At 37.2% G+C, this 72,089-nt stretch overlaps 1 pseudogene; it reads left to right on the forward strand.

Moving 5' to 3' along the window:
* The first annotated feature begins 9,336 nt into the window (after positions 1-9,336).
* On the forward strand, positions 9,337-19,228 carry LOC140510583 (succinate dehydrogenase [ubiquinone] iron-sulfur subunit, mitochondrial-like; annotated as a pseudogene).
* The last annotated feature ends 52,861 nt before the right edge of the window (positions 19,229-72,089 follow it).

Below are 72,089 nucleotides of genomic sequence, written 5' to 3' on the forward strand. Positions count from 1 at the left end.
TTTTATAGTCTGATTTCCTCTATTCCCCACCACCGAGATGATGCACATCTTGCTCACCTCAGTCCCTCATTAATCAATAAATTTTTCCAATTATGCCTTTGAGCCATAAATCTTTCCAGAACTGAGCAGGATTATTCAGATAACCACATCATTCAGAGATTGACCTAAGATTGTACCAGGTAAATCAAACTGTCTCTTAGAACTAGAAGAGGAAAAGTTGTAGCCAATTCAATTCAATACAATGCACTTTTATTAAGCAGCTATCAAGTTCTACGTACTGTGGCTAGTCCTCACAACACTGAAAGGAAATTATGAAATGCCATTCCTATGCCTCATTCATCCATCAACGAGCATAGCCTAAATGCTGGAAAGGTACAAAGAAATGCAAAAACACATAAAGACTAGGCTGTCAGAGGCTACCTTGATGACTGCTGAAGCTCTGGCAAGTTTTTCTAAGTTGTCAAAGCATCTGAGGATCTACTCAGGTAAATTTAGCAATATTTCTCACCAGAAAGTAGTCAATGATTTTAGGCAGAGCAACTCATGAAAATGTTGACTTTGGAGTTAGAAGCCATGGGTTCCAATTGCTGCTTTATTACTTACTAAGGCATGTAACCTTAAGCAAGTCACTTAACCTCAGTTTCCTCTGCTGTAAAATGAAAGCACTGAACCCAGTATCCTCTAGGGTCCTTTCTATGGCTTGATCATATGATCCTATGATCAATTAAAGCATAGAAGGGCTGTGATATGCATCAGCAGAAGGTACACACCCAAGTGAAATCATAAAACCTTGAAATGTAAAAACTAATAACAGACTGTTTTAAAACATGTTATTTTGTTGGGGGGACAAGGTAGGTAAAGATAGTATCCCCTTTCTACGTCTATGAGTGTTATATAGCAGTAATGATCTGATACAGCCCAAGTTTAGTTCAAAATAGTCTAACCAGTGAATATATGTCACAAGTCAATGAGGTTATCTCAATACCCAGACCTCATAATATGAGAACTCCCAATGAAACGGTGGTATATTTTAATATATATGTGGCTTTTAAGATCATATAGATTAATTGTCCACTTGACTAACTTTTCTTTGCTTTGTAGGAGAATTAATTATGCTTCAACTGTGCATTGACAAAAGGTAGCATGTTCTTGAAATGAGTATTTGGATTTTAAAGCATAAATTTCATTATGTCTTGAGTCTCCCATTTTTCTTCTTTCATCTATGAAATAGACAAAATAGAAGTCAATGACAAAATTCAATTTTATGAGTCACTTTTTTAAAAAAAGAAAAAGCAACTTCTCAGGAATAAACCTAATGCTTAAAGTGGTATATCAGATATTTGGTGAAATAGAAAGAATGATAGTCTTGCAATCATTAATATCTAAATTCACATTCTGTTCCTCACACTTACTAGGTCTGAGATTATGAGCAAGTCATTAAACTGCTCTGAATGTCAGTTTGCTCATCTATATAATACCTATAGTACCTACTTCACAGGGTTGTTAGAAAAATCAAATGAAACAGCTTGTTCAAAACCCTTCTTGCCCTGCCCCTTTACTTTTTCCATCTTCTTTTTTTTTCCATTTTGATTTATTTATTTTCACTTTTCACCAGTCACTTCCACAAAATTTTGAATTTTAAATTTTCTCCCCATCTCACCCCTCCCCCAACCAAGAATGATGTATATTCTGATTACCCTTTCCTCCCAATCTGCCTTCCCTTCTATCACACTCCCCCCACCCCCTGCCATCCCCTTCTCTTCTATTTTCTGGTAGGGCAAGATAGATTTCTATACTCCATTGCCTATATATCTTATTTACTAGTTATATGTAAAGACAACTTTTAACATTCATTTTTAAAGTTTTGAGTTCCACATTCCCTCCTTTCCTCCCTCCCCACCCACCCTCATTGAGAAGGTAAGCAATTCAATGTAGGTTATGCATGTGTAGTCATGCAAAACACCTCCACAACAGTCATATTGTGAGAGACTAACTATATTTCCCTCAATCTTGTCCTGCCCTCCACTTAATCTGTTCTCTCCTTTGACCTGTCCCTCTACTAAAATGTTTACTTCTAATTACCCCTTCCTCCATTCTGCCTTCATTTCTGTTATCCTCCCTCTCTTATCTTCTTCTCTCCTGCTTTCCTGAAGGGCAAGATAAACTTCCATATCCAGTTGAATGTGTATGTTACTCCCTCCTGAAGTCAAGTCCAATGAAAGTAAGGCTCACATATTTCCTCTCACCTTCCCCTTCTTTTTCTCCATTGCAAAAACTCTTTCTTGCCTTTTATGTGAACTGATTTACTACATTTTCCCTCTGCCTTTCTCTTTCTCCTACTACATTACTCTCAACACTTAATTTTCTTTTTTAGATATCATCCCTTCATATTTAGCTCACCCTGTGCTCCCTCTCTCTCTCTCTCTCTCTCTCTCTCTCTCTCTCTCTCTCTCTCTCTTCATATATATATATATATATATATATATATATATATATATACATACACATATGAATAAATATAGATAGAAAGGAAGGAAGGAAGGAAGGAAGAATTCCTTCCAACTATTCTTATACTGAGAAATGTCTGGTGAGTTACAATTATCATCTTTCCATGTAGGAATGTAAACAGTTCAACTTTAATAAGTCCCTGATGTTCTCTTTCCTGTTTACCTTTTCATGCTTCTCTTGTTTCTTGTATTTAAAAGTCATATTTTCTATTCAGCTCTGGTCTTTTCCACAAAAATACTTGGAAGTCTTCCATTTCATTGAAATTCCACTTTTTTCCCCTGAAGTATTATACTCAGTTTTGTTGGGTAGGTGATTCTTGGTTTTAATCCTAGTTCCTTTGACCTCTGGAATATCATATTCCAAGACCTTCAGTCCCTTAGTGTAGAAGCTGCTAAATCTTGTGTTATCCTGATTGTGTTTCCACAATACTCAAATTGTTTCTTTCTGGCTGCTTGAAATATTTTCTCCTTGACCTGGGAACTCTGGAATTTGACTATAATATTCCTATGAGTTTTCCTTTTGGGATCTCTTTCAGGAGGTGACGGGTGGATTTTATCCATTTCTATTTTTCCCTCTGGTTCTAGACTATCAGGGCAGTTTTCCTTGATAATTTCTTGAAAGATGATGTCTAGGCTCTTTTTTTGATCATGGCTTTCAGGTAGTCCAATAATTTTTAAATTATCTCTCCTGGATCCATCTTCCAGGTCAGCTGTATTTCCAATGAGATATTTCACAGTCTTCTATTTTTTCATTCTTTTGGTTCTGTTTTATAATTTATTGATTTCTCATAAAGTCACTAGCTTCTATTTACTCCATTCTAGTTTTTAAGAAATTATTTTCTTCAGTAAGCTTTTGGACCTCTTTTTCCATTTGGTCCATTCTGCCTTTTAATGCATTCTTCTCCTCATTGGTTTTTTGGATCTTTTTTGCAGTTTGGGTTAGTTTCATTTTAAAGGTGTTATTTTCTTCAGCATTTTTGGGTAGCCTTTAGCAAACATATGACTCATTTTTCATGATTTCCTTGCATGACTCTTATTTCCCTTCCCATTTTTCCCTCTACTTCTCTTGCTTGATTTTCAAAATCCTTTTTGAGCTCTTCCATGGTCTGAAACCAATTCATATTTTTATTGGAGGCTTTGGATGCAAGTGATCTGTCTTTGTTGTCTTCTTGTGGTTGTAAGTTTTGATCTTCTTCATCACCAATGAGTTAAGAAAACACTTCTTTACTGAAGTTCATTTTCCTATTTGTTCATTTTCCTAGTTAATTACTTGACTTTTGAGCCTTTTGTTAAGTGGAGGTCTCCATAGGCAGCTGCCAGTCAATCACCTGACTCCTGAGCTCCTTATTAAGTGGAGGGCATCCTCTATGTCAGCAGTGGCAGCCACCACCCTGGGGCTGGGGCCAGGTCTGGGTCCAAGGTTGGGTCTTGAGCTGGGACTGGGACCAGACCATGATTCTTCTCAGCCAGGTGAGAGACCCTTCCCTCTGACCTGTGAAGCTATCTTTGGTATTTGTAGGTTGAGAGGTCTGAAAACTGTAGCAGCTGCCAATGATTCAGTCCCCTAAGTCCTGCTCTAGTTCCATCTGCTGGCAAGGCCCATGTAGAACTGTGCTCAGCTCCTCACCCAGCACTATAGACCCTTCCCATTGAGTTTTAAGATTGTCTTGGGTTGGAAATCTGCTTCAGTTCATCGTTCTGTGGCTTCTATTGTTCCAGAATTTGTTCAGAGTCATTTTTCATATTTGAAGGGTTTATTTGGAGAGCTCTAATGGGTCCCTGTTTCTACTTTGCCATCTTGGCTCCACCCCCTTTTACCATCTTCTTATACCTCATTCATCTACCCCATCTTCTATGTACTTTGTGATCCAATGACACCAGTCTTTGCTCTTCTGCAAACAAAACATTCCATCTTCCAACTCTGGACATTTTTAATGACTGGCCCCCATGCCTGAAATACTCTCCCTCTTCCTTTCTGCCCCTAGACTTCTCTGGCTTCCTTCCAAAAATTCCACCCCCTACAGGAAATCTTTCCTGATCCCCCTTAATTCTAGTGCCTTTCCTCTGTTATCTCCAATTGATCCTGTATATTGCTTGTTTGTACATAATTCTTTATATGTTGTGTTCCTCTTTAGACTTGAGCTCCTTGAAATCAGAGACTATCTTTTGCCTTTCTTTGTAACCTCAGTGCCTGGCCCATAGTAGGCTCTTAATTAACATTTATTGACTGACTCATGGATTCTGCAAAGTCCTATGCAAGCCTTAAAACTATCATGATTAAGGAAAAGAAAGCAAGAAAGGGAACAGAAAAAAAAACAGAAAGAAAAGAAAGTGAGCTAACTCATTAAATGAGGGAAACAATAAAACTCCTCCAAATATTTAGTGGCCCATCCTCCTATTTTTCTTTTACATTCTCCTCCTGATTTCTTTTGTTTCCCATCTTTGCGTCCCTAATAAAGAGCATCTGCCTTCTAAATGAGTACTTCATATACACCCCACCTTCCTCATCACTTACTGGATTGTTTCCGAGGTAATGAGAGGCTTAAGAGGTAAAATTAAAGCACTCCCAAGAGTTCTCCTTTGGCCCAATCCCCATGTTTAGTGATTGAGCTTTTTCTTTTGCATTTTTATAGCAATGCCTCTCTAGTTTATTTGTGAGTTAGTCTCCTCTCCAAGAGGAATCTCATTGTGCCACCCACCAAGCAAGCACTTGCTAATCACCTCTAATTGCTGACAATTGAGATCAACAGACTGTTCGTTGAGCACAGCAATGGGCACTTAACTCATTGGCACCAAGGTTTCCTGCATGCCCATTTCTGTTAATGGATCATTGGTCCTGGAACTCTCAACTCACAGCATCAATCACTTCAACCAGATTCACTGTGCTGCATTGTTTGCTTTCCTCTCCACCACAATGGAGAGTGATGCTTAAAATCTGGCCTCAAGGATAGCTCTCTATGCAAAGAGTAAAAGGCTCAATTCCTGCCACTAAGCTGTGGCAGAGTGGCCTTTAATAAGAAGGAGAAGAGAGAGGACAAAAGTCATGGGGGATAATAGAGGCTGTGATTCCCTTTTCTCCCCTCCAAGCTCCTTGTCAGCCTGCCATAAACAGAAAAGTCAAAATAGGATTCCAGATCTTGCTGAACTAAAGTTGCTTTAATGCCCACTTAAGAGTCTACTATAGTAATGGATGATTGGAAATGCAAAGATAGTAATTGCAGAGGACAGAGCGAGAAGATAGACAACATAGAAAGAATGAGAAAACACAGCGTGCAGACATCAATGGTCCTGGGTGTTCAGAAAAGATAAACATTGTACAATACCCCTGAACATATGTACTAATGAGCCAGCTTCCATTGTCTCCCAGTCACAAGACAAATGTTTAAATACTGTATCTTTAACATTGGAGATTTCCCTGTGGCCCATGTATACAATAGAACTATATAGTCCAGTTCCCTTTCCAAAAAAAAAAAGAAAAAACCAGCCCCTTTTTTCCCCACCCATTCATTTTCACTCCCACTCCCACCCTCCATGACTGCTTATATCTAAGTGTTCTATTATCACAGCTTTCTCTACTGTGGTTCTCTCAATGGGGATGCAGACAACCTGCGATGTTATTAGCATAGAAAATTCCCTCAACTAATCCACCTTCTTTTGAGAGTTATCTAGGTCACTGAGAGTTAAGTGGCCTGCTCCAAGTCATGAAACCAACGTGTGTCAAAGGGAAAATTTGAACTTGGGTCTTCCTGGCTTGGAGGTCAGCTCTCTATCCACTATTCAACATTATCTCTGAGTACTTACAGTTAAAGTATATGAAAATGGAATCGCAAGAGATACAAACTTTTGTATGCATAGTATATTACCAAAATTACTAGTAAAAATGAATAAATAAAATAAAAATTACTATTAAAAAGAAATAAATTTCTATATAAAAATTACTAATCTAACACATTAAGGAAACAGAAGAAACAATTCTTTTTTTTTTTTCAGGTTAACAAGGATTCCTAATTATTGCTCTAAATGACCTTACTGCTTCCTGATTTCTTCCTAATTGAAGGATAATCCATTGTTTCATTTTTGTCTCTGTATCTTTAGTGCCTAGATCACTGCCTGGGACAAAATAGTCCCTTGACGCATGTTCAGTGATTGATATTTTCCTGGGAGAGAGAACTGGAGAAGTAAAATGGTAACATAGCTAAGGCAATGAACACATCCAAAATAGCCAGACAAATCAGGAACAAGCTTTTGGCAGCCCTAAAGCTTGTCAGCATCTATTAAGTTGATAAGAAGATACTGGTTACAGTACTGATAATCTGTTTGTGGGCAGGGTAATCAGAGTAATTTCTAGTGTTTGGGAATCAACACGTCTCAAAAGAAAAGTAATTTTAATTATACTGTATTTGTGTCTTCATAGACCATGAAATGTGAATTATTTCTAATACTGTGACTGCTTTTCAGTCTATCCCTTTAAAATGTCTTTTTTCCTTCTCTTTTGATTCATATGTTCACTGTCCTTAATTAAGACAAGTAGAGCGATGGGAGGACCAGAGTAGGAACAGAAGTGAGATAGGAAAGATGAATCAAAAACACAACATCATGTCAGTGAGCCTTTGAATTGGACAAAGAGCAGTTCAAGGACAGATAGGTGGATAGAGTGCCACACCTACAGTCTGGAAGACTCATCTTCCTGAGTTCATATCTGATCTCAGACACTTACTAACCCTATTTACCTCAGTTTCCTCAGCTATAAAATGAGTTGAAGAAAGAAATGGCAAATCACTCCAGTATCTTGCCAAGAAAACCCAAAATGGGGTCACAAAGAGGCAGATAGGCCTGGAAATAACTTGACCAGCAACAAGAGTCACTTACTTCTATGTAACTTTGCCCCTATTAGCCTCCATCTCATCTATAAGGCAAAAGAATAATAACACCTACCTTATGAGATTAGGTATGGGACATGTTTACAAATATTAAAGTAACATACTAATCGAAACTACTGTTATTAGCTTCATTTTATTACTTAGTGTAGCAAGGCCTCAATTTCCTCAGCAGTAAAGTAGGACAGAGGGGTAGCTCTGCTCTAGGTCTTGCACTTCATAAAGTTTTCCTGAATTGTTAATTCTGTAAGACACTTGATTTAAAGCATCCAGTAGACAACAGACTTTTGAATGAAAAAGACTTGCATTTAGATTATTATTGAGGTGATCAAGAACATAATTCTCATTAGTCTTCTCCTAAGAGACGCATGGGATCCAACTATAAGATCCCTTCCAAACTGGGAACTGAGTTAAAAACAGAAGAGTTTTACATATCTGATCAATTAATTTTTTCCCATTTTTGGCCTCTTTGTAACTGAATCAATTTATCTATTCCCAATCCAGATTTCACTTGTTTAGGATCCTTAGCATTGTCTGCTAGACCAAAGGACTGAATTGATCCACTATTTGAAGGAACTATGAGCCAGCCTACCCATATTGGACTATCTCTGACCATGTCATGAATCTATTTTTCTTATAAAAGATCACATACATGTCTTATCCTAAGCCCCCTTTATACACCGGGGATACATACCACTACTAATAATAATAGCTAACATTTCCATAATACCTAATATGTACCAGGCACTGTACTAAGCACTTTGTAATTACCCTGGAAGGTAGCTACTATTATGATTCCCATTTTACATGTAAGGAAAGCAAGGCAAATAGAAATTAAGTGACTTGGCCAGTGCCACACAATGAGGAAGTATATGAGGTCAAATTTGAACTCAAGAGTATCCTGACTCCAGGTCTGGGGCTCTATCCACTGTGCCACCTAGCTGCTGCCACTACCACTACTATTACCACTGCTGCTACTACTTGGTAGTAATCATTATCATTCACATTTGTATGAATTTTTAGTAGTGGTAGATGTCCCTAATGTATAGAGAAAATTTAATAGTACTGCTAAAAATTTGCTAGTGACATGTCTGGCTAGTTGAGGCTAACTATAGGATACCGATGTTTTCATTTTTATTTCTCTAGTCCTCTCTCCCAGGTGAGTATCAATCACTGAGCATGTATTAAGTGCCTGTTGTTTGCAAGACACTATTCTAGGCACTACAAATACAAAGATAAAAATGAAACAATGAATTCTTATTCAATTGGGAGGAATAGGATAGTAGTGGTGGTAGTACCAGTGGTGGTGATGGTGGTGGTGGTGGTGGTGGTAGTAGATAATATTTGAGTTCAAATCTTGCTTCAAATCCTCATACTAGCTGGACAAACCTCCTGTACCTCAGTTTCTTTATAATAAATTTGTAAAATGAAAATAATAATAGCACCTACCTCACAAAATTGTGAAGATCAAAAGATTCCAGACTTTAAAGTTAACACAGAATTTTCTTACCACAACCTATGTACTACAATATAGGTAAAACAAATGTTATTGTGTCCATTTTACAGGTAAAGAAATTGAAGTTGTACATTAGATAACCCTTCAAAATCACCCTGCGTAGAGTACACATTGGCAATATTCTGTTTGGATGGCATTTAGAAGAAGGGAGGAGTGACACAAGAAAGATAGAAAAACAGGGAGGAATTAGATTATAGGGGACTTTCAATTCCAGGATAAGGAGTTAGGCAACATTTGACAGGAGAAAAATATTTTGAACAGAGGACTGAAGCAAAAGGTAGAGAGATACAGAGATTTAATTATGTGTATGTGTGTGTGTGTGTGCATATTAAAGACCATTATTATGATAGTGGTGTGAGGATTAAATTGGAGAGAGAAAAGAGAAGAGATAGAGAAACAAATTAGGAAGACGTTGCAATAGTCAAAATAGCTTCTAATGAAGGCCATGATAGGGTAGAAGTCATGGTGACAGAAAGAAAGGGATGATTTTGAGAGACATTAAGGAGGTATTTATTTTTATAACTTTGAGACACTATAGAAAAGAGGCTTAATAGTCTTGCACATGAACCAACATTTAAATAACTTTTTTTTTCTTCTTCTAAACTCTTAAATTATCTGAGAAACTCAAAGTCACACATGGGAGCTCTTAATTTGCATAATACATCCCCAGTGGCTTATAGGGGCAAGTTAAGGGAGAGTAAGAGTGGTTCATCACCCTCTGGAAAGTTAACAGTTGTTCCTTTGATGAAGTATGACTTGAGGAAAAATAGTTAGAAGCCGCTTATTGTCTAGTAAGGCACATCATGGCAAAACAAGTTTGAAGTCAAACTCTGCCCGAACAATGTCATGAAAGGAAGGAACTCTACAGAAAGGTTAGTCAAACCATACCTGAAGATAAAGAGGGAGCTAATAAGAGAGCATCTAACTGATCTTAAGAAGTCATGATGCCCAGCTGAACTTCATATCAAGGTCCTAAGATGTAGTCATTGAGTCACTGTGAATCATCTGAAAGACTGGAGAAAACAAAGAGATGTCACAGGATTAGAGAAGGACAAATGTCTTAATTTTTTAAAAATAGGAAGAATCTACAAACTTTTGGGCAGTGGACTTGGATTTCTGTCAAAATTCTACAAGATATTACTAAAGATAGGGCTACCGAACATTTGGAAAAGCAAGCAGTGATCTCAAAGGCTCAGAAAGGCTTCTTCAGGGACACATCATTCTCAAAGAGGATAATTTCCTTATTTGACAGGATTCCTAGGTTACCACATCAAGGAAAGTCTGTAGTTATAATTTACCCAGATTTTAGGGAGACATTTACCAATATCTCTCAGGCTATTCTTTTGAACAGTAGAGACAATAATACAGCTTAGTGGACTCATAATGAAATAGTAGTCATTATTAGTTTCATGTCAGCTTGGAAGAGTGTGTCACAGATACTGGAGCTTGGCTCTATTTAACATTTTAGAGGCATAATTGAAATATTTATTAAATTTACAGATGACACAAAACTAAATATGACAGGAAACATACTAGCTAACAGAATCAGCATTCTGAAAGATCACAGAAAACTTGAACATGGTTCCAATTCTAATAAGAATAAGTTCAATAAAAATAACTTAAAATCTTCCACCTTGGTTCAGAAAAGGAATTTCACAAGTACAAAGTGAAGGAAACAAAATAACAGAAATTCATCTGAAAAATATGAACAACAAACTCAATGTGAGTCAGCAACATGAAATGGCATCCATTTTTGAAAATGGAACCCACATTTGGGTTCATTAAGAAAAATATAGTGTTCTGGCCAAGGGAAGTTACGGTTGGACAAAAACTTGGTACTAATCATACCATATCTGGTATATTGCAGTCAGTTCTGGGTACCACATTTTACGAAGGATTTTGAAAAGATGACCCCCCCTCTCTGTGAGTCACTTTGGCTAAGAAAAGAAAAAGGTTCATCAACAATAGCTTGACCACTAAATGATGGATTACTTGGACATGACCACCCATGAGAGAATTTTAAATGTCTGCTTATACAGAGACAGTAGAGGAATGCTGAAGGGTGACTTACAAGTGCTAAGAATCACATAAAGACTGTCTTTAAATATTAAACTAACTAGTGCCCAATAAATTGATATACTACTAAATGAAGTGACCCATATCAATATTGATGTTTTACCTTAAAAAAACAGAAAACAAAAGGATATTGCCAATAAATGAAAGAATGGTACCTGGGTTTGCCTTGAAGGAGTAAATAAAGCAGTTTCAAAAGCCAATGTAATCGTATGTGCACAATGCAACAAGAAAAATCATTGTATGGGATACTCATTCATCTTTCCTTGCAACTGCAAAAAGAACTCAATTAATGTGAATTATTTATTTCTTTAACTGAAACACATTTATTTAGTACTTACTACAAAGGACAGGGATATAAATATAAAAATAAGAGGATTCTTGTCCTAAAAAGATTAAATCCTAATAAGGAAATTCTACGCATATGTGAGAGTGGTGGCTATGGAAGGGAAGATCTTTGTAGTCTTAGAAATGGGGATTAGATCCATAAGGGGTTAACTGGTAATGGTACTATGGTAGTATCACTTTTGAGCTCAATATTGAGCTGAGTCCAACTTGTTCCAAGTGGGGAGATAACAAGACATTCAGGAAGAATAGTCTGGTCTGGTAGTTTGAAACCATCTTACTATAGTGGACTAGTTCAGTTTGTCCTCATTTATTTATCAATCAAGATAAGCCAACTCAGAGCAAAGCTTATGAAACAAAATCTACTACATAGGATAAGGAGGGAGATAAAGTCTATGGAAAAACTTTTCAAGAATATCAAAACCAAATCAATTTGTATTTTAATACTTAAATTCAAAAGTAAGCACAAGTGAAAAAGATTTTAAAAATTGAAAAATATAGCTCAGATCTGAGGAAAAATAGCTTAAATATTTTTGAATCACTCAGGAGCTTCACACTTATGAATCATGAATACTCTCCTCAAAAAAAAATTCAGAAGACATTGAATTTGACAAACACACAAAACCAAAACAAAACAAAATTACCAAAAAAATTATCGTGAAATAAACTGATTATATCTTAGTAAACTAGAAATGACTGGCATCTGAAAGAGGAGGTATTTCTGAAGCAGTCATCTGTGTATAGTCAGACCTCTGGGTAGTTAGAACAAAGTTAAAAACAAATTCAAATTATAAGAAAGAATTAAGTTGAACAATTGCAGTACCTTTGATCCAAACTTTTCAAATGAGTTGCTAATGCTAGAAAATTATAATTTGAAAAAAATACTCATATCTAGATATTACTGCTGTTTGCTGCAAAAGCCCTGCAAGGCAGTCACCACAAGGAGAAGGACAAAGGAACTCAGATATCATTTGACTGAGAAAATATTTGATCTCATTGACAAACAGAGTGAAAGGACAGTCAAGGAAGGTCAACATCAGACTAGAATCTAACACATTTGTGTGCATAATGAAGAAATATGGTGGAAGATCATAAGTAATATCACTTCTAAAAATAGCAGTGGAAGGAAAAATATGTTGAAAGAAAATTTTGCATTTAGCAAAATGAATCCTATATGAAGGGCATTCAAAATGACACTGATAGAACAATAACTATGAAATGGAACAAATTTGTAAATGTTTCTATAGTGATCTATTTTCATAATCATAATAACTGATATTTTCTATGACTTTAAAAAGCTCTTTATATGAGTTGTATTTGTGCTTCGTTTTTGAAGAGGACCATGCCATCAGAGAAATGATGACAGGACTTGCACTTGACTTTGTTTGGAGTGAGGGAGGGTTGTGTAAGGTCACCAGCTTCACTTTCTCCTCCTGAGCCATCTGGATCCAGTGACCAGTCCAAAAATCCTCTCCTTATTGGTGGAGATCAATGTCCTAGACCCATGTAATGGGAAACGTAGAGCTAGTGAGGCTAGGAGAAAGGAGAGCTCTTTAATCTTCTACTTTTCTTCAAATATCAAGTTGCTTTGGGTACTTCTGGCTTCCAGCTTCAAGAAAGAAGCTGGACAAGGTCAACCACCCTGCAGGTTGCTGAAGGTAAATACTAACAATGAGAGGAGCTTGCATTATCCATCATTTCCTTACTCCCAGCTTGCTACACTGAGATTTTGTGGAACTTCCCTCTGGGTGAGATCTAGGATTCTCTCAATAGAACTGAGTTATCTCACTCCTAAAGGCAGAGTTCCTTCCCTCTGTATTGCCTAGTATGTATTCTCCTATGAATACTGCCTATCATTTCTTTTTGCGTTTGTTTTTGCTTTTATTTTGTAGTTTGATTTGGATAAATGGGTTTCTTTGCTATTTGCTATGTGGGTTCATTGTGGAACTGGTACTTGGAGAGAAAGAGATCAAGCCTTTGATATCAGTCTTGGAATCCATCTTCCCCCAATAATGAAACAGTGATCAGAATTTAGATTAAAGCCAAAAATCACATCCCCGAGGCTAATGGCATTTAAGGCAGCAGATATAATTCTGGTTCAGCACCCCCTCTCTGAGGAGAGCACAGTGGCCTCAGCTTCTAACCCCAATCTCCTATTTCCTTTCCTAGCAGGAATTAGTCTTCCTTGGAAAAGGGTGAGGGGAGTAGTGAATAGAGATGTCTATTCTGCCTCCCTTAAAACCACACAACACCCCTGTGCAATATGTGGGGACACAGCTCTTGCCACACATGAAGGCTGGCAACACATGGTCCCTCACTACACATGCATTATCTACTCTGAGCCTTACAATGATTCTTTGGGGTAGACACTATAGTCATGACTATTCTAATTTTACAGATGAAGGAACTGAGTCTTGAAGAGGTTTAAGTGACTTCCTATGGTCACAATGCTAAAAGTATGATAACTGAAATATGAAATCTTGTCCTTCTGACTCAAAGAATCCAACACTCAACCCATTATGTCACACTATCTCATCCGTACATTATATTTGCACTGTAACAATTCAGTCTCTGAAGTATTATGTGAAGAACTAGAAATGGCACTTTGAAAGATTAAGTTTGAGAAGAGTGACTGGATCAGATTGTGTATGCATCAAGAAAATCTATACTGAAAGCAAAGTAATCTTGAAAGTATCTAAGGATAACTTCACAAAATAGCTCAGGGAAGGAAAAATATCAAGGTAATGAAGGGGGAGAGAATATAGATGTGCTATGCCTAAATTCTCATCTTTATAAAAATTTTTTGTAATGATCTACATGCATTTGAGGGTGTCCTTGACAAAAAATATGAGGAGACAAATAAACTTTCACCAAAAAAATGTTTACAGTGAATCTCTAAAGTCACACAAATGACAGAACAGTGAAGAGATTATAAAGTCCTACTGCGTTTATTGTGATTATTTTTTTAAAGCATTTTAATTAAGGGACTATAAGGCAATCATAAAAGTTATCCTTCAAAAAGAAATCACCCTTGCCTATGTTAACATGTCATCTATGGAATGACATAGAGAACCCTTTGTTCAATGACCCTCTGATTATTAATAGGAAGATGGCAGGTAACAAGTAAATACCAATCAGCCCAATCATAGAGTATGCATTACATGAGTTCTAAATGGAAGGGTGATTCCCAATAAATGGGGAGGTCTATGATAGAAGTATTTGTTTCTGCATAATATTTAATTGATTTGTCAAGTCTCAGAATGCTATAGGACCTCCTCAAGGAATTATATGCCATTCATAATTCAGGGAAGGATAGTTCTTCCCAGAAAGACTTCATTTTTAACTCCATGCAATAATTGGATTCACCCTATGAGTGGTCTGGCCCTAAAGAGAGGGGACTGGTTTTCTCTCTGATCGCTTATGCCCCCACCCTTTAAAACAAAGCTTGAGTATGAGTCAAAGGACTAACAGGGCCCCTTCTACAAAGATGCTTATTTACAAAATTGATGTCATCTACAGAACATCTGTTTATCTGATCTACCACACAAGAAATGAGTAAAACAAAAAAAATTCATAAGCTCACATTAATAATTAAAGCTTAAGCTATAATATATCACACCAATTTTATGTTTTTACATCATCTAAGAGGTAGGGAAAACTTGGTGGAACTGCCGGAAGAAAGTTTTGCACTGACCTCACTTCAGTACTATACACGATGCTCATAAGTCTAGATCTTCTGACCAGCCAAGCATGGGTCTAGTCATTATGGGGCAGTTTTATGACAAAGTGGATGGGATCCTAGATAAATCATTTAATCTTCTTTTGCCTCAGTTTCCTTCTCTGTAAAATAAAGATGATAATAGTACCTACCTCCAAAGGTTATTGTGAGGATCAAAGGAGATAATATTTGTAAAATATTAGCTATAAATGCTAGCTACTGTTATTGCTGTTATCATCACCATGTTTCAGATTCAGGATTATTCTGTCAGTGCTCATCGTTTCGCCAAGTAGTGGTACAATAACTGGAAACATCTCCCATTGTATGATGAACAAAGACTAGGGAATTCAAGATTTCTTGAACTTGTGAGGTTAATGCCAAACACATTAATTTCTCAGGTCTACTCTTGGTCTATCTGAGCTAAGGGAAAGAAATACAAAACCAAAGGGGCAGTTAGGAATTTGATTTATCTCAGGATCATCTAGAAAATCAAGTTTTCTTTATCATGTTTTCAAATATTAGCCCCTATTATTGTTGCAGAGAAGGGAGAAAAAGTCTTTTCTCCTCCCATTAATGAAAAGTTAGGGGAAAGAGACAGAATCCAAAGGAAAAGAGGGAGTGGAGGCTATAGTTTTTATCTCCCACAGAAGAGGAGACAGTTCTTGAGACTACGATCAATCGTCTTTGACACATTTTTGGTTCCTGCAGTCACAGGGACCAACAAGGAGCAGCTGTGACACCTCAGCAAACCCAAGACCAAATTCCTCAATAAAAGGCTAATAAGTATGTCCATCCCACTGGAGCCTCTTTTACATGTGACTTTTCAAATAGACAGCCCGATAACTGATATGGGAATAACTAAGCGTATGAAAAATGCCTATTGTCAAGATGTTGAATGTCCAAGCCATAGAATTAGAATGTATTTTGGATAGGAAGTGCAGATAGGCAATAAGAAGGGCCCAGAATTGAAGAGGAACAAGAGAGAAGGGTAGATTAAATTTGGTATGTAGTACAGTGATTTGTAACTATCCCAATATGCTCACATCTTCACAACAGAAATGTTCTACTGACAATGCTAGTTGGTTGCCCACCATGGAACACCATAGTCTCCTAAAAATTAAAGTCACAGGTCACACAAAGGAAGATGGAAAGACATATGCTGAATATAAACTGAATATTTCCAGTGATGAGCTATGCTCAGGAAGTGGCATAAAAGATATCACTGAGAAAACTGAGTAGAAAAAAAGTTGGCCAATTACGTAGTGCAAGCGAAGATTAGAGATGAATGGTCCTCATGTGCCATTGAAACTTTTGAAATGCAGAGCTATCTAGAGAAAGACCTTAAGCACCTTAGACGGATGCTGTCTGGGAAATCTGGGGGAAAATATAGACAAGAATAACACAAGATGAGAGAGAGTGGGTAACTGCTAATCCTCACTGATGAAGAAAATTAGTAGAACACAGATCCATTGAAATATCAAACTATCAATAAAAGCTAGAAAATGCTCAGAGAAGGATGATGAGGATAGTGAAGGGACTCAAGATCGTATGTTCTGAGGATCGTTTGAAAGAGCACTGGATTTGGATTCAGAGGACCTGGGACTTCTGTTCATATTATATAACCTTATACAACTCATTTAACCTCTTTGGGACTCAGTTTCTTCTACAAAATGTACAGAGAAAAATTTTTTATGTCTACCAAAAAAAAATCCGTAAAATAAAGGTGGCAAACTAGACAATGATAGGATCTTTCCAACCTAAATCTTTATATACTTAGGGGTGTTTAGTCAGGAGAAAACAAAATTTAGGATATGATCACTCTCCACTAACAAGTGGGGTAATTAGAGATGATGAGGAGGAAAGAGGTAAGAAGATAAGAAAAATTTCAAAATTACCTTCTGTTCTGCAATTATTTCAGATATACATTGTTTCTGAAAGACCTTCTCAGTTCAGTGCATAAATAATAATGCCCATTTAAAAATGTATGACTATTCATTAAACCATTGACCACTTCCAGTCTATTGGTTACATAAGTATTTTAAAAATTACTTTAATACATATTTACCCAATAGACTGGAAAAGTTCCTTTGGTACATGATGTGCATTTTCAAAAGCTGCCTACATAAGGAATTACTGATCTGAGCCAATGTCTTCTGCCAACTACATAATATGCATTTTAAAGAAGAGTCTAATTATGTGGTTACCCAAGAGAACTAAGTTAATACTGAGGGTCAATAATTATTGCATTCTATTGCTTTTTTTTCTGCTTAAAGAAAAAAAAAGATTGTATCTTCCTGTTTGTCTACTTTCTCCTCACAACTACCCCTGCAAAAACATCTCTATACGTAATTAAAGAAAATGCCCAATTCCTCACAGACTCAAAAGGCCCCGGATTGTACCTTTTGGCTTATATGGCTTTCCATTCCCACTTTCTTTCCCTATAACAGTTTCTCTTTTAGTTCTTTTTTTCCCTTTTCTTTCTTGTTTAATGTGATCAATTCAGAAATTAAAAAATAAATACTACATTCTTTTTTTTTCTTCTTAAAATTAAAGACTTGTTGATCTAGGACCTCTTTGGGAGTGGAGAAGGAGGGAAGATGATAGGAAGGTCCCTGGGGAAGAAAGTCTGCTGCTCATTGTGGGTCTGATTAAGATTGTAAACATATCCATAATCTTTTTCGACTAAGATTCCACCTCTCTGTGGAAAATCTAGTCTCAATTCTCCATTTCATCATTCCTGGTCCCTACTATCTTGAATCTAATGATTCTAGTTTTAAATCCAAAATAAATTCAATAGGAATGAAAAGTTTTAGAGTTAAGGAATTGTGGGATAATGTATAGAGGACAGAGGCTGGAGTTAGGAATATATAGAATCAATTCTCACCTCTGGTACTTACCAGATGTGTGACCTTGTTCAAGACATTTAACCTCACACAACTCTGGACTATGTTACTAGACTCATTATATCTATATTAGCAGAAGTTGTGGCTATATTAAGAGCTGCTTACATGAAAAAATCACACATTTTGGAGAGTGGTCAGCATTGGTGATGGTGGTACCATTTTTCTTTATTTTTTCTTAATATTATTGCTCCTGGTCTGGAAATTTGTTTCACTAAGCAACTTCTATAACATATAACCTTAGAAAGGCTATATAGAGTGAGTAACATAATGAGCCAAGATGGCAGTGGGGCCAGAGTCCCCCTGAAGTGCACTCTCATCCCAGGAATCACTCTGCCTGCCAGGACCCAGGTCCAGCACTGCCAGGGGGACCAGAAATCAGCCACTGCGGCTTCCTGTTTCAAAGAATCTATAGATGGGACAAGCCTCGAGATAAGTTCCAAATACAAACATGAAAGTGATCTGAATAAATACGGTCTAATGGTGTTACATACCTTGATCAAAATTTAGAATGAAATGGACACCACACTCACCTTCCAAAGATCATACTGAGAAGGTATCTGTGGTTCCCGTTCAATGGATATCAATGGGAGCAACTCTGACTTGCACCAGAAGAAATGACATCAATCTCAACAAAGTCTCTGAAATCAACCTTCTTCTCCATATGTATGTAATGAAGATCCTCACCCTGGATTTGAGTAACTTCTATGCTCAGCAGCCCTCACTCACTCAAGACAAAGTCAAGTGCAAGTCATTGTTTCTCTGACGGCATGGTCTTCTCCTTCTTCGGCAAGAAGGACCAACACACACACACACACACACACACACACATACATACACATACACATGCACACACGCACATGCACACGCACACAGACACATACAACTTCTATGCTCAGTACAAGTCCACTCAGTCTTACTTGAAGAGAAGTGAATCCCAGGAAGGCAAGGAGCAGCATCTTCAATCCATAGAAGATAAAGAAATACTAGACAGGATGTGCAAGAGTATTCCCTGTGCCCACTATAGCACCAGCTTCCCTAGTTACTGGTGGAATGGAGACAAATATTAGGGAGCCACAGTCTTCATGCAGGTCTATGGTGGGATGACTGACTCCAGGGATGACTTCACAGAGGAGTAGTTAACCCAGCTACTGGACCTATTCTCTTTGTACCAATGTCACACCATCAGGAATTGTGCCAGGATCTGCCCTAAGGGACTGAATCCAGGAAAAACGATAGCTGAAATCAAGAAGATTATGGCAACTTACAAGCTGAAGAAAACAGCTGCTTAGTTTTTTCCAGACTAATCATGAATTGTAGCCCCTACAGATCTGAACATGATTTATATCTGATTTGACTTCAGGGTTCTGTTTCTTCCTTGACTATTGCATATACAGTGACTACTACAAGAAGTAAAGAATATACTCCTTTTACTAACAGCAAATAACAGAAAAAAGTTGTTGGGTGTCACTGAAAGTTTAAGACGCTTGTCCATGATCACAAAAGGTGTTATGTGTCAGAGATAGAACTTGAATTCAGGTCTTTCTAACTTTAAGGTTACCTCTCTCAACCTTTTGGTATTTGAATATTATCCGTAAATGAGACTATACAGATTTACTCTCTACTTTTCTAACTTTGCTTTTCTTACTTAAAATGAATTGCTTTATCCACTATGGCTACCTAGTACACCAAAATAATGAAAAAGAAAAATAACAATATATAAATATATATATATATATAGAGAGAGAGAGAGAGAGAGAGACAGAGAGAGAGATAGAGAGAGAGAGAGAGACAGAGAGAGACAGAGAGACAGAGAGAGAGACAGAGAGAGAGAGAGAGATCTTCTTCCTTAATTTCTAACAGTATAGTACCTTCTATTGAGCTCATATGAAACTGACCAAAAATGAAAATAATATTCAAAAAAGGCAAGGGGTCAACCCATCTCTCAAATCATGGATCATAGAGCTATCACAGTACATGGTTTCTATATTTCTTAAATGCTATCCTGTGTCATTCCCAATAAAAATATGCTTTCAGGGGATGGGGTTGTCATAGGATGGAGGAGGATAGTTATTTCCATTTAATTCCTTTTTGACTAAAGACATTTGTTTCCTTCCTTAAATTATTTTTTATCTTGTCCTCAAGAAATCTTCAGAAGAAAAATCCACAGTCTCACTTCTTGGGTTATTTGCTTTCAATTTGGAAGGTGCCTTGTACAGTCTATATGACTATATTAATTCACAATCCATTCATAAAAAGGTGAAATACAATGTTCTTAAGTTCTTGAATGAATTCATTCCTATGATTTTCTCACATTCTTCTCTCTTTTATTTTCCCTTCATAAATAATTACTTCATATCTGAAGCATTTACTAGAGGCAGTAAAATTGAATTAGATTTTTTTAACCCTTGTTTTATAAAGGATGATTATTGTGGAGGAGTTAAATGGAATGTATAAATCAGTCAACAAGCATTTAAGTGCTCACAAAGTGCCAGACCCTATGCTAAGTGCTGATGATATTTCTTTAAATAGTCTCTGACTGAAAAGAACTTACACTCCTCTAGGGGCAAGAGAAGTAGGGAAGTATGTACTCATAAAAGTGAAACACTGTCTTGCTCACTTCTGTAGCAATAGACAAGGAAATCAAGATTCCTATTGGTTTGCAATAGAATATCCCAACATTCCAGTCCTTGATCCCCTGGAAAGTTTTGCTCCAACCACAAACTAGTTCCTACAGTCTTTGGAAATGTAGGAAGGAGAAAAGAAACCATGCAGCAGCTGGGAGAAGAAAGCTGGAAGAATAGTCCACATGGGAATAGTAAAGGGGCTACAGTCATGAGGATGGCAGAAGCAAACTCCAGATTTGACTTTGGGTGGACAGATCATGCACAAGTAGTGTCAGAGTAGATTCTGTGTTATTGAAACCTGTTCAAGGTATAGATGGAAAGCAGTGATTCTTCATTTTCCTCTTCCCTTTTCCCTCACTTTCCTGAGAGGTCAAGCATCTATTTCTGGGTATATCTCCCAAGAGATTGGGAGGCTTACCCTTGCTACTCTGAAGAGTTCAAATATGATAAAAATTTTATATTGCTAACAGTCTTATTGTTTCAATGAAACATTGAAAGGGACAATTGAGAAACAAAAAGACATAGAGATTTAAAGTAGTATTTTTCCAGTAGTATTTTTCCAGATTGCATTCTCTAGTTGAGGACTCTAAGCAAGAAAAGGGAGTTATTGATTCATTTTTATACCTTACTAGATCAGAAAGATCATTTTTGCTAGAGTCTTTCTAGGCAAATAAGTCGGCAGCAGTGGCAGGGGAAGTAACTGGTTGAGTTGGCCCTGAAGTGTGCATCTATATTTTTGTGGCCCTAGTTTTAAAATAAAAAGCCACATTCCAGAGGAAAAAGGCTGAGGGACTTGTTAAAAAGAAAGTTGTACCTAAGAGGAAGGATAGCCTGTCTCACAGCAAAGGCAGGTGGAGGTGATGAAGATGAACGTCTGGCTGACTGCCAGTTCACCAGCTTAGAATACAACAGCATTGCCATCTAAGTATATACAAAATGTATATGAAACAGATACAAGACAATGGAGAGAGGGGTACTAGTAAATATAACCAAAACAAAGTCATATAAGCCAGACCAAACAAATGTAATTATTATTTTAAGGAATATTGAAATAGAAAAAAAATTCTCTCCCACTCCATATCCTAAAACAGGTGATAGCCTAACTCCTTCACTATTATTCAAAACAACAAAAATTTATTGAACACCTACTGCGTGCCAGATGGTGAGTTAAGCACAGGAAATACAGAGATGAAGGAAACAGTCACCAAAGTATACAATTTAGCAAAAGCCCTGCTGTTTCTTCCTGCACAAAAAAGGACACATTGATGGAAATTGCAAGCATAATTGTGAAACATTTTGTAAATATTAAGTTATTGATGTTGTTATGTTTATACAGAGCACTTGATATAGCAAAGTGCTATGTGAAGGGTACACAATGATAGTCATCAACATTAATCTGAACTAAAGGAGTTTGGAAAATGCTCTCTCTTTCCTCCCTTTGTTGGGCTGCCTTCAATATTTCATTCTCTCTGAATAGTAAAACTCATCTGATTTGGTTTCTTTTATCATTCTTTGATACCTCAAGGCTTCAGTGCTAAAAGTGACAAGAAGATAAAAGAAAAGCTTGAAGAAATACAGGATGTTTCATTTTTAACTTGTTAGAGTTTTTTATTATTAACTTCAGAATATACATCAATTCTCATTGAATATACACTCAACTCTTTACTTTTTTTTCTATATGTCTCCAAATAGAGATATTCTTCTTCTACCACTTGTCTTGTTCCACGATTAGCTATGAGAGGGGAATCTCTCATTCAGAAATATTGCTTCTGAGATCATGGCAATTTTCTACATTTTTTTGTTTAGCATCTAGTTCTCCAGCATCATCTTCTCCTTCATCAAATTCACAGCAGTAAAACCAGACAAGTCCCCAAAGTTCGGTAAGTTGGAGTAATCACCCTGAACTTTGAGTTCTGGGAAGGGAAATACGTTGCTGCAGGGTTCCATGTTATTGAACTGTGACTTTCCCACTTGAGGCAGTCAGCAGGAAAGAAAAATGTATATCTACCTAATTAGACTTAAAAAGCAAAATATATATAAAAATATACTACATGGTGTTTCAAAAGTCTCAGTACTATTAAAGTATAAAATTGTACTAAGACTTTTGAGGTACCATGAAATTATATATACATATACATGTATATCCATACCTAAATACATGCACATATGTATATGTATATACATATATACATGTATATATGATATTCAACTCAATATATATGTGTGTACCAAAACATTTCTTTATACGTGTGTATATGTGTGTGTATGCATTTATACATATCCAATCATCCCATTATTCCCACTACAACCAAAGCAAAATCTAGTAGAGTTGCACATTCCTCCTACACAGACCCTTGAGGCTTCCCTTTTGTGACTTCACTTTCAAGTCTACCCTGATATTAATTGTAACCTAATTTAACAGTATAAAGATGCTAGAGATGATGCATACAGTGTAACTTGCTACAGATCTATTTTTTCCTAAAGGTATTCCTTGTCTTTGCACATGAAAATCTTAGAAGATACCTCAAAGTTCATTTAGACCAACTCATAATTGAAAACTAATATTCTTTACAACATACCCAGCATGTGGCCATCCAGAATCCATTTGAAGTCCCCCCCACCAAGAGTGGTCCCTAGTAGATTGCTTTCACTATTCAAGGACACACTATATGATAAGTATAAGTATAGAATCTTTATTCAGCACAGTTTTAAATCATCAGAAATTATCCTCTAAGGTCTCCTAGTTGTTGCTACTCTTATCCTGACTTTTTGTATCATCATGATTTTTGCTTGTGTTATAGCCAATAAAAGTGAAGACCACAAGGTAGGTGGCAGTCAATCACTCAGTACTCCACCTCTTACTATAATATCCTAGTATCTAAGTTGAATCAATCACAATACATTATTTATGGCTCAGCCTGCCCCTCCTCCTCCTTCTTCTAGACCTAGTTTGTTTCAGTCATTCAAACCAAAATGACCATATTTAAACAATAGTTTAGTGAAATATGATGACAGTGTAGTAAAAAGAAAAAGCAATAGAGACATTATGATAAAAGACAACATTGCATTAATGCCCTACTTCCAATCTCATATCCCTTGGCTGGAAAACTATGTTTGTTTCAGAGTCTGCTATAAACCCATGAATTTCCCAAAGAGTAAGCAAAAAACAGCCACAGAATACTAACAGAGAAGCTCCGGCTGCTCAGGCCAGAACTTTGGGAGTGCATGCACAGTGTGGGGGCAGGACGTAGATGAATATGTGGCAAATGAGACATAGAAAACATGGTCAGATGGGAAGGAGGAAAACCAAGTAAAAGCAGCGTCATGAAAACCCGGAGAGGGAGAGTATTCAAAAGGAAAAGGTGGACAACAGCGTCATGTCTTACAAAGATATCATGATGGATGAGGATTGAGAAAAGACCATTTCATATGGCAATTGAAATAATTGCTTACTTTGGAGAAAGCAGTTTCAGATGAATAATGAGGGCAGAAGCCAGACTACAAAGAGTTCAGAAGGGAGAGGAAGACAGAAGAAGAAGAGGATCTCAATGTAGACAACTTTTTCAAGGATGTTAGCTGAGAAGGGGAGCAGAGATAGAGGATGACACCTAACAGGAATGGTGGGATCTAGTAAGAGGTTTTTAAGCACTGCGGTATCTTGGGTATGTTTATAGGCAGAAGGGAAGGAACCAGTGGATAGGCAGAGGTTGACCAAGAGAGTAGGGGAGAATGTTAGTGGAAGACAATCTGCTTGGTTGTCTAGAAGACTGTGATAGATTCCAGGCTCCTAATTAGGGATTTCATCTGTGAATGTTCTTTTTTTCTCTTAATAATTATTAGAGACATAAACACACACAGATACACACAGAGACACACACACTCACTTTTTCTCCTCCTTTAACACAAGAAGGATGAAATAAAGTCCTTTGTGTAGAATTTAAAGCTCTTCACACTTTGCCCCTACCCTACTCCATCCTTCTAGTCTTCTTGAACATTATTCCTCGTTATACATTCTCTGATAAAATCACATTATAAAATTAAGGAAATGAAAGCAAGACAATGTCATATGTGCATGTCATAAAAATAATCATGAGGGAAATTTTTCTATATATTAATGTTTACAGAAATGAAACAAAAAGAGAGGCCTAATTGGGCAAATCAACAAATTAAGAAGCCCAAAAGAAGAAAATTTAAAGATAAAAATATTAGTGTACTGAAAAATGAGGAAAGGGAAGCAAGGAAATAATGAAATCACTATTATGCCAAGTACTATGTTCTTTTGTTTTGTTTTTACAAATATTGTATCACGTGATCCTCAGACCAACCCTGGAGGTGGGTGCTATTATTATCCCCATTTTATAGTTGAGAAAACAGACAGAGATCAATTGACTAGCCTAGAATCACATGGCTAGTAATTGTCAAAGATTGTAATTGAACTCAGGTCTTCCTGTCTCCAGACCCAATACTTTTTGTACTGCACCACCAGTCTGCTGAAGAAACAAAGCAAAGAACTGCATTTAAGCATCACTAACAATATGTTGATCTACATTTGCAGAAGTTTCCACACCAGGAATTCTTTATGTCAATGAAGCCATGGGTTCCAGCAAAGGCAGAAAAAATGAACTGTCACCTAACTTGTTCTAATAAAAGACAGAGAAAAACCAAATTGTAAATACAAAAATGGAAACATGGTAAATTCATGTTGATTATAGAGATAATAAATTAAATTATTAAAAATAATACAAAATTGCTATACAGGAGAGAAAAAACTTGGAATTAAAATAAGTAGATTAATATCTACTCAAAAAAATTAAATACCCAAACTTACAAAATGATAAATAACCCATTCCAAGATAACTCAATCTCAGAAAGCTAAATTGAGCAGACTACTTACAGACAACAAAAGAGGGAAAATACCCTCTTCCAACAGATGGACTTAAAAGTGAATTCTATCAAACATATACTATATAAATTCTCAAAAATGGAGAAAGAAGACACTCCCTTAAAATGTTTTGTGGGATAAGTAGGGTTTAGGCATATAATAAGAAAATTCAGAAATGGGAAGTTATAGGGAAATTGCATTAATATCTATTGATGCATAATTTTTAAAGAAAATGTTAGCTAAGATGCCCTAGTTGAGAATCTACATCCACTGAATGGGAAGTTTTCAAAGAAAGAAATCCAAGCTATTGAAAACCACACAAAAATGTTTGAAATAACAATTAATTAAATGTAAATTAAAGCAAATTTGAGGTTCTACTTCATAGCTATTAGAATGACAAAGATGGCAAACTAGAAAAATGACAAATTTTAAGGGGATTTAGGAAAGCAAGGACACTAATATATTTCTGGTGGAGCTGTGAATTAGTCCAACCATTTTGAAAGACAATTTTTCCCCAAAAGTTACTAACCTGTATATATTCTTTTTGACCCATGTACGCCACTACTAATCCTGTAATACAAAGAAATCAAAGAGGAAAGGGATCTGTATATCCAAAAATATTAATAGCAGCTCTTCTATGGTAGCCAAAATTGGAAACAAAGGGAGTATTCTCCAGTTGGAAAATGACTAAACAAATTGTGGTATGTGAAAGCAATTGAATATTACTGGGTCATAAGAATGAGAGTGAATTAAAATGAGGGCCTGGGACAAAATCTATTGTGCTTCGTGTGAAATAAAAATCTCAAGAGTAGCAATCATATTGTCAGTTAAGGCAACAGTTAAAATAGACAATTAAAATATACGCAGGAAACTATATTTAGCTTAAAGGCACCATAGACACTGAATTAATATCACTACTAATTATGTATGTATGCACCAAGTGGGACAATATCCATATACTTAAAAAAAGAGGATAATTGATTTAAAGAGGAAAATAAACAGTAAAATTATAAGACTTTGGGTCTTCAATGTACTTCTATTAAACCTAGACAAATGTAATGAAAAAATGAGCAAGAAAATAGTTAAGTACCAGAATAGAATTATAGAAAAGTTAGGTATAGTCAATTTTTGATGGTTACTGAACAGAAATAAAAGAGAATCCCCACATTTTTGCATCCTTCTATGTCACTTTCACCAAACAAAAGCACAATGTATCAGGGCATTGTTGCCTCTGGTCCCTTAGTTCAGTGTTCCTTAAACTTTTGGGGTACAGCCAAAGCAGTAATTGGGGGGAAATGAATATATTACACATTTTTATCAACAAAAGAGAGAAAACACACTTTTAAATGCTGTATATAGTAGAGATCTAAGATTTCACATGAAATCTGCTTTTCCTGTTTCATTTTGTATATAAAAATGCTCTTTTGGATGTGTAAGTCCAAATTTTTTTAAATAAAAATTTAAAAAAAAAACCATTTGTAGGAAGAAAAGTTCCAAAATTTCCAAAACCATAATGAAAAAAGCAATGAAGGTGGCTAAGCATCACAAAATCTCAAATTATAGGACTGAAGATATCAACACTATTTCATATTCATTAAAACATTAAAAATAAGTGCAATAGACTAAATGGGCAAAACTCAAGCTGTTGAGTATAGCAGGCTAGTGTTGCATAAACTCAACAATAGAAACTACTTCAAAAGAGACTATTCAACAAACACTTCAAGGAAAATTGAAAAGCAATTTCAAGGAAAATAGATTTAGACCAAGATGATACATGATATGCTAAAATAAATTTCATGGGATAGGGATAGTGACTAGACCTGTGATTTTATTAGTACAGTAAATCTACAAGGAGAAAATTCTTTCAGAGAGTTGCCTAAAACACTATGAGAGGTAAAGTGACATTCCATAGCCAGTATATGTCAGAGACAAGACTTGAATTCAGGTTTTCCTGGCTGTAAGGCCATCTCTCTAATCTATGCCACCCTCTCTACATAATTTCTACATAGATTTTTAAAAATTAGATGAGAATGGAAGTTTATATCTTTCATTACAATAATTACAATAAAGAAAAATTCAAAAAAAAGAAACATAAAAGACAAAAATATTTTAAAAATCTTAAAGCTTTTGCATTGACAAAATCAATGCATTTAGAAGACCTGTAATGGGTTGGGGGAAAAAAGATTTGGATCAAAAATCACTGATATAAGTCTCACATTTAAAATCCTATAGGAAATTTGCACACACCTACAAGAACGTGTCATTCTCCAGCAGATAAGTGGTCAAAGGCTAGGAACAAATTTCAAAAGAAACTCTCAGGAACCATAGGAAATAATACACCAAATCACTCATCAGAAAATTAAATACAAGTGAAGAGGGTAAGAAATTGAAATAGCCAATGCTGCATCGGTTGTAGGAAGACAAGCACATTAATAACACTGTTGAGTTTCTATCCCTGTGAATTGCTCCTATTTTGTAAATAATTTTGAATGATGCAAGAAAAATCACAGAATTATTGATAGATGCCCTTTGGTCCCAAGAGCCCATTACTGGGTTACTTGATGAAAAAAAACGCAAGTCCTACATGAACCAAAATATCCATAACAGCATGACTTCTAGCAGGAAAAAGCTGAAAACAAATTATGTACCCACTGATGAGTGGGATAGCCTAGCAAATTATGGTATTTTAATGTAATGGTATATCATTATGCTGAAAGAAATAAAAAATATGAAGAGTTCTGAGAAACCTGGGAATTATTGTGTGAAAGGACACAGGGCAAAGAAAGAACCAAAAGAATAATGTTCAGAATTAATGCAACAACAAATAGAGGAAGAAAGATACGGATAGGTCCTGAATCGGTGTATTCATTAGTATAAGGAAAGTCCAGACAAAGAAAGTCCCCCTACCAGCGTAAGACGCAATCTGCTCCATACTTCCTAGTCTTAGAAAGTTGCCTTGAGATCTGAGACATTAGCAGCTTTCCCAAAGTTGCAGAGCCAGAGGATGTCAAAGGGGAAATTTGAACTCAAGTCTTCCTGGCTTCTAAGTTGGTACCTGACACTACCTAAAAGATGACAGAATTCAGTTCTAATATAATTGCTCATGAAGGTTCCAGATAACTGATCTAAATATATAAGCCCATCTTTCTGTTAAGAAATGGAAAACCATAAAAGTAATAAGTTATTTTTAATAGAAATTTCTGGAGGAAACTGTTCCAAATTGTCTAGTATTCTAAACATTCAAGAGAATCTCAGTCTTTGGAAAAGTTTTATGTGCTTGTTTAGTTTTGTTTTCCTGTAAGTAGTACAATGAATATTGTGCAGGAAGACTCTGGGATTTGTGACTACTCATAGGAACTTCACTTTTTCTGACATATCCTGTCCTAGGTAAAAACATAATGCTATACCTCCATCACTTCCACATGGACCAGAAAGAAAAAAATTACAATTCTTTTAAGAATTATCGCTAAAGAGGTGAAAGACAAAGAGTCCTTCACTTGACAGTACTAGGGTGATGAAAAAATCCTCTGGGCATAGCCTCATGCTAGAAATTACTGCAACGCACAGTTGTATAAACCAAAAAGGAACAAAAATTGAACAGAATAAAAAGAAATTTTAAAAAAGCAATATTGTTTCCAAAGCATCCTTTGCATACCTACTAGTTACCCTGTTTTCCCAGGTCTAAAATCCCTTTTTCCCCCCATATCCCACAATGCCTCCTAGAATGGCAGTGTCCTAAATTAGCAAATATATCTCTAAGCCCTGTGGTTCACTTCCTAGCTTGCCACTCTCCTTCCTAATAAACCTCAACAGCCTGGGCGAAATGGCAACAGAGTACTAGAGTAATTGTAAATTTAATCAGGCTTATGGTCCTGAGCGGAACTCAGATGTGGTGCCCAGATGTTGATGCATAGGTCAATAACTGTCTGGCTACATCTTCCCCAGACAGATGACCTATTGACAAACCCATAGGGAAATTCTTGTCAATATCCTCAAATCTCATGTAATCTCGAGGGATGCTGAATTTATTCATTTCTGTTTTGTTAACATCTACAGAAGAGGATGAGTAACCGGGCTTGCAAAGTGAAAAGAAAAATTAAATCTATTTCTGCCATTTATTTATTATGCAGAGACTTGACCAAATACAATACAATAATAGCAAAGTAAACATATGGGGGGTTGATATTTTCAAATAGACATAAAAATAAGGTTGAATAAAAAACGGTAGAGTCATTTGGGAAATAGATAATGAACACCACCACCACCCCCCAAATACATTGAAGAGGTAAATGCTCTTTCCTAAATGAGTTTTAACATCTTCTACTAACCAAATCACCATTTTCCACTTTCTTCCAATCAGACCTGGCCAAAAAAGAGAGCCAAGAAACAAAGACCATTCTGATATCCTCTAAGGCTGAATGGAATGTGGAGGTGGAAGATTGGGTGTTAATTGACTCTGAGCGTACCCACAGTCACTGAACAGCCACCTCTGCGCTGTTTGGCACTTTAGCTTGCTGACAGTTGGCATGTTGCAGAATAAGGCACTATATTTCAGCTTTGGATTCTTTCTTTTATCCCTTGAAGTGAGGGCAGTAGTAGGTTTCTTTATGCCTAGCTAGTGGACATATTGATTGCACGGGAAAGCTCGTAGAGTACCCCTCAGAGTACTAGACTCAATGTCTCTAAAAATAAAGCAACTTTTCAAGAGAAGTTTATTGTCACTACAAACTACATATAAGAAGAACACAGAAAGGAGTTATTACAAACCAGGCCAGGGGGCCACATGATAAGCCCCAAAAGCCACGTGGGAGAGCCCACACTTGTAAGAGCGTTTAAGGCTTACTGAGCACTTTCCTTACTAAAACTCCATGAAATAGAGTACAGTTATTATCCCCATTTTGCAGAGGAGGAAATGGAGGGTTATGAAGGACAAGGGACTCTCTCAGGGTCACCAAACTCTTACCTGTCAGAAATGTAACTCAAAACACAGGCTTCAACTTCAATGCTAGTTTTCTTTCAAATGCTATTTTTGTATAACCAATACCAAACTTAAAATCAAGTAATGTAGAAAGGACACCGGGCTGAGTCAAAAGACGTAAACACTTTCACTTTGGTGTCCTTGGCTAGGTTATCTTTGGGTTTAAGTTTCCATATTTATATTCTAATATAATAGCAGCCATCCACTATTTACTACACCATGGCAACTCTCTTAGATTAATTCTTCTTATCAGCCATTGATGTCCTCTAGGAATCAGTCCCTGATAAATAAGCATTATACATTGTATAATGGCAACTGTTAAAATATGATTCATTCTATAAGCTATACATGAAAGTCAGTCTCAATACTTTAGAGTCATATCTCATACCTATTTAAGTCTTCAATCTGTTGAATGCCGCTTTACCTTGAGACAGCAAACTTTCAGTGGATATCTTGCTATAACTTATTAATGATGAATGACTTCCCTAAGTCTTTCAAATTATCCGTCCTAGTTATTAAGAGCTGGAGGTTGATTTAATTGAAATCAAAATTAACTCAATGCGTAAGGGGTGAGAAACTTTCCTCAGAGTTTATACCAGTCACTGCGTACCTTGTTAGTACTCTGCCAGGCTCTACATCCATTTCCTCAAAAGATTGACTCTAAATTTACTATTTGCATATGTAATGAGAACAAAAATAATAGTACTTGTATAACAACTTTAAGCTTCACAAATTACTTTACATAGGTTTTTCATATATCCTCCCTCTGTCCTTGGGAGGTAGGTGCTATTACTGTTCCCATTTTACAGATTAGAAAACTGAGGCTGAGAGAGGTTATGTGATTTGCCAGGGTCACACATTCAGTTAATATCCAAGGGAGGATTTAAACTCAGGTCTTCTGGACTCCAGTCACATACTCCGTGCTACCTATCTTTATCACTCTAGAATCTGCCTCAGTAGACCCAGCATGAAGAATGTGCAGAATAGCTGGCCTAATGAATTAGGCTACAGTTCCCTGGCTTTCTGATTTTCCTGAATTCTACCAAAGCAGTCCTGCTGATGACTCAAAACAAAAAAAAATTCCAACCAAGCAGTTAAATAGACTTGGCTTGGCAGGAGACGACGGGAAAAATAAAGGGAACTTTCACTATGTTTGTTTAGAAATTCCCAAATCTTTAAGATGGCATTATGTGAAGGATGTTATGGTTTCCCAGCCAAGGTCCACTTTGCTAAGGCTTAGTCCATAAGCCCAAGGAAGGAGAGAGAAGTGTACTATAAGCTTACTTGAGCATAGGAGTGAGAAGACTGCATGAAGCAGTCAGTCTTCTTAACTCAATCAGTATAACTCCAATGGGTACGCTCATAATCTACTGAGAAGTACTTCTTAGTTGCCTCCAAACAAATAAACATACTCTGAAGTCTCATAATGTTGACTAGGGAATTCAAATTGACCAGTGACTCCCTTGATGAAATCTCACCTTCTGCAAGAAGCCTTTCCTGATTCTTCTTAATGTGAGGGCCTCCCCTCTTTGATTATCTCCAAGCTATCAGATAGATCAATAGATCTGCAGGTTGTGTTTGTAATTAATTTGCATATTGTCTTCCCCATTAGACTATAAGCTTCCTGAAAGCAAGGACTTTCTCTTCCCCTTTTTTTGTAACCCCAGTAACAGTGTTTGGCACCTAGTAGGTGCTTTAAAATACTTATTGACTGGCTGATCACTATCACCCCTTTCCCCTCACATCTTCATTTTATACAAGAGAAGAAAATGCAGTGAGCTAAGATAGATAAATTTCTCATGATTTCACAAAGCCAGTAGCCAAGGTGGAAAATTCCTCCTCAAAACTGTTGACTTGTCCCTTGAATGTACTCACAAATTTGGAAGAATTTTGAGGGAAAATACTATCACCTATATTAATATTCATCATGGAGTACAGGCCATGCAGGGCTATCAAAGTGGATCCTCATGATGCTCTGCTGGTTACCACCAGGCTGGAACAGCCATGAGTATAGGCTTAAGGATAGGCTGTATCTATCTAAATTTAGTGAAAGATTAGTCAAACTATAATCATCTTTTGGGTGCTATAGTTCATTAATATTAAATTATTAAATAATAATAGCTCATTAAAGATATTTAGCTGGTTTACTAAGATACAGAGGAGACAGAGATTAGTATAAATTTTTTGTATTTGTATCTTCAGCTCCTAGGACAGAGCCTCACTAAGTAAGCACTTGAGTTGATTCATTTGATCAAATTACAGTTCCCTGACGTACTAAAATTATTATTCCTATTAGATATCATTGATAGTCATGCAAATAAGATCTGAAACTCATGGGTAGCTAGGATCAAAAGGAATTAGAACTAAGAATTAAAGAAATGAAACACTCAGCTCCCTCAGACAATTTCCATGAGGGGCTTTCATGCGATACATAGCATAGATTTCAAGCCTTCAGAGGTCATCCCAAACTCCCAATTTCACAAATGACTAAATCAAGTTTGAGCAGTTAATTGACTTGCCTAAGATGACAAATCTAGAGAGGGGCAAAGCTTTGTCTTCAAATTTAGCACTCTTTCCACCATACCCGCCATGTTTCCTGGTATATTTCTGTGAAGAGATGTTGAATGTCTTTGCTTGGTATCTATAGGTTTCATTCATTGGAGCTAATAAAATGATGTGGAGTAAAAAGGAGGTAGACATTTTGAGAAGGAGGAGGAAAGTCACCTTGGGGAAAGTGAATGGTGATTATTTAGCTGTTGGATGGCTTAAGGATGAGTAGGGTATGAGAAGTGGCAGAAAAGAAATTATTAAGGATGTGTATTATTGGAAAGGAAGGTGTGAATAACATAAAAGGAAAATAACTTGGAAGACTTCAGAACTCTGATCAGGGCAGCTTCCCATCCTGCTTTCAGAAGACTGATGATGAAACATTCCTCTCAGTAGGACAATAATGGACTTGCAGGTACAAAATAAGACTTGCTTTTTCAGAAACAGGCAATGTGTTGGTTTGTCTTGTTTGAGTATCCCTTATTTGTTACAAATATTCTATTAGAAGTTGCATGTAGGGTATAGTAGTGAGCTATTAGGTGATGATAAAGATGAAAAAAAGTGCACCAATAAAACATTTTCAAAAATATACAAACAAAATAAAACAGAAAAAACCTATAAGGGGAAAATAGTGTAATTTTGTTCATTTCTTGTTCAATTTTATATGCATCATATATGTAAAACTTACTTTGTCTTTCTATGCTATTTTGTTTGTTGGTGATTAAGTTAGGAAAGAAAGGATGTGGGCCAGGCACCATTGAAGAATGAGAGAAAACAGAAAGATAGCCTGAATACTACATTTATAATTGAGAAATTCTAAAAGAACCCAAAGAAGCCATCCAACACATTGGGCAGTATTTCTATTGAGAGACACGCTCAGAGAAAATATTAACAAGACCCCATAGTGTAAGAAGACATCATAATTCATAATTGCTAACATTTTTATAGTACTTACTATATGCCAGGCCCTGTGCTAAGCACTTTCAATTAGTATTTCATTTGAGTCTTACAACAACCCTGGGAAGTAAGCGCTGTTATTATCCCCATTTTACAGATGAAGAACCTGAGTTGAAGTGAAGTTAAGTGACTTGCCCAGGATCACATAATTAGTAAATTTATGAGATCTGATTTGAACTCAGATCTCCTCAGTTACAGGACTGGAGCTGTATGAACTGTGCCACTTTACTGCCTAGGATATCATGATTAGTCACAGTGGAGGGGGCCATGCACAGATTCATAAAAATACCAAAGAATTTGCTAAACTGAGTTTTCATTTCACTGAGTTTTGAAGGGACCTTCAATAACATCTAGTCCAACTGCCTTATTTTATCAGTGAGGAAATTAAGGCCTTGAGAAGAATTGATCCAGAGTCACACAAGTAGTAAAGGGCAGAGGCAGATTCCAACCCAGATTCTCGATCTCCATCCTGCTGCCTCTTCACATGAGCCACTATGACTCTACTGTGCATATCATTGTTACAGTTGAATATTACCATTTAATCCAAAGATGGTAGCTGAGCAAATAGACCAAGGGACAACATAATATTAAATGGACTGTTCTGTTTCTAATGCAAAATTAATCAGACATTTAATAACAATTATTTTATAACAGTTTTGTATTACTACAAATAAATCTACATACACAAAAACTTCACCAAATTTCTTAGTTAGCCCACTTTATACCAAGTCTTCTTTATGACACACATAGCTACACCATTTTATAGATCATTCAGATTTTTTTATTTTATTTTATTTTTAATTTGTGGACTCAAACAAGCATTTCCATAACATAGTACAATAAATAGATGGTTGCATATGAAACTGCAAATCTACTATGCACAACTTGTTATTTCTTTCAAGTATACAGCAAAATTATCATGTAAATTTCTTTTTTTCTTTTCCTCCCCCCACTCCCCACCCTAGAGATAGCTACCATTAGACACAAATAGGTATGTGTGTATGTGTATATATGTATGTATTTACATATACTTATATGTGTATATATAATATGTAAAATTCTACACATACTTCTGTTTATCTCCTGATAAATAGATGTAGATAGCATCTTTCTTCATATGCCCTTTATAGTTAACTTGGGTATTTATAATAGCCAAAATAACTTCTTGACTCAAGTTGTTCTTAAAGCAATATTGCTTTTACTGTATACAATGTTTTCTTGTATCCATTCATTTTGCTCTTCATTATTTCTTGCAAATCTTTTCATAGTTTTCTGAAATCAGAGTTAGATATAAATTTGTACATACATTGGTTATTTATTTCTGGTTTTGATCTCTTTAAGGCATGTGCTTAGGCCAAAGGATAAGAATATTTTAGACCCCACTTTTCTTTTTAGCATAAATCTAGATTGTTTTCCAGAATGGTTGAACCATTTCATAGCAATCCCAATATTTCCAGAAACTGTGCTAGAGACCAGGGCTACAAATGCTCCCTCAATGAATTTATATTTTAGTGAGAGTTACAATATACATAGCTCAATGGTGGTCATGGAGGGAAGTTTTGGGATTAGGTAGCCACGGGGATAATGAGTGGAGTCATAAGACAGAAGATACTCATACTCTTTCCAGTAGCAATGACAGTATTGATTTGATTAGTGTTATTAGAGCAAAACCAGTTGTGTTTTGTGTAACACAAACTTAGTTGTGTTATACGTGGTAACAGGGTGGATATTGAGATGTTAGGGAGGTCTTGGTGACCTGGTGGATGTCAGGATAGGACATAAAGCATGGACCAGGGCTGGTTTTCACTCTCTCACCAATCAGAACTGCTCATTATCATGGCAAAATCCTCGGATCAAGTGGATTAATTTCCTCTGCAGTGGGGGAGGGGGAAGAGGGAAGGAAAGGGGGAAATTGGTCTCTGGATTTCTGGGCCTAGAGGTTTGCTACTGCTGATGGGAAGAAGGAGGGCAGCCGTAAGTCACATGGAAAGATGTTGACACTGGGTACCTTGTATTAAACTATACTTATTCTTTCATGCCTAGCTTTTATTTTCCTTTTTCTCCTCTTTTCTTTTTTTTTTTTTTTTTTGGAGTAAGATTTTTTTAAATTACTGTTTCCTGTAATTGTTGTTGCACAGGTATGCAATTCACATTGTTTAAGCTGGAGATTTTGAGGCTTAGGAAAAGAGTCTTATCTTTTTCGGATTATTTGGTTTACCTTTTCATCTTTTCAAGGGAATTAAAATTTTTCATTTAATTTGCTTGAACAATTTTACCTACTTAGCAAACTCCAAATTCATTACAAATATAAGCACATTTTGCACTCCTCTGCTCTGCTTCCATACTTCAAAACAATGCCTAAAAAAAGAGGAATTCATTTTTCAATTCATGAAGATTTAGGAGATGACTGAAACTTTTGCAGACATAATTCAATACCCAGCTTTGGGCTTAGTTCAAGAGTTTTTAGTCACTAAAGTAACCCAATAAGGTAGCCTCACCTAGAAGCCATAACGATGCCAGGACCCATAAGGACAGCTTCACAGTGAAGCTGCAGGGTCAGGTGCATCACTGATGAAGTGATACCTAATTGAAATTATAAAATCTAGAAAATAAAAATTGCCTTTATAGGCCACTGATGCTCAGAGACACATTGTGGAATCTGGCAGAAGTGACTCCCAAATACCTTTGTAGTAGAAGAGGGGTAGAATGCAATCTCTCCAGCTTGTGCTTTGCATTAACAGCACCATATATGACAGCAGAGTGGACTGCTCATGAAAAAGATGAAATAAAAGTGGCCTCATCTTAATGACAGCACCTAGAATGAGAGCTGTTCTTTTTCTCTTACTGACAAGGCTAAATTGCAAAAGCCAACAGAGATGCATACACTAAAGGACAATGAAGGGACATTTGTTTTAGCAAGCCAACGAGTGAAAGGACTTACCTACATATCACTAAGTATTTCTTGCATTACTCACAGACTGTAATCTTTTCTTCATTTGAGGCTGGCAGGACAGTGGTGTGAAGAAGCAAACCTTCCAGTCCTGCACTTGCTAACTGATTTGAGCTCCATTTCAATGGAAGTAATGCTACCAGCAGTAATACTACCATCCAAGGACTTTTGAACCCTACAGTCGCACTTGCATTGCAGAACCTCAAGGATTACATAGCTGAGCTCTGGCTTGGTTGATATACCCTCAAATTAAACATTCTTGGGGAGTTGTGGCAAATGATAGGTCACCTGTCCCTGTACTCTGCCTCTTCAAAGTCATTGAAATTGTACTAATCTGAGTCTAGATACCATGGTGTTGTTGTTCAGTCATTTCAATCGTGTTTGACTCTTCTGACCCCATATGGTATTTTCTTGGCAAAGATATTTGAATGGTTTCCCATTTCTTTCTCCAGCGCATTTTGCAGAAGAGCAAACTGAGGTAAATAGTGACTTGCCCAGGATCACACAGCTAGTAAGTGTCTGAGGCCAGATTTGAACTCAGGTCTTCCTAACTCCAGGCCAAACACTCTATCTATTTCACCACCTAGCTGCCCTTGTAGATACTATATCTATCTATATTAATATAGCTATATACTAGTATCTATAGCATAGCTATAGAACTACAAATACAGATAGCTATCATATCTGAAAGGGCAACTAGGTGATACAATGGATACGGGAGACACAAACAGGTAGACAGACAGAGAGATAGATATTAGGTAGTGTAACATATATGTGTATACACACACACACACACACACACTGAGAGAGATTATAGTAGATTGATAGTTGAGGTCTGGGTAGCTAGATGGCACAATGGAGAGAGTGCCAGACCTAAAGTCAGAAAGACATCCTTCAGAGTTCAAATCTAGCCTCACACACTTAGTAGTGGTGTGATCTGGGGTTTGCCTAGATATAAAACCCTGTTTGCCCAGGTATAAAATGAGCTGGAGAACAAAGTAGCAAACCACTCCAGTATCTTCGCAAAGAAAACCTCAAATGGGATCACAAAGTGTCAGACACTACTGAAACAAATGAACAGCAAAAGATTATGGTTCCAGGAGATTATTTGCAAGGCAGATTACAGCAATTCTGTAGTCAAAGTCATTTGGAGCTCTAAGAGCATAGGAATTTGTTTGGGAGGAGTAGGTGTCACTGGTTTCTTACTGCTTAGGTGAGGGAGGCAGGGAGATGCCAATCAGCTAGAAAACTAGGAGTTCCTAGCTCTGAAGACTGTAAGCATACCAAATAAGAAAGATTCTAGAGAAGAAAAATGACAGAAAGGAGAGGATAGCTGTCAAGAGGAAGGGAGGTAGCTAGTAAAGAGAGATAGTTCCTTGGTTAGAGAAAGGCTGGGTTTGAAAATCCTGAGGGTTTTCCAGATTTAGTACATAGAATTTCTTTTTTGAGCAAAGGCTTATGATCAACAGTGAATCTAAGAAGCAGTATCAAAGAAAGTGTCAGACACTTTGGTTTTTGATGGGTTTTAGAAACCTTTTTTGGATGCCTTTTGCGTTTTTGTACAATGATTTCATTTCACACATCCTAATTCCCCAACTCCTACCACAAAAATCCTTCCTTGAAAATGGGGAATAAAACAAGTCAAAAAACCAACTATGTTTGACTGATCATGCATCATCCTGCACTTTCAGTTCACCACGTCTCTAATAAGAGGGAAGTGTCCTTCATTATCTGCTATCCAGAGCTAAGACTAGTCATTTCAATTACTATGAATTTCGGTGGCTCTTAGTGTTGTTTTATTTACAGTATTTCTGTCATTGTGTTATATTATTCTCTCTTTCCAGTGGCAAGTACTTTGGACAGCAGCTTCTGTGACTAATCAAAAGGATGTAGGACAGAGGTGCTTAGTGTAGAAGGGATTATTAGTCCCAACTCTGTCAAGTGGGGAAAAAAAAGCAATCACAGTAAAGACATTTTTCAAGAAGACTAACCCGAGTTCCCTGGGTTGCTGGCCTTATCCTCCAGGCCTCTGAGGACCAGGACTAACAGCAGACGGTGAGCAAATGTCAGCATGATGAAGTCCTGTGTTGATCCTGTTACAGTGGAAAAAGAAATTGAGTGAGAAACCACCATCATGAGCAGTGTTTTCCAACAAACAGACAAAAGAAGCTGTTGTGCATATATGCAAGGACATTAAGTTTAAGTCTAATAGAATCATAAAATATCAGAGTTAAAAGCCAACCTAAAAGTTATCTAATCCAATCCATTTACATTACTAAGGAAACTGAGCCTCTGAGAGGTTATTTCACCAAAAAAGTCATGCAGATTCTACCTTTACAGAACCTGTTCCCATCTTTCCACTCACACAGCCACTGTTCTGGTTCAGGTGCTCTGAAGGTCTCATCCAGATTGTTTGTTTAAGCACTGAGGAGGCTCAATGAGTAGAGAATTGGACCTGGAGTCATGAAGGTCTGAGTTCAAATGCGACCTCAGATACTATAAATTGTGTGACCGTGGGCAAGTCACTCCACATCTGTCCCCATCTGTAAAATGGGGATAATATTTTCACCTATTTCCATGGGTTGTTGATGGGGAGGATAAAATAAAGTGATATTTAACACAATGCTTTGCAAACCTTAAAGCTATTATTCTTCATTTATTTGAAATTGGTTCTCCCTATCTCACACAGGCTAAAAGTATAATAGCCACTCCTGGCCAATCCCATTATTGATTGATTAGCACAGGAGTTTCCGGTAAGGAAACCCCCTCTACCAATGCAAAAGATTCCTTCTCTGCAGCTTAAAAAAAACAAAAAACTTCTCTGCAGTCTTAGAGAGTTGTCTAGAACTCTAATGGGTCATTCGACTTGCCTAAGAACAAAAAGTCAGTATGGGTCAGAGGTTGAACTTGACCCCAAGTCTTCAAGATGTGCTCTCTAGTCACTGCATCCTGCAGTTTTCTTCAGCTCACTTAATTACTTTTATATTCACTGTGATCATAGAAAAGTCAAATGAGGATACAGAAAGAAAGAAGAAAGTTCTAAGTAGGAAAATTATACCAACTTACTCTATTTTCCCATACTCCTCTTTCTGGAGCCATAAAGATGAGGCAGAAGAATGAACATTATATATGTATATATACATACATATATATATATGCACATGTATGCACACACATAAATACACATACATATATAATACGTATCTACTGCCCCAATATTGCCAGGTGACAGGGTGGAAGGGATAGGTGTACATTTTACATCCTTTGGTCCAAAATTAGCTAGTTATTAGCTCTGTTTTAGGAAAGTATTCTGCATTTGTGTGTTTGGAGATCCTGATGCCATTAATATGTAGACAACCCACTCACTGATTACGGGAATCCCTAATGATTCTTTGCTTTCATCCATCTCTCTCCAACCTGCTTTTTTTTTTCACCTGATCTCATATCAATCCCTTTCATGTACTTTATGTTTCAGCCAAGCTGGATTAATAGCTATTCCCTAAAGTCAGCATTCACTCTCCAGCCTTTGCACATTTGCACAAGCCCTCCCCTTCCTGCCTCTCCTCTTGTCTACCTCTCAGAATCCTTGTCCTTCAAAGTTCGATCCAGGTAATAGCAACCATTGTATTGAGCCTTCCCTGATCACTCCCTGGTTGTTAATGCTTTTTCCTTTGTCAAATGAGCTTTTGTTTATTTTTACTTCTGTGTGCACACGTGTCCCTACCCCCTCAGTAGAATAGATGTGGATTCCTGAGTGCAGGGATTATTTCATTTTATTCCCAATGCCTGGCAATACCTGGCATATAGTGGACCCTTAAAAACATTATACCTTATTCCATTTATTCTTTACCAGCTATCAGTGAACAGCCTTTGTTTGCTTCTCAGTTTCTCCAACCTGGTGCCCATCACCATATTACCATTGGTCAGTCCTTATTAACCACAGCACGTCTCTGTAATGTGTTGAAACTTTTATGGTGACTGATGAGTGTAACTAAGTGGATACAGAACCAAAGTGGATGTAGAAAAAATTAACGTCACGAGTAATTTGCTTCTGCTGCTCCAAAAGCTTTTAAAACAATGAAATCATTTTTGATTAAGGAACATTTAAGGTCTAGCTGGTTTAGAAGACATTTTGTTTTTACAGACAGTACCACAGTTAAGTATTCTAAATTGTACAGCAGACCAAAAATAAACCACCATTCAAGTGTCTTATTGAAAACTAACCTAGGAACTTTGAGATTATAAGCCTATTTTGGGGGTGGGGGGTGGGGGACAGAAGCGGGAGGTGAGATTGTTGTCAAAATTCACTGAACATTAACTTTAGAGATAAAGGGGACCTTAAGGATCAACTAGACCAACTCCCTCATTTTACATATAATGGACTGAAGTCCAAATAGCTTAAGCACATTGCCCAAAGTACCAGAGCTTTGGTGGTAACAGAAACAGAACCTTGCCTCTGAACGCAGTTTTCCTGGCTTCCCTATCAGGCTTCTCTCCATTGTACCGGGCTGCCATTTCACTGGAATTCATTTTCTGGTCAGGTAAACCACATAATTTTTATGGGACCTAGCAGTGACCTTCATCAAATTCAAGGTTAAATATAGACATGAATTTGCCCTCTAGCACAGACTGAATGTAAATATGAAATAGTAACTGTTTCTCTTTTGGCCAGGAAGCCTGAGGGGTCTTTCCCCCCGCAGTTGGATTTTTTTTTTTATTAAGGGGGCCATCCCTTGAATAACTACCTAAAGAGGCCCATTCACTGAATGGGCATTATCTCACTCAAAGTGAGAACCTGAAAAGGTCTTAGACTAAAAGGGCCTGGATCTCCCCATTGCATCCTGGGTCATCTCCAGTCATCCTGATGAATATCTGGCCACTTGACCCAGATGGCTCTGGAGGAGAAAGTGAGGCTGGTGACCTTGCACAGCCCTCTCTCACTCAAGTCAAAGTCAACTTCAAGTCATCTCATCATCTCCCTGATGTCATGGTCCTTTATGAGTATAAAGGACAAAGACAACAAGACTTAAAGAACACAGCAAGGACTTAAAGATTCCTTATTTACAATCCCCTACCTCACTGTTTGACCATCCAACAGCTGAACCCATTAATCTTCATTCTAAACTAAAAGAATGTTACTCCCAGTGCCTAGCAATGTACCTTCCATATGGTAGACCCTTAAAAAAATTATACCTCTGCTAATAAATTATACTCTGTTAATAAAAAATATTTAGTGAGTCCCTATCACTTACCAAATAAGATGTATGCTCTTTACTTTGACATCAAGAATTTCCACAAACTGTTTCCAATCTACAAGTATGGCATTATCTCATATCATTTCCCTTCAGATAGTCTATATTAGAACAAAAAATGGATTATGTCTTATTTCCTAGTTTTATTCTTTCCCCTTTAATCTCTGTACCACCTCCTCATGTCAAAAGTGGGCAACTGACAGTGGAATGAAAAGAATATCAAATTTCATATCAGATGACTGGTTCAAATAATGGTTCTCCTATGTGACTTTAGGTGAGTCACTTTTTAGGCCTTAACATTATCATATATAAAATGAAGAACTTGAACTAAATGGCTTCTAAGAGGTCCTTCCAACTTTCAATTCCAGTGCTTAGTACAATGATTGTCACATAGTAGGTGTTTAATAAATGTTTTTTGATTATCTCCACTTCCGAAGTCTGTTCTTTTCTCCAAAGACTTTTCAAATACCATCTCTTCATGAAGTCCTCCCTTCCTCCTGTCCCCCAGGTAAAAGATATCTTTCTTCCATTGCATTCTTATAGAACATTGCCTATATCATCCCTCTCCAATTATCTCACTCTGTGTAGTGTATAGAGAGCCACTGTTGGAGTCAAGATGATCTAGGCTATGTAATGATAATAAATTACTTAACCTCTTAGTGTACCAGGCAACCCCTGAGCACTAGAAGTTACAAACCACAAGTTACCAGTTACCTGAAGTGGTGGAGGAACTTTCAGTATCAAGAGTGACCTATAATGATTCTAAGGGAGGCAAAACCAAGATGATGGAGAAGAAGGACAGACTCGTAGAAGCTGTCACTCCACAGCCCATAAAATACCTGTAAAAAAATGACTCTAAACAAATTCTAGAGCAGCAGAAGCCAGAGTGAAAGAGATTTCCAGCCCAAGACAGCCTGGAAGGCCAACAGGAAAGGTCTATCACTCCAAGCTTGTAGTAGAGCACAGCCCAGCATTGGCCTTGTGACACAGCAGGGACAGGACTGGAGCAGGCTTCAAGGTGCAGAATCATAGGCAGCAGCTGTGGTTCCCAGATTACTTAATCCACAAATAGCAAAGACAATTTCAAAGGTCAATGAGAAAGTTCTTTCACCAGGGTGAGAAAGGAGCAGGGTCCTGCCCTAGCTGTGGCCCCAGATGGCAGCATTCATTTCTGGAGCCCTCAGCCTAAAGACTCTGGGGAATCACACTGCTGATCTGGATTTCAGCACTGGGTGACAGTCCTGGGGTGAGGAAGAGCCCTGACTGGTGGAGCTAGAGGAGGCTCTGGAGAGGTAATTCTACTGGCAGATCCTGGGCAGAAAAGTTTGTTGTTGCTCCCAGACCAGAGCATAGGCCAAGAGAGGAGTAAACTCCTCTCCCTTGATTGTGTCACCTTGGAGGCACTGAGAAGTTACAGGTCCCTAGAGTATACCCTCCTCTTGACAAAGGACTCAAAAGTCAAGCAACTTTTTTTTAGAAGACTGTACAAGGTTACTTTCTTGGTGAGCAGGTATCTTCTTCCATCCTTTCAGATGAGGAAGTACAACACATACCATCAGAGGAAGACATAGAGGCTTCTGCATCCAAAACCTCCAAAATGAATATGCAGTGGTCTCAGGCAATGGAAGAGCTCAAAAAAGATTTTGAAAATCAAGTAAGAGAGGTGCAGGAAAAATTGGGAAGAGAAATGAGACTGATGCAAGAAAATCATGAAAATTGAGTCAACAGCTTGCTAAAGGAGACCCAAAAAATGGTGAAGAAAATAGCACCTTTAGAAATAGACTAATCCAAATGGCAAAAGAAATCAAAAAAGCCAATAAGGAAAAGAATGTTTTAAAAAGCAGAATTAGTCAAATGGAAAAAGAAGTTCAAAAGCTCACTGAAGAAAATAGTTCTTTAAAAATTAGAATGGAGCAGATGGAAGTTAATGACTTTATGAGAAACCAAGAAATTACAAAACAAAACCAAAAGAATGAAAGTATAGAAGATAATGTGAAATATTTGATTGGTAAAACAACTGACCTGGAAAATTGATCCAAGAGACACAGTTCAAAAATTATGGGACTACCTGTAAGCCATGATCAAAAAAAGAACTTAGACATCATCTTTCAAGAAATTACCAAGGAAAAGTGCCCTGATATTCTAGAACCAGAGGGAAAAATAGAAATGGATAGAATCTACCCATCTCCTGAAAGAGATATGAAATGAAAAACTCCTAGGAATATTGTAACCAAATTTCAGAGTTCCCAGATCAAGGAGAAAATATTGCAAGCAGCCAGAAAGAAGCAATTTGAGTATTGTGGAAATACAATCAGGGTAACATAAGATCTAGAAGTTTCTACATTAAGGGATCAAAGGGCTTGGAATATGATATTCCAGAAGGCAAAGGAACTAGGATTAACACCAAGAATCACCTACCCAGCAAAGCTGAGTATAATACTTCAGGGGGAAAATGATTATTCAATGAAATAGAGGATTTTCAAGCATTCTTGATGAAAAGACCAGAGCTGAAAAGAAAATTTAACTTTTAAATACAAGAATCAAGAGAAGCATGAAAAGGTAAACAGAAAAGAGAAATCATAAGGGATTTACTAAGGTTGAAATTTTTACATTCCTACATGGAAAGATAATATTTGTAACTCTTGAAACTTTTCTCAGTATTTGGGTAGTTGAAGGCATTATACACATATATATATAGACAGAGGGTACACGGTAAGATGAATAGGAAGGGATGATATCTAAAAAAATAAAATTAAGGGGTGCGAGAGTAATATATTGGAAGGAAAAAGGGAGAAATGGAATGGGGCAAATTATCTCTCATAAAAGAGACAAGAAAAAGCTTTTTCAACGGAAGGGCAGAGGGGTGAGGTGAGAGGGGAAAAGTGAAGCTTACTCTCATCACATTTAACTTAAAGAGGGAACAACATGCACACTCAATTTGGTATGAAAATCTATCTTACTGTACAGAAAAGTAGGGGAGAAAGGGATAAGTGAGTTGTGGGGGATGCTATGAGAGAAGAGAGGGCAAATGGGAGGAGGGAATAATTAGAAGTAAACACTTTAGGGGAGGGACAAGGTCAAAAGAGAGAATAAATAGGGGGCAGGATAGGATGAAGGGAAATATAGTTAGTCTTTCACAACATGACTATGATGGAAGTCTTTTGCAAAACTATACATATATAGCCTAATATTGAATTGTTTGTCTTCTCAGCGGGGATGGGTGGGAAGGAAGGAAGAGAAGTTGGAACTCAAAGTTTTAGGAACAAATGTTGAGAATTGTTTTTACATGCAATTGGGAAATATGAAATACAGGAAGTGGGGTATAGAAATCTATCTTGCCCCACAAAAAAAGAGAGAAGATGGAGATAATGGAAGGAAGGAGTGTGATAGAACACAGGGCCGATAGGGGAAAGAGGTAATCATATTGCATGGTATTTTGGCATGGGAGGAGGGGAGAAATGGGGAGAAAATTTGGAACTCAAAATCCTGTGGAAATGAATGTTGAATACTAAAAATAAATAAATTTTTTAAAAGAAATAGGCAACAATAAAGGAAAGATAGCTTACCATTAAAAAATTTAAAAAATATATTTTTGGTGTTGGTAAAAAAAAAAAAAGAATTACATATATCAATGAAAACATCAATCTGATTTTTAAAAAATGATTCCCTGCCATTAGACTATAACTTCACTGATAGAAAAATTTTTGTCTTATCTATCTTTATATCTAGCACCTAAGTACATATAAGAACTATGCCTTATGTGTAGGAAGTAAGGCAGCCTCTAGAGAGGCTGTGGAAAGAACCTTGGATCTGGAGTCAGAAGACAAATTCAAAACCTGACTGTTCTACATATTACCAATAAGACCTAGGGCAAGTCACTTGACTTGTCTAGGATTAGATGGCTCCCAAGGTCCCTCACAACCCTAAGATTAGTTTGATTATTAAATGCTTGCCATTGAATTGAATTGAGTTGAGTTGAGTTGAATTGAAAGCTGATATTGAGGCAAAAAAGGCTAAAATAAGAAAACAGGAAAAGGAAGTAAAACAATAAAAAAACAAAACAACAAAAGGATAAAAAAGAAAGTTAAAAATGAGAAAGGAGAAACAATAGGGGGAAATCTCATGATTCATATAGAATGAGATAAGGAAGAAGATAGCTATGAGACCTCAAGGATTATTGGAAGCTGAATGGGGTAGGTAGATAAATGGGAAAGTTCTTGGATTAGTGGGTAGAAAATAGGTAGATAAATGAAAGAACTTCATAGAAGGGTTTGGGGAAAAAAAAGGGTGACTTTAAATATCCCAAGGGAAAAAATGAGTAATATGGAATTGAAACTACTTCAGCTATTTGTAATATGGGAATTAATCATTTTTCTAGGAAAACATGATAAAAAAGATATCTCTTTGTTATTTAAGATACGTAAAGCTAAGAGCATCTATGTTTCTTACCTAATAAAAAGCAGATTTAAGGATGCTCTTCTTACATTTAGACGCCATAAAGATAAATTTCTTTTCTCTTTCAGACTTCCCGTGGCCTTACAACCGTGTTACCAGTAGTATCTGACATATAATGAAAAAGAGAAAATAATATTCTGAACCAGCTCCTCCTCTCTTTGAATTCAATAGTCTAATCTTTTTAAATGACTTTCTGGAGACCTATTCAAAAATATTTCTTGAAAGAAATTGCACGTTACCTTTTCTTCCTCCCAAGGAGATAATAACGATTCGTTATGATTATAGAACAATTCTGTCTAAAAGGCTTAGTGCTTTACCTGTTGCTTTTTAAACCTAAAAAAAAAAACAAACTATTTAATCTGTATGCCACTAGCAGTGAGGCAACAGAGATTATCCCCATTTGAAGTTGGGCCGAAGAAAAAAAGAAGTTAAATATAGGAGTAATAGATTGAGAAATGGATCCCCTTGCTTGATTTCACTAGCCTAACTGCCTATAAGGGGGGAATCTATGCATACCTTAGCCCCGGGGCAGGGAACGTGCAGTCTCAAGGTCATATGTGGCCTTCTAGGTCCTTGGGTGCAGCCTTTTGGGTGAGTCCAAGGTTTACAGAACAAATCCTTTAATTAAGGGTATCTGTTCTATGAAGTTTGAATTCAGTCAAAGGGCTGCACTTGAGAACTTGAAGGGCCACATGCAGCATTGAGGATATAGGTTCCCCCACCCCACACCCTCCCACCCTGGCCCAATTTGTTCAAAAGACTCAATGTGTCTAAATCTGTCTTCTCAAATCTATTGGGGTTTTCTTAATGAAACCTGTCATTCAGTACAACAGAATCTTGATAGATCAAGCCTACTAGATCCATAATATCACTGGTATGCAACAGTGGTATCAAAACCAAATGGGGGGGGGGGGGGGTCACTAAATCAACATAAGGATCCCTGTAGCTCATATGGACTTGGAAAATCATGTATTAACATTAACTCTGTTCTATTAAATTTTTATTATTGTTAAATATTTTGCAATTACAATTTAATCTAGTTCAGCCTGGACTCAGTAGCTCTAAATGTTTCCTACACCTCTGGTATGGGAAACTCCTGGGTGAGTAAATGCCCTGCACCAGGGCAGGTCAGAACATTCATTCCCTGCAATTCATATTCTTAGAGAGTTACCTAGAGGACAGAAAAGTTGAGACTTGCCTAATGAACCAGGTTTTCCTGGCTTCCAAGCTAGCTAGCTATCCATTACTCCATTACAACCTTCTCAAGCTTAGATACTATTGGTGATCCTAAACCTAAGTTTAGGAGTAAGCCAAGCTTAAATATCACCAGAATTTTTCCTCCTAAACACAAAATATAGTGAGTGAAAGAGATTCAGTTACATTTTAAGTGACTTTTCCCATGTCACAAACTCAACATCTAGACATATATAATACTTAAAAGTGAGGGGAGGAGGAGTCCCCTGGGTCACAGGGCAGTCAACCAGCAGGGCAATTTACCATCTAGAAAAACTGAACAGAATCAGTTCCAAAGAAAATTGAAGCTGAGGAAATAAACTTGGAATCAGAAACACCTGTGTTCAAATATAACTTCAGATACTGTGTCACTGAACAAGTCACTTAACCTTTCTGGGAATCAGTTCCCTCATTTATAAAATGAAAGGGTTGTATCTGGTGGCCTCCAAGGTCACTTCCAGTCTAAGGCCCTAACCTCCCTATTCTTTGTTTTCCCCCAATCCTTGTAGTTTGTCACCCTTCTCTCTACCTTGTAGTCTCAGGTAACCTTCTTTTCCAACTAGGAAAGCCAATATCCTGACACTGGAGCTGTAACTAAGGCAGAACAATTAGGGCATGGCCTCATGCTGATTTTAATGGGTGCTAACAGTATACATATGCATTTGTTCAGTAGCATAAGAATGATTATTTAGCGTCTAGGTAGTTAAAATAATTGAAGTGGGAAGCTAACAGTAGGTAAATTGGTGGGAGTTTCTCCCATGCCCTTGCTTGTCCCATCCATCCTCTGCCTCTGACCAAAGCTCCTACCTCATGCCAGTGTAAGTCTATCTCCCACAGCAGCTTAACTAAAGGCTTTCTTTCTGTCAACCTTGTCCTGGGTACTCCTTGGATTTACTTTGTGCTATTTACTAGAGGTCCAAAACTCCTACCTATGCCTCTCTGCCTTAATATCTTTACGTCTGTTCCTTCTTACTCTATTAGAATTTGAGCTCAGGAAAGGGTTGAAACTCATTAAAATGAAGATGCAAAGGACTGATGATGGTTTAAAGCAGGACCTTTCTATGAAGTTAGTTTTAACCAGCCAACAAATCCATATGCTAAGGGAATTAAGGTATAACTATGGAATTTCAGGTATCTAACAATGGACATAAGACAGTGGGAAGGTATTTTTTGCTTTGTTTTGCTTTTTAAGTAACATGGATTTATCTACAAGCCTGAAATCAGACCGGTAAGTGGCCAGACTTAAAAGAAAGGTAGCAGTGAAGCATGTTATAACTGAAGTTTTAGTTGTTATTACAGCCCCAACTCCTCTATCCATCACTGTGGCATCAGATCACTGCAATACAACAGAAGAGATTGAAGATCCAGACAGCTGACCTGCCCACCAGTCTGATGGGATTATAGCTTTGCACACCAATATTCAGTCTACAAGGAAATGCATATCATCTTTATTATATTTTAGAGCAGTATCAGATGGGCTGCTCATTGTACTTTGTAGCTTGTGGAAAGCAGAGAACTAACACAGTGTCTACCGTGTGCCTGAAGGAACTCTCAGACAAAGCAAAGGGAAGAGATGTGTCACTTTTCTTCCATTTGAAAATGTAGGTTAGGAACAAAAATGAGACTACAAAGGAAGGAATTCATTCTTCCAACAAACTTGGCTCTGTAAATAACACCAACAAACTGAAATTAACCCAATATGAAAAGACAGAGACATAAACAGCACAATACCAGAAATGTATCTAGCAGTGACTTATCACAAAAATGTAGCTTCTCAAGGCCTCAGTGACATGAGCCAGTACCCAGCTTACCTTTTCTGATCAAGGCTTGGTTTTGATTTTCCAGACCTTTTCCCTCTCTAGATTTGGCACATGACAAAGGTACTGTGTGATATAGGCTTATTCCTGAATGATTTTTAAATCCTTTATTGATTCCTTTTGGTTTTTTCCACTTGCCATTCTGGCAACTTTCTAAATCAAAATACTCCTCCCTGGCCACCACTTGTCAATCTGTATTGTCTCCCCAATTAGAATGTAATATCCATCTTCTCAATATACCCAATGGACCTTGTCCCCACATGAATCCTCCCTTACAACAAAGAAAAATGGTGAAAGGAAAGCAAGTATGAGGGATAGTATGTACAATGTTCTGTCTTCATAGTGTCCCGTATTTCTACCAAATCAAAGGAAATATTTTCATCCCTTCGTTTGAAGCAAGGTTGGTCATTGTAATTTGTGTGAGTTCAACACATTTTGGTGTTGTTTTCATCAACATTAGTGTAGTTCTTGTATATATTGATACTATATATAGATCTTCTTTTACAAACACAAATCAATAAAATAGAAAGAATTTGTATTCTATTAAATCTATTTACATGAACAGCTATCTCTTCCTCCCCCAAATACATTTTTTTTTCATTTCTGGATAGGATACTTTTTCTCTAGCATAGGTCAGGGGAGATATGAGATGGCTGAGGAGACTGTGAGTTCACCAAGTTGGACTCAGTCAGCTGGATGTCACCCAACAGATGAGGAGTATTTACACATCATATTTTGGACCAACACCTCTAAATAAAGTCATCCCTCTCCTCCCCAAACCCATTTTCCATTTCTGGAACCATCATCAAACCAGCAATGCCTTGGAAATGTTTCGGTCTACTCTACTATGTCTCTACTCACAATTCTTATAATTTTCTAAATCAAAATACTCCTCCTAGCCACTACTTTCTTGTCTGCATTATCTCTCCCATTAGAATGCAAGTCCATCAAGGGCAAGGACTGTCTCTGCTTTTGTACGTGTATCATTAGTGCTTAGCAAAATGCTTGGCACATTTAATATTTTTTATGATTATTTATTCATTTAGACAAGAAAGTCTTAAATAGATGGAAACTAGGACTATAAGATGTGCAGTACTCAATCAGATCCAAGAACTCATGACCTATTCTGTCCAGGGATTTTCTTTTCATTGTGAGACCGAGTAATGTCTTGTCTGATTGTCCTCCCATACACCAACACCTCAGAATTAGGTATAACTCCCAAAATATCCTTTTAAGAAGCTATTATTCATGAATCTATTATAACACATCAGATGGTAGTGTATGATACTTTTGTCAATCACCCACCATTCACACAAAGCATGGAAAGGTTAATGTATTCAATTAATGTGACATTTTACATGTTTCCAGTTAAATAATTTTAAAAGTTACTAAACTGATTATCCTCCCAAAACCTAATAAAAACAAAACAAATATCTTCTATTTACAAACAAGAAAATTATTAGAGCAATATAAATCTGAAGTGAAATCATTTGTTCAATTTCTTTGTCTGTGTACTGTAAGAGAAAGATTGAATATACTCTAAGGTGTCTTCCAGTTCTACTTTTCTTTGATTCCAGTCTCTCTAAGAGATAAAAGACTTTTGTATACTCAAGGACTTCTACATTCATCTCAGTGACTTTGGAAACCAGCACTTGCTTTAAGACAACCCAATAGCCAAACACCCAGAGATCTCCACTCCCTCAGTGGGGTACTTCGGGTTACTATGGAGTTCTAGCAAATAGAAAATGGCTTACCAAGGTTGTGAATAAAGTATTAGCCTTATTGGCACAGACAGAACACACCTTGCAAGAATCCCTTCTGGGTTCCTATGGCATGGTGCCATTTTTACTGACCCAAGGGTTACTTACTTGAGAGCAGTCTACAAAACCTTGTAGGAAATGATGCAGATCAAAGCAAGTAGAACCAAGAGAATAGTTTAGACAATGACCATAATAACGTAAAGAAAAATATGGGAGAAAAGAAGAACTCTTACCAAGGCAGGTAACTAATCATGACTTCAGAGAACTGACATATCTCCCTTTTCTCCTCGGAGACGTGGTAGGTAGAAGTGTGAAATGAGACATACGCTGTCAAACATGAACCATGAGGTGATTTGGTTTTGCTTGACTGTACTTTGTTGCATGAGGGAGTTTTATTGAGGGTGGAGAATAACAGGAATGTTTTTTAAAAGATCTTCAGCGAAACATTTTCTTTTGAGAGAGAGGAAAAGAGACAAATGGAAAGAAAGGAGGAGGGAAAGACAAAGACAGAGAAAGAAAGAGAAACAGAGAGAGACAGAAATGGAAAGACATGGGGGAGGGGGATAGGGAGGGAAGGAGAGAGAGACAGAGAGAAAGAGGAGAGACAGAGACAGAGAGAGAGACAGACCCATTTTTTGAAGAGCAAATAGAAATTTTAGCATGCTTCAAATGCAAGGAAAAATCAACCCTGTTTATTAGCTTAGAAATGGAACACTGTTCCCACCTCCATTGTGCCCTCTAGCAAATTTCTCTTGCCAAACACACTTTTGCTGTGATAATCCCTCCCACGAACATACTTGACTCCTCATCTCAAAAATCCCCTGTTAGCTCTTCCCCCAAAAAAGCTGAAGAACCTGAGAAACCTGAGATGAATTTTCCTTACACACTTTCCATACAATGTACATCTTCCAAATGGCTGGTCTGGCCTCCCTGGGAGCTGCTCTGAGCACAGAATAGCTATTTACATAATGGGACTCCTGAATATCTTCAGAAGAAAAACAGGGAAGAGACACATGCAGGGGAGTGAAGCAGCATGTGAAGTGAGTCATTTATATCAGATTTGTCTCATCTGACACGTTGTGAGCCTAAGTGAGGACAGAGACCACCAGAATATTGTGCAGACCTGAGTTCACATTTGAGCACAGGTGTAGTTAATACTGAAGAAGCCTCCACAGTGCTTTATTTTCCCCAGTCTGCAGCTATAAATTATTGGAGTGGGCTGAAGACATAGCCCCCAACTTCTAAATTGAGGTTCCCCTAGCTTTAAAACAAGAATGTTCTCATAAGCATCACCATGATTTGATGGGAACTAGTTCACTAAAAAATAGTAAGGGCAGCTAGGTGGCACAGTGCACAGAGTGCTGGGCTTACAGTAAGGAAGCCTTAAGAACAAATCTTTGTTTAGACACTTATTTAGCCACGTGACCCTGGGCAAATCACTTAACCTTTCTCAGGCTGTTTCCTCATCTATAAAATTGGAAGTACCTGCGTCACAGGATTATTGTGAGAATTGAAAGAGATAGTCTATGTAAAGCACTTTGCAAACCCTAAAGTGCTCCATAAATGCTAGCTATTAATAATAATGAGCAAAAGAGGGGATGAAAGCTTGCTGTCAGGAGTTAAACTCCCCTGAGATAGCCCATACTCCTAGACCAGGCAAGAGGCTGTCATCAGGATTCCTTTCAGATGTCACCCATCCCTTTTAACCCAGGGTCTCATCTAGGTCATTTCTCCTGTCTCCAAGCCTCCCTTGGGTTTCCTTAGGATTTTTGTTTTGTTTTTTTACTGCTGACAACTCCAAGGAAATATCAGGGGTTAACAGCGTTCCAAATCTCAAATATAAGCATGATCCAATTTTATGGATACTCCCTCTGATGATACAGATCACACCTCCGTTCCTTCCCATTTATGGGCTGTGTCTTCCTAGAATTTTTGTCACAGGACATGTATACAACTTGCTGTGGGCCTTCCTCATGTTAGAGCACACAGTCTGTCCACTGGTTATCCCTCATCTGCCCCATGACCAGGTCATTATCTTTGTCTATCACCTATTTCTTCAATGGTTTCCCTTGTTCCATAAGTCTTTGTCATGTCTTACAGTCTATTCATACTGAAAAAGAATCTTTCCATTGTCCTCCGAGGGATCCTTGATTTCAACTTATTAGAAATTGTAAGGTTCTATGACTCACAGTCATACAACATCACAGCAAGAACCTTGAGGCTGGAAAAAAGATACATCTGTTTTAGAGTGAAAACTGGCGTTATTAAAAGCACTCTGAATTTTCCCAGAGCTCTCACTCTCACTTCCGTCTGTTCATTTCTTGGCACAGCTCATTGTCTTTTTGCCTTATCTGTCCTAGATAGATAGGTAGACAGATAGATAGATAGATAGATAGATAGATAGATAGATAGATAGATAGATAGATAGATAGATAGATAGATAGATAGGTAGGTAGGTAGGTAGGTAGGTAGGTAGGTAGGTAGGTAGGTAGGTAGGTAGGTAGGTAGGTAGGTAGATAGACACAGAGAGAGAGAGAGAGAGAGAGAGAGAGAGAGAGAGAGAGAGAGAGAGATGATGGATATAGACAGAAATAGACATAGACAAATAGATATAGAAAGAGAGATACATATAGACAGAGACATACATATAAGTATATATATGTAGATATGTATCCATATGCAGATGAATACGATAGTTTTTCTCTTCAGCTGCTTACAATGGTTTGAACAATAGACCTTTTTCATCAACTTAGTTTTTCTTTTGTGGATAGCGAGGACAAACATTCACATTGTCAGGCATGTCATTTAGGAAACTGTACAATGTTCCAGGATTTGGTGCGATCAGCACAACACAGGAATACAGCTAGGTTCCAGTTAATGCAAATAATCATTCCCCTGAAGTGGTCTCCTGATGCAAACATTCATTGAATATTTCCATTGGACTGGAATCACTTACCATATTTTACATAATTATAACTTCCAGTTGTGTGAATTTGAATACATGCATCCACTTCAGAGGATTCCTTATTCACCTAGAACCTTGCTGTACCTGAACCACCTCACCATCTGTAGGAAACCTTTCTTCATGCTAGATCTCCAGGACAATGCTGAACACCTTTTACATGCATTTGTCTCCCTATTGGGCTTTTCTTGATATTAGTAATCATGAGGTCATTTTGTAAAAAGTTTACTTCTGTATTTTCCTTGAGGGAAAGGATTATGTCAATTTTTACTTCCTATCCTAAGCATCTAAAACAGTGGATGGTGCATAGTAGGGACTTAAGAAATGCTTGCTGACTGATTGATCTCACAAGGAAATTTGTCTCTTATAAATTAGACAAATGCGTAGGATTCTCCTTTAAGGTGGTAGTTTTCTCTATTGAGTCAAATGTTTTTGTTTTTATTTTACTAGTCTAACAACAGCAAGCACAGCAGGATTTCATGTTCCTCATATCTTTTCATCAATTGTGTAAAGTTGTAGTCTATTTCAGACTATCACATGAAAGAAATTTATCTGTTCCCTTGCATGTACTCATCAAGATATCCTTGATGAGATTGTAGATTATTCTCATGAATATGTTATGTAGATGGGAAAATGGACATGCAGGTTAGCAGTTACTGATGTTCTCTCAATCTTCCCCTTCTTCAAATACCTTGAGAATTGATCCTTCTCCCTCCTCATATTTATGCCAACCTCAAAATGAATTTTTTCTTTGTAACTTACCTAGTTCATTTTTTATGATTAATTTGTTTTCGGTTTTCAACAATCACTTCCATATGTTTTCAGTTTTCTCCTCCTCTCTCCCTCCTCTTTCTCCAAGACAGCATGCCCTCTTATATGGGTTCTACACATACATTCTTATTAACCACATTTTCATATTAGTCATGTTGCATAGAATTAAAATGAATGGGAGAAACCATGAGAAAAAAAACAAAAGAGAAAATAGTCTGCTTCATTCTGCATTCTGACTCCATAGTTCTTTCTCTGAATGTGGATGGCATTTTACCTTATGAGTCCTTTGGAAATTTTTTAGGTCCTTATGTTGCTGTGAAGGGCTAAGTTTACCAGATACAGTCTTCATACACTGTGGCTCTTACTGTGTGTAATGCTCTGGTTCTGCTCATTTCACTCAGCATCAGTTCATATAAGTCCTTCCAGGGCTCTCTGAAGTCCTCCTGTTCCTCATTTCTTATAGCACAATGGTATTCCATTACATTCATATATCAGAACTTGTTCCGCCATTCCCCAATTGATGGGCATCCCCTCAATATCCAGTTTTTGGCCACCACAAAAAGTGCTCCTATAAATATTTTTGTACATATGGCTCCTTTTCCCATTTTTATGATCTCATTGAGATACAGCCCTAGAAGTAACATTGCTGGGTCAAAGGGTAATTTTTGTTTTATAAAGTTCTTGATCTGTAAGCATATCAAGGACAGTGACATCAGTCCAAACATGGCATCTCTACCATATTTGATGGTAAAAGAGATTGTTATAAGATCATTACAGGTTTTTTTCCAATTTTCCACCTATCTATTGTGTTTTCGAATTCATCCTTAAATATCCTCAGGATAGCTATAAACAGTTGGGACTCTTGTCAAGATTTCTTTTCACAAAAATTAATAGAACAGAAGAGAAGAAAATTCAGAAGGAAATACAGATAAGTAGGACAACTTTGGAAGTAACATAGTGAATCTATTATTTACTTTTTATTTTTACTTATTTTTTATTATTTACTTATTATTTTTGGTAAAGCTGTACCAAAAAAAGTAAAAGCTATACAAAATAGAGATTTGAAGTTTTACATATAATCCTTTTTTCTGTGTACTTTGGCTGTGGACACATTCTTTTCAGGGGATTTGTGAAGTTAAGAATTTTAAATTTTTTTAAAAATCTTATTTTAAAACTATTTTTCTTCCACTTCTTGCTGATTTATTAATTCCACAACTCGATCTTCCACCATCCTTCTCTGTAAGAAATTAAAAATTAATTTATATTCTAAACTGGTATTTGCCTTAGATGCTTTATTTCTCCTCTTGACAGAGAGAGCAAGTGTTTACTTGATGAGGCAGTTTCTAGAGTCGTGTGTATAGGTAGTGTATGTCTCTTTGTCCTAGTTATGGCAACTAATTTGCAGTGGTTGTTATGGTTATGGTTATTTCTGGTTGTTATGTTGTGGTTATTTCAGTAACCAAGTTGATGAAAAAGGTCTATTGTCCAAACTATTGTGAGCAGCTGAATAGAAAAACTGTAATACTCACCCAACTATACCTACATACACATTGTTAATCAGCCATGTCTGACTCTTCATGACTTTCATTTGGGATTTTCTTGGCAAAGATGCTGGAGTAGCTTGCCATTTTCTTCTCAAGGTCATTTTACAAATGAGGAAACTAAGGCTAACAGGATTGAGTTGCCACATACACATATACATATACACACACCTATATACATACATATACATGCACACACATATGTATATACACACGTATGTGGATATATGTGTGGATGTATTTTCAAAATGCAGCACCAATAACGTGCTAGCTCAGGATGGAGCTATTTTAATTGCATACTCTATCTTTTTCTCATTTTTATTCTTTTTTATGGTTTCTTTTGAACTTTGCTCCAATTAGTTGATAGTCTGCCCTTGCACTGCCTACAGATTCAGGAATGATACCCACATCAATAATGAGCCATTTTCTATCCATTAAGATAGAATCAATTCCTTTTTTGTGAAGTTATTTGGTGTTCTCTGTGTCTGGGAACTTATTCTTCTCTTAAAGTTAAATATCCATGAGTAGTAGATCTCTCTCATTTCTCTCTCTACATTTCTCAATATGTTTTTCACTACTCTAACCTATATTCACTTCTGCACTGAAATCACTGAATATCAAAGTACATATTAATTTAATTTGAATGGTCTTCTCCGATTCTCCTTAGATTTTACCTCTTCATTCCCTGCCACAGACACTTGCATATAAACTTCAATTATTTTCATGGTTGCTATTTTTTAGTTTTTTGTGTTTAATAAGTAAGAGTATCACAATACAAAACTATCAAATGTCCCTTGAAATTGTTTCTTGTATTTTGGGTTTCACAAAAGAATAACTCTACCAACTCATTTATTTGTTTATTTATTTATCTCTAAGGCAAAGTTGTAAGGTTCAAGCTTCCATTTACCTCCAGTTTCCTTGTGTCTGCTAGTTTCATTTGTACTGAAAATGTGACCATGGATATAATCCAGATCCTCTAGTAATAGATTCACTTATTTGATCATTGGACAAGAATTCCACATTTAGAATAATGACTAAATAAATGATCCTATGTGGTCTAAAAATTGTGCGATTTTTAGCACCCTGTGTTACCTTTCCATCCACTTCTACACTATCTGTAGAAATGGAAGGAGGCTGCATAGAACTGATTCTAAGATATAAAGGTGAAGGGTGAGTGCATTTCAGGTGTGTATCCCAGGATAGCCTGTACAAAGATAAAAGATGGGATATGGAATGTTAGCTGTGAAGTACAGCAATTATGCTAGTTTGGCAATACCATGGAGTGTTTAAAGTATTTTCATATGTAACAAGTCTGGAGCTATTAGACACAAACTGGAGCTACTCTAACTGGTAACTGGAGGTACTGGAGACAATTTTTGCCAAAATTTTGTCTTGTCTTTGCTCCTGAGCATGACCTATCTTTGAGAAAAAGTGTCATTTCCAGCAAGTCTGCTTCACTAATGTTTAGGAATATATGATATAATCCATTCAAAAATTTACAAATGATTTAGATTATAAAACAAAGAGTTGTCTATTATTTACCCATAATTTATTTAAAAAGATGAAGCTATAACTATATCTAATTTATGACCAAGGTACACACGTTGTTTGATGAGACTGCAGGCTATATTGTGGTAATTCAGCACTGGGTGATCAGCATTAAAAATTATTGCAAGAGTTTACAATGAAAGGAAACTGGATTGATGATAGCTGCAAAAGATATATGACAATGAACAAGACAATAGAATATGTAATTGGAGTGTGTGCTGTCTTGGTTGCTGTCAATTATGTTAACACATGTGATAATGTTCCTAGCATTATACAATTAGCCTTCAAATGTGTTAGTAAAGGTTTTAATGTCACATTACAAATGTGAACCAAGGAATGTGTAGGAACAGCTGCTCCCAGATATGCTTAGAGAGAGCCATGATGACAGAACAACAAATTCCGGTCAATGGTTTAGTTAGATGTTTGACTACTTAAGGAAGGTCAATAAAACAGTGAGTTTTATATCACTCTTCCATTAAGCAGGAATATGCAAAATACATATGCAAAAAAGATAAGTATGGCAGTCTGGTGAAGGAGCTGTCAGGAGTATGGAGATTGAGATACGGCAAAAGGAAGCCAATTATTATCACAGCAAAAGGGAGTGATTCTGCAGACACTAATTAAACACATCTTAAAGAACTGAGGATCCATTATGTACTGAGGCCATTACAAAATGACAGTATTTCTGAATTCCTGTCATCCAACCAGGTGATGTTTATCTCAGTAGGAGATGATCTTAATGGACTTGGCTCATGCCTTTATTACAAAAATGTGTAAAGAGCAGATTAATGGGGAAAAGGAAAAAAAAATATATATATATATATATATATATACATACACAAGCAAAGTAACAACAATACTTCTAAAAGTTGACTTTTTAAGGGCAAACGTTGTAATCATACCAATTGACACCATAAGGGATCTCCATTGCTCACCGGCCTCTAAGCCATCCTCCCTCCTTTCTCAAAGGGTTCAGTAGGTTCCTTAATAATGTTCCTCTTTCTCTCTCTCTCTCTCTCTCTCTCTCTCTCTCTCTCTCTCTCTCTCTCTCTCTCTCTCTCTCTCTCTCTCTCTCTCTCTTTCTAGTAAATCACCACAATTTACACTTTCATTTTACTTCATTCACAATCTGAATCATTTACATAACCAATTCAACTAAATGTTGACCTTCACCTTTGAGGCTGCATCCTTGTCTTGCCAGTCACTCTTGGAGTTCTCAAACTCAGATCGCCACCTTTATTGCTCCTAATGCTCTTTAGGGCTGAGGTTGGCAGAGGGTGTGGGAAGTATAGAGAATAGCTATACCAGGTAATCATGGGATAATGCAGGGAGGTAGTGGAGGAGAGCTCAGAGTAAATCCTAGTCTTATAGTATCAACAGGCAAACTCAAATAGGGAAGTAGAGGTAAGTGGACGACGGAAAATAAAAATATCCCTGTTTGGCCACCAGAGAATATTATGGACTAGGAAGACAGGATGGTGACCAGGGTGGAGGTAAATAGAGCTTTAATCCATCTATGACCAAATATGTGTCAAATATGTCACAGGCACAGAAAGGACAAAGGTGGGACAGACCACTCACACACCACATTCTGTTCCTCTCTTAGAGCATTTCCTCTTTCCTCTAGCTTCTGTAGCTCAAACTATCTGAGCATCTTTTCACTGAAGCCCAGGCAACTACCTTTCCACTGATGATAAGCTAACTATTTGAACACACAGTGGGTGGGGTAGGATGAGAGGAACTGTGAGGCTGCCCACTTCTAGCTCACACATTCTGTCTCCCCATCAAAGGGATAAAAGGACGAAAGGGAAAGAGAGAGGACAAGACTAGATGACCCTTGAAACAATGGCATCCTCTATCCTGACCAAAGTCAGACATGGACTTATATCCTATGTATATATATGATGGCTGTAGCCAGAATGGGAGATCGAAGTAAATTTCCCTTGCTCATCTATCCTGATCGACATCTGTTTCCCCTTTAAAGGCTTGTAGAGGCATTTCCTCCAGGACAATTTCCCTGATCCCCACCCCACCCAACTAAAAATAATGCCTCGTTCCTTAAATGTTTCTTGTTATTCTGTTTTTATTTTTGCTTTGCATTTATAATGTCTTTTTATCCCATGTGTCCATGTCTCCCTCATCCTACCCTCCTTAACTATAAATTCCAGGAGGGCAAGAACCATGTTGCTTTTCACCTTGGTAAGCTAATATCACGTAGTATCTGTGTCAAATGCCCAAATGTAGAGGGGCAAAACATGTCAATTAATTAAAAGGATGGAAAGTATGTAAGCCAAGCCTTCTTTAGAAAAGGTAAGCACATTATTGACTGGAGTCAAACCATATAAGTCTGGGCTTGAAGTACATCAGGAGTTCCAGGCTAGAGTAGTGAAAGCACAGGGAGATCTGCACAGTAGCCCTCAAGGTAGGTCACATTTAAGTAGGTTTTGAAATTACAAAGCACTTTAAATACATAATCCATCTGACTTTCACAGCAACACCTTGAGATTGGTACTATAATTATCCCCTCTTTATATGTTTAGTGCACCTTTTCTAGCCCCCTTCCTCACACCAGGAGGTGAGTAATGTGATCCTTAAAAGACTAGAAACTACATCTCCAAGAGGTTAAATGATTGCCTTGGGGTCATTAAGGTAGCATTTGAGGGAGGCGTTGAATCCCAGTGGAAGCATCAGTGGAACTTGCTACCTACTCCTATTTACCAGTCCCATTAACACTATATTTTCCTGACTTGACTCTGCTTTGAAACTATACCAGGTCTTGAAAGATGGCTGTGTATCTCTCAAATCTGCAGTGGAGACAGCGATGACAGCATTGTCCCTCCCCACCACTGATCTGCAGGCCCTATAGCTGCATCATGCCTGCACAGCCATGCACAACTTACAAAAAAAAAATGGTCAAACTGTTTATTTGAAATAGAGTCAAGGAAAGGAAAGCCTGATGATCTATCAGCCAAAGAGAGACGATATTTTCTCAGAGAGCTAAAATAAACAAACAACTGCCAAATTCCAGGTCAGCAGGAGGCAAAAGAGGTAACAGAGCCTGGCTCTTAGGAGTGACAATTTAGGATTCACTCTTTTCACTTTCTGTTCATCAGCTGACAGAGGAGCCTGGATGGCTGCTGAGTGAAAGGACAGAGGAATGTTCTTGGCTGATGCTAATATTGACATACCCCTTTGTCGCCTGGAGCATTTGGACACAACATCAGGGCATGTGGAAAACTCACCAAACCCTGCAGTCAGTGAACAGGCAAGTCATTTAACCAATCCCTGCTTTTTTCTGTGTCCATCTGTGCCATAGACACAAAACAACTCATTACCCTACTTGCTTCCCTCTTTGGAATGCTGTCAGAAATAATGTTGGAAAGTGACTGGGGCTCCTTGAAAGGGCCTTGAGAAATACCATCAGAAAGAGTTGTGTTGTCACAATCAATAAATTTAGACTTCTTATTCTTCTTCCTTTTCCGTCAGATTTTCAGACCCCAATCTAATGATAAAAGCCAGACTAGTTCCATGGTGACTTGTGGAATCCAATAATCTTCTGCTGGTCATGTAAGCACAATGTATCCATGACCCTAACTTTTCCTAGCCTAACCTAAGAAGTCCTGGATTTCAGAACATTAACAAGTCTGGTGTGTTTCAGCAATCAACCTAGGGAGTACTTAAATATAATGTCATCACAGTGATTTGGTGCTAAATCTTACATGAAATTGAATCTTTCAATATCACATTCTCTATATACAACATCAGTTAACCTGCAGCACCTCTTTCAACAGTGAATGACAGGAGGATGAATGATAGGATCACCTATAAGTAATGAAAACACCATAATGGAGCTCTTCTATTCTGCAGTGAAAACATCATAAATGAACAAATTGTGAAAGAAATCAAACATCCAATGCACAATCTTTCACGCCAATGGACATCCAGTTGGATGCTACAGCTGTTGCTCAAAACTGATCAATGTTTAATTTAATGGATGGTCAAGTGGCTAATTTAATGAGATTGTGAAGAGGATAGCCTCTGAAAAAATAGGAAAGGAAAGAGGAAGGGAGGGAGGAAGGGAAGGAGGAGAGGGAGTAATAGAAGGAATCCTAATCTTTTGGGCAACTTTTAAAGTTCTTTTCTATTAAAAGTAATAAATTTGAAATCTCAAGTGGGGCAATTATTTTAATCTTATATAATAAAAGTGAGCCATTTTGAAAATATCATTACTAGATATTACCTAATGAAAGAGATGCTTTTGGAATAGCAATTGGTAGGGGACAGGGCAGGGATCAGTGAGAAGTCTGAGACTTGTGACCGAAAACTTGTCTGTAACATAGTTATGGAAAATTATCAGGACAATGAGATGTTAAGTAACATGCCCATGGTCATACAACTAACTAGTATAAGTCAGAGGCAAGATTTGACTTTAGGTTTTCTTCAGTCTAAGATCAACTCCCTACTTTTTAGGCTAAGCTGACTTTCCAGAGCAGAACTAGTATTTCCTTTAAAAAGAGATATTTTTTTTTGCTATGCTAATTGCCAGTGTTATATATTTACTATTTGCTATTTTAATGTACTAAAATGCATTTTAGGTACATATGCATATATATTTGTTTTTCTTCTCCGTACCCCTCAGTTTTTTAAATCCATGTATCCTTTGATTATCATAAGCCCCAACATCCACTTTAAAATTACCCAATTAACATTTTGCCATTCCTTTTTTTAAGTACTTATCTCTGAAGTTCAACTAGCTGCTTTAAGATGAAAAGTGTTAGTCCCCTTAGAAGAAAAGTTTTCTTTAAAAATCCTAAATATACAGTAGTGCTGAGAGAAGAGCAATAATTCTGCAACAGAAAGGAATTGGGGAGATTTAGCTACACTCAATCCAGCTTAAAATAAAGTTACAGTCTTGTCCTTTCATATGGCTTATGTCTCTGACAGCAAACATAATTAAAGCTACGGAGGAAAAAAATCGCCAGTTGTTCTGAGCCATTGAAAGTTGACAAGTAAGAAAATAATGCCAAGACTCCCCACCCTTCCCCAAGCATTTATTCTTTTCACAGTCCCCTTTCTTTTCTGTGTCATTTTTAATAGTAGATATAAATATACAACTAACACGAATCACTAGGAAAGCTAGAGGGAGAGAACAATTAAGGGGTTTCTTTTGGATTTGGTTTTGGTTTTGTTGTATTATGCTTCAGTGTCACGCACCTACAACCTTCAGAAAGGTAAGATTTTCTCCAAGACTCTGAACAGACCCAACATGGAGGAAGTGTTGGCATCTATTCCACTACTCCAGTATGATGCAAGATTTCTACTTCTCCCTTCTCCTAGAGTAAGATGATAATCAATTTGGCTATCTCATGGGATCAGTGAAATTTGCATGCTTGTTAATTACTAGGACCAGTAATTTCAGTACCACTGGTTGTCCTTGGATCTGGACTAGGGGTAGGGGAAGGAGATTGGTTATAAAAGAAACAAAGCTGATTTTCATTAACATTGCTACCCATGTTAATAGTTACATTTCTTCCTGGAATGTTAGGATGATTATCCTGAATCAAACCCATTCATTTAAATCATGTCTCTGACTCACTTCCATTCTGACCCTCATCTGATATGGAGAGATGCGTCCTGAAGAGGGAAAACGTCATCCAACTATATCCATCCTTTGCTGATTACCACTGCACTTTTTCTAACGCTAAAATCATAAATATGATGATTTTCTTGATGCAGATTTCATCTAGTTTCACAGGGTCTTGGCTATGTCTGGGAAAGCAACCCAGAAAAATGATCAGTGTCAAATTGTCTCTTGCACTTGAGCACAGGAGGCAGCAACTGGCTAATAGTTTCTTTAGAAACCCTGGCAGAGATGCCAGGTTTCTGCACAACTGGGCACCTTGGGTGAGTCTGATGCTTGCGCTGCTCAATTTTTATTAATGTGCCCAACTGTAATTAATTCATAATGTCATTCCACTTTGTCATCAGCACCATATGGACTAACCATTCCTTTGAAGGACTAGCCACAGTATGGCTGAGTGCTCTAGGTTGATTGTAATTAGATGGATGATAAGGTCCTGGGGCTTAAATGAGGATGAAAATTATATTTATTTACTTTTTAAAGAGATACAAGACATTAGATTTTCCTTTATCTCCTCATTAGAAGGCATAATGCATTGGAATTTTCCCTTTGAATGCCAGTTTAATCACTGATCTGTTTGGTTTTATATGTATATACATAGCAGAAAGGCAACAAAACGTGGTGGCTAGAAAGCCAGTCTCAGAGGCAGGAAGCTCTGGGTTCAAGATTCAAATTCTGACAGAATCTAACTGTGTAACCTTTGGTCAAGTTGCTTAATTTCTCAGCACCACAGGAAACTCTCTGGGACTGTAGATTGTAAAAATCGTACTGACCTACATGGGTGGGAGTTTCTTAATCTAGGAGTTCCCTGCATAAATAAAACCACAGATCCAATCCCTATCTCGAGCCTATACGTAAAAAAGTCTATTCTTACGTGCATCCACAAATCCATACAAGCATGGAGAAAGAGAATGGGGTTTTGTCTCTGTCCAAATCCTAGGCAAATCAAGCCTGGAAAAAAAGATCACCCTTAATCATGGGGATTCACAAAAGAGATATACTTCATGCTTTTAACCTGTTACCATGTTTCTGTTTGGAAGTGTTTCTTTAAAAAAAAATTTTTTGCTTGGTATGAAGTTCGAAACATTTTTAAACTTATGTTTCAAAAGTCCAATATTTTGATGTTCAGAATTTTGTCTTTTTTATTATAGCAAAGTCAATGGCAGAAAGAATACAGAAGGTTTATAGAGGTAGGAGTGCATGTTTTCATACCCTACTTTTAATTTGCTTTTCTTTTAGGCACTTTGGAGGATGCTGCAGCAAGATAAATTCCAGCAAACATTTGGACAAGGCAATTACTTTGGTAAACTTTTAACTTAGAGGTTTGGGAAAAGTCTAAAACTTTGAAGATTCTCACCTTATTGATTTACTGTGTCACCCAGTTATCAGTCTTAAAATATTTTTCTGGAACTTTCTCCATTGCATTTCACTATTTTGTCATCAATGTGAACATCCTCTCCACTAGTGCAAATTGTAATCCAGCCATGCCTTCTCATCCTATGTAACTTATTCCTGTCCTCTTACAAATCATCCATGTGGGGTACATCAAATGTGGTAGGTACCTTTCTACAGATTTATTGACAATACATAAATGGCAAAGGAACAAATATGCTACCTATTGGTTATCTTTAGTCTCAATACATAACACATTTTCCTCTCCTGTCATTCTGTTCTCTGATGGCCTCCATTATTAACACTTGTTTCACATGTAATTCTTCATTGGTGAAATGATGCAGACTACTGATGTCCATCTCATGCAGAGAAAGAGAGAGAGAGAGAGAGAGAGAGAGAGAGAGAGAGAGAGAGAGAGAGAGAGAGAGAGAGAGAGAGTTGAGCACAAAAATAAAAATCTATCTTTTCTAACAAGGAAGTAAGCAGAGAAAGAGATAAGAAAAAAGGGGTTGGGGGAGGCAATGATAAAAGGGAGGGAAGTTTCAGGGAGGACAAATCCAACCTCTGACACTCATTACTGTCACTGACACTAGCTTACTAGTTACTTGAGCAAGTCAAGTAATCTCTATTTCCTTTGGTTTTCTCAGCTGTAAAATAGGATTTGTCACATGGATCAAATGAGATGTTTGTAAGACACATACCATAGTGTCTGGCACATTGTAGGTATCATATAAATATTAGCTGTTATTAGAATTATCCTCATCTGTAAAATGAAGGGGTTGTACTCAATAAACTCTAAATGTCCTTTCCAACTCTAAACCTATGAACCTATGATCTGAATTATACCACTTTAATTTATTCATGACTTTCCATTTCTAGACAAGGATGCCTAGCACAAATACATGACAGATTGAGAGCTAGAAAAAAATAAAATTAATCTGAAGCAAAATAAAACAATTCTGTCATATCATGTACCAATAACATGGACAAGGGATATTAGACCTACAGTGTAATAGTCCTTTTATTACTGTGTAGTAATCTTGGCAAACCCCAGTCAAAAATTACCTCAAAAAAATTCCAAAGCAACTTAATAGAAACAAAAACAATAACATGTCACAAAAGTACCCCTGTGATATAACCATTTGAAAAGTGGGAAACCCCTAAAACAAGTTAATAGCAAAATCTATATTTCTTGCCAAAGCAAAGTATATTTAATTAATTCCAACATTTTAGATTAAATATTAATTCTGTGAGAGGTAGCTTGGAGTTGTAGATGGAAAGCTGGCCTTGGAGTTAGGAAGGTAGGAGTCTGGATTCCACACCTGACTCATTCTAGCTGTGTGACCCTGAGTAAGTCACTTAGCTCCTCAGTCCTTCACACTACTCTCCAGAGCTACAGTTATCCCTTTCACATCATGACTTTTTCCATAACAGTTTCAATATATCACAGGTTAACATAAGAAATTAAATAGGAATTTGGGGGAAGTTTTATAGAAACCACAGAGGACCTGCAAAGGCCAGCAGATAACACAGAATCTATGACCAAATACTTAACCTAAATTTTGTAATAAGGTACTGTAAACACCCCATAAAAGAAAAAAAAATCAAACTTCAGTACAAAAGGGAGACCAAAATCTTTATGTGGGTTTTCCAGATCTCAGACGCACCATACCCCCAATCCCCATAATGTGGAAGGGCTAACTGTATAAATTAAAGAGATGGGGCTGACCTGAATTGGGAGAGGAAATTCATCACCAGTAACTCCCTACACTGACCAAATCATAGGACTACTGAAAAATACCAAAAAAAATAATTCCATAAAAATATTTTTTAATTTTTTTTTTTCTTTTTTTTGCTGTTGGGCAAGTCCTACCTTAGAGCATCCAGACTGCTCAGATTTTAAAATGGATTTTTATATGCGATCTTAACATATATAATTTATCTAATCATGAAAATTTAATCACAAACTTGAAGAAATGTTTGTAACTGCATTAGGTGGTGTTTGGGTTCACATTCAAAACAATCAGTCAATATTAACTATGGATCAGACCGTCCTTTCTCTGAGGCTGGGCTTTAGGCTATGACATAACCCTACCCCTATCTTTACCTATCCTCTCCTCCTTTCCTCTGGTCTCAGAGGAACAGCTGATCCTTCTCCTTGCCGAAGCCAACCTTTCCAACTATACTCTCATTTGCAATCCATTTTGTCTCTTCTACAGTCTAGTTCCAGTAATCACCCCATCTCATGCATCTTATCTTTGATCTCTGTTTGTCTAATGGCCTGTTCTACTCAGTGTAGAGTATTATTGAGGTGCTTCTTTATCTAAGAAATTCCTTCCCTGCCCATTACTGTCCCCCCTCTCTCTCTCCTCTCCCTTCCATTGCCCAACTTCTATAAAGAGGAGCCCACATTAGCTGTTTCCACTTCTCCAACTCCTTGTAATCTGACTTCTGCTCTGAAGCAGCTCTCTTCAAGGTCACTGAGGACCTCCTAATCAACAAATCTGATGGGTTTTTTTTCCTGTCCCTTATCCTCATTGAACTCTCTGTGCCATCTAATACTGTAGAATAAATGCCTTTATAAAGAAAATTATCAGAATCTACTAAACCCAAATATATGCCAATAAAACCAAGAAAATAAATTAAATGAATGGTTACAAAAATAACAGGAAATAGAAGTCTCTAAAGAACACAATTTCAAAAACAGAAATCAACCAAGTCATGAGTAATTCCCAAAAAATACTTCAAGAATGGAGGGATTTACAAGTGGGTTATAGCAAAATTTTAAAGAGAGTGAAGGAGAGGGGCAGAGGCAACTACTAAGTACACATTATGGCACTTAAAGATATTGGTATGTGTATGTTTGTTGTGTTGTTTCAGTCATGTCCAATATTTTGTGATTCTTGGCAAAGATACTGGAGCGTTTTGCTATTTCCTTCTCCAGTTCATTTTACAGATGAGGAAACAGAGGCAAAAAAGGGTTACATGACTTGCCCAGGGTCCCACAGCTAGTGAGTGTCTGAGGTCAGATTTGAACTCAGGAAGATGAGTCTTCCTGACTCCAGGCCTGGCACTCTATCTACTGTGGCACCCACCTGCTCTCTGCACCACCTAGAGCTGCCCAATATGTATGTAATGCAATATTATTTTGCCATGAGGAAAAATTCAGAGAAATATGGGGAAGCTTATATGAACTGATTCGAAGTGAAAAGAAGAACCAAGCGACTGATATACATCCTGAAGATAATATTAAAGTAGGCAACAAAACTCAAGTCAAATACAGAATGGACAACGTTGATTCCAAACTATCAAAGTAAAAGCACGTCTTCTTTTTTAACGTTAACCAAAGGTATGCTCCTAAAATGCAAAGTGACATGTGTTGTCACTTGCAATTACTCAGTGAGGCATTTTGCTTAACTAGTTTTTATAAAAAGGGACCATTGGGTGATTGTTTGATGGGAAATAACTGATATGTCAAAATAAAATATGTCAAAATACACATTTTAAAAACAGAAGAAGAAGAAAAAGCTAGTAGCCCAGATTACTATTATAGATAATCAAGAAAGAGGGGCCACTGTTGGCTAATGTAGTCAAGAAGTGCTTCACAGAAGTTGGAGACATAGAAGTAGGATTTTTAGGATGGGCAGGATTAGGAGAAGCAGAAAGGAAAGGGAAGTAAGGAGTGAACCACGAAAGGAAAAGTATGGAAGCAAACTGACATAATATGTTGGTAGAGATGGCCAAGTTGCTTCAGCCTGGGACCTTGCAGGGATCGAGAACCAGTGACGTCAAGGCCCCATGTGATCTTCTAGGTCCTAGGATGTGACCTTTTGACTGAGTCCAAGTTTTACAAAACAAATCTTTTTATTAAGGGGATTTGCTCTGCGAAGTTGGGACTCAGTCAAAGGGCTACACCTGGGGATCTAGTGGGTCACATGTGGCCTCAGGACTACAAGTTCCCTACCCCTGCTTAGAGAATAAGTCTAGGTTGTGGAGTCATTGAATGCCTGGCTCAAAAGCCTGAATTTTATTCAATAGGCGATAGAGATTCATCCAATAGTTCTGAGCCAGTAAGTGGCCTGACAAGATAAGTGTACCTTGACAGGAATGTGAAGGACAGTGGGAAGAAAGTAGAACTAGGAGACCTGTTGGATGTTATTCCAGCAATCTAGGCAGTGGTCAATAAGGGCTTGCGGCTATCATGAGATGAGGAGAATTAGAAAGATGTAAGAGTTCTTTCAAAGGTGGAACCAATGGCTATTTTGCATTCAGGTCACAAATAATATAACTGTTGTTTTCACACTTCAGAAGCACAGGATGGCAACAAAGCAATGCAGGGAGATGATGCCCTGTCAGAGGATAGCACTGCATAAGTAAAAAGAAGTGACTTGTCTGTGTGTTTCCATTGGGTGATAACTGCACTGATCACAGTTTTACTATCATGCTAACTTTATATGTTTCTGGTGTCCACCCCTTGCTTTACCTAAAAATAATTCAGAAAACACCTACCTCTGTAGTGTTAATCCACTGATTATTAATAATCAGAGAATTTGAGGATCACAAATGTAGAGCAATGTAGTTGGAAGGGATCTCAAAGACCACTTAGTTGAACATCCTCATTTTCCAGATGAGGAAACTGAACCCCAGGGAGATTAAGTGACTTGACCCAGTCACATAATGCTTAAATAGGTACCTAAACATTATCTACTTTGATCCTCACAATAATCCTGTGAGGTGGATGCTATTATTATCCCCATTTTACAGATGAGGAAACCGGGGCTCAGAGTTTAAATGACTTGCCAGGATAACATAGCTGATAAATATTAAAGAAAGAATATGAACCCAGATATTCTTGATTTCAAATTCAGTATTCTATCCACTATGCCATGCTGCTTCATCATGAAAAAGAACAAGTAAATGGTCTATAAATCCCAGAGCACAGTTATATTTTAGAGGATGCTGAAAGGGCCATTAGGGAAAAGATAAGGAATTGGAAAAGGTCAGGCTAAAACAATGCATGGGTGTTTACAAATGCAATTACTGGCTGCTGTATTTAGAGCACATCAAAACTTTTGAGATTTGTTTTGTACATTTTATGAATTTATTTACATGTATATGTGTTGTTACTCCAAATAAAATAAGAAACTTCTTGAGGGCAAGAAGTGTTTCATGTATGTCACTATATATACCCAATTCCCAGAACATAGAGGGGATTTAATAGATGTTTATTAGTGGATTGAGATCCTGTAGTTCAAAGTCTTAATTTTTTAGATGAGGAAAGGAAAGTCCCAAGAGGTTAAGTGACTTCTCTAAGATCACACAGTGAATTGATGGCAAATCCAGGACAAATTCTTGTGGCTACAAGAGTTTAGTTCTGGTTTATCCTTAGTCTTCTTTCCCTTTTTTTCATGAGCTTATCATACCCAAGATTGGCAGTCAGCTGGCGGAAGAATCTTCGTGCCCTTGCTAAACAAAGAATGACGGAAAAGCAAGATCTTGCATTACCCAACAATGTATCTCCACTGAAAAAACTGCTGTAACCAGTAAGTTCTCTATCAATAATAAAAAAAATAGCAGGGATTTTCTCTCAATTACAGTACAAACATAAGAGTAAATAAAGTGGCAAAACTCATGACTTTTTCCCTAGGAATTCCTATAAATGCAGAGGGGCAACAGTTGTTGCCGGGTTTTTATTTGATTGCCACAGGAAAGCAAGAGACATGAAAAATTTTAGCTCTTGATTTTATAGCCTGTTCTCTGACTCATTGTTTATTTGTTTTATACTGGAGCATCAACAGCTTATGCATCAACTGATCACTGCTGTTTGCTCAGTTTTAATAAAAATAAATGTCATCCAGCAGTCTGACTTGGTTTGCCAGGATAGTAAAAAGCCAGAAAGTCAGCTTGCATCAGGAAAAAGCTAAACCAAACCTTCTTCATTTCGGCTGATTTGTGGGCCGTCTGTCTTGATTTATTTCCCCAGATGGGCCACCTTGTATCACTCCAAAGGGATGGTTACTAAACATCCATGCTGAGGAAAACAGCATGATTACGAAGATTCTACATATTTAGAGAAATTACCAATCGCTAGAACTTTAGAGGAAGAAAATTAATGCCAAAGATGGTTGCTTTAACATGTGTGAAAGTTCTGGTGGTTTATGGAATATGAAGAGCCTATTTAAAAAAATGCTTCTCTTCATTCACTTTTTCTATCAGTTACTGCTCCTATTGAGATGGTCTAATAACCAGAAAATTGGGCCAGTATATTGAGTTATGAGGCAAAACACTGAATTGTGAGAAGGATCCCTGGGGTTTTCGTACCCACCTTGAATGGCTAAGGGACCTGGGACAATCAGCATGTTTCAGTTGCCCTTTCCTAAAATGGAGATAATGAAACAGAATTATAGTAGTTGGATTCCTCTGCACTATATAGGAAGACTTCATTTCAAATAGGTTTCATTATTTAGATTGCACACATATCTGTCACCAAAAGGCTAAATACTATGAGATATCTAAATCACCCCTAGGTCAGTTAATACTTATTTTTTCTTTGAAAACATGCCTCTTACACATTCCTCAGAGCAGTTAAGAATTATACCAAAGGACTAAAATGTCCCTGCCCTTTGATACTGTCTCTATTGGTAAGCATATGTATATACTGTTAGGTCAGAGATCAGTGATAAAAACAGAGGCACCAAGCCAACCAAAATATCTATAGCAGAGAAGTAGAAGCAAAGCAAATGTCTATCAACTGATGAATGACCAAAGAAATTGTAGCATAGGAAAGCAATGGAATATTATTGTGATGTAAGAAACAAAGATGATAAACAGAGAATCATG

This window comes from Notamacropus eugenii, chromosome 6 (genome assembly GCF_028372415.1).
Source record: "Notamacropus eugenii isolate mMacEug1 chromosome 6, mMacEug1.pri_v2, whole genome shotgun sequence".
Classification (NCBI taxonomy): domain Eukaryota; kingdom Metazoa; phylum Chordata; class Mammalia; order Diprotodontia; family Macropodidae; genus Notamacropus; species Notamacropus eugenii.